At 42.7% G+C, this 60,948-nt stretch overlaps 1 long non-coding RNA gene across 6 annotated transcripts; it reads right to left on the minus strand.

Annotated features, from left to right (window-relative positions):
• Positions 1 to 11,825: 11,825 nt before the first annotated feature.
• On the minus strand, positions 11,826 to 58,450 carry LOC129643061 (uncharacterized). Of its 6 annotated transcripts, XR_008710049.1 has the most exons (5): positions 54,718 to 58,450; positions 54,100 to 54,181; positions 30,810 to 30,903; positions 14,216 to 14,337; positions 11,826 to 13,296 (listed from the first exon to the last, which is right to left on the minus strand). It is a non-coding gene; the product is annotated as an uncharacterized LOC129643061 (long non-coding RNA). The 6 variants fall into 6 exon arrangements; XR_008710052.1 differs by lacking the exon at positions 30,810 to 30,903; XR_008710048.1 differs by lacking the exon at positions 54,100 to 54,181 and having other exon boundaries at positions 54,718 to 58,293.
• Between the last annotated feature and the right edge of the window lie 2,498 nt (positions 58,451 to 60,948).

Genomic DNA, 60,948 nt, shown 5'->3' on the forward strand with positions numbered 1-60,948 from the left:
GGCTGAGAACACGTACTGGGCAGGGAAAAGCTTCCGGGTTAGCGACGGACAGGGTGTGGGAGACAGCAGAGGAAAACAGGAAGTGAGGCTGGGCGCTCGCTTTGTACCCTGAGCAACTGTGCTGCACCACCTATTGGGCTAAACTGGGACTGCAGGGCGGAGAAGGCAATGGCACCCCACTCCAGTACTCTTGCCTGGAAAATCCCAAGGATGGAGGAGCCTGGTGGGCTGCAGTCCATGGGGTCGCTAAGAGTCGGACACGACTGAGCGACTTCACTTTCACTTTTCACTTTCCTGCATTGGAGAAGGAAATGGCAACCCACTCCAGTGTTCTTGCCTGGAGAATCCCAGGGACGGGGGAGCCTGGTGGGCTGCCGTCTGTGGGGTCGCACAGAGTTGGACACGACTGAAGCGACTTAGCAGCAGCAGCAGGGACTGCAGGGAGCTGAGGCGGAAATTACGAATTTAATTTTTCACGTCGATTTTGGAGATGCCAAAGACGCTTCAAATTAAGAATTTTGTTAAGAACAAAACGTTGAGGATTTTCCTATGTTACAAAACCCACATGATCAGCACCACCCTCCACCTCTCCGTCCCTCGTGACACTGACTTGAAGAGTCACTACTGGTTCCCGCCCAGCAGCCTTTGAGCCTGCTCCTCCCTCTGCCTGGCATTCTGTCATGCTGGGTCCTTTTATGACTGGCTTCTTCCCATCACTCAGGTCTATGTTTTCTTGACCCTTCCAACAGCTCTCTTATCCCAGCCGCCTTTTTTCCAGCATCTTTTTTTATTTTTTATTTGGTGCTTATTAGGATCTAATTTTTTTTCCTGTCTAGTCTTTGTTCGGAGAAGGTAATGGCAACCCACTCCAGTACTCTTGCCTGGAGAATCCAATGGACGGAGGAGCCTGGTAGGCTGCAGTCCCTGGAGTTGTGAAGAGTCGGACACGACTGAGCAACTTCACTTTCACTTTTCACTTTCATGCATTGGAGAAGGAAATGGCAACCCACTCCAGTGTTCTTGCCTGGAGAATCCCAGGGACAGTGGAGCCTGGTGGGCTGCCGTCTGTGGGGTCGCACAGAGTTGGACACGACTGAAGCAACTTAGCAGCAGCAGCCTCAGCAGTCTTTGTTAGTGTTTCCCTACCAGAAACATGCTACATGAAGTCTAGGGCTTCATCATCTGTTCAGTTTTTGGTTGTTTTAACCTCTGTATTCCCAGCACCTTGAATAAGGTAAGACATTCATTCATCTATCAAATAAATCAATATGCCACAGACTGCCGGACTCAACAATTTCAAATCTACCTTGTTTTTTGCCTTCATCAAAACTGTTCATTTACCTGAGTTCAATTCAGTTCAGTCGCTCGGTCATGTCTGACTCTTTGCAACCCCATGAACTGCAGCATGCCAGACCTCCTGTCCATCACCAACTCCCAGAACTTGCTCAAACTCATGTCCATCGAGTTGGTGATGCCATCCAACCAGCTCATCCTCTGTCATCCCCTTCTCCTCCTGTCTTCAGTCTTTTCCAGCATCAGGGTCTTTTCCAATGAGTCAGTTCTTCGCATCAGGTGGCCAAAGTATTGGAGTATCAGCTTCAGCATCAGTCCTTCCAGTGAATTTTCAGGACTGATTTCCTTTAGGATGGACTGGTTGGATCTCCTTGCAGTCCAAGGGACTCTCAAGAGTCTTCTCCAACACCACAGTTCAAAAGCACCAATTCTTCAGCACTGACCTGTCTTTATGGTCCAACTCTCACATCCATACATGACTACTGGAAAAGCCATAGCTTTGACTAGATGGACCTTTGTTGGCAAAGTAATGTCTCTGCTTTTTAATGGACAAGAATCCCTTAAAAGAAATGGAGTAGCCCTCATAGTCAAGAAGAGAGTCTGAAATGCAGTACTTGGGTGCAATCTCAAAAATGACAGAATGATCTCTGTTCATTTCCAAAGCAAACCATTCAATATCACAGTCATCCAAGTCTATACTCCAACCATTAATGCTGAAGAAGCTGAAATTGAGTGGTTCTATGAAGACCTATAAAACTTTCTAGAACTAAAGCCCAAAAAAGATGTCCTTTTCATCATAGAGGACTGGAATGCAAAAGTAGGAAGTCAAGAGATACCTGTTATAACAGGAAAATTTGGCCTTGGAGTACAAAATGAAGCAGGACAAAGGCTAACAGAGTTTTGCCAAGAGAAAGCACTGGTCATAGCAAACACCCTCTTCCAACAACACAAGAGAAGACTCCACACATGGACATCACCAGATGGTCAATACCAAAATCAGACTGATTATATTCTTTGCAGTCAAAGATAGAGACGCTCTATACAGTCAGCAAAAACAAGACCAGAGCTGAATGTGACTCAGATCATGAACTCATCGCCAAATTCAGACTTAAATTGAAGAAAATAGAGAAAACCACTAGACCATTCAGGTATGACCTAAATCAAATCCCTTACGATTATACAGTGGAAGTGAGAAATAGATTCCAAGGATTCGATCTGATAGAGTCTCAGAGATTGAACCCAGGTCTCCTGCATTGTGGGTGGATTCTTTACCAGCTGAGCCACCAGGAAAGCCCAAGAATACTGGAGTGGATAGCTTATCCCTTCTCCAGTGGATCTCCTGCTTTGCAGGCAGATTCTTTACCAACTGAGATATTAGGGAAGCCCGACCTAAGTTAGGATTTATTTAAATGGCATAACCATCTACTATGTGGCTAAAAATATGAGTTGTCTTTACTCCCTGCTCTTTCAATTCACACTCAATTTTTCTAAGGCCTTTCCATTCCACCCCTCAAATATCTTCAGTTCACACCTTCCATTTCCTTCAAAAGGTCCAAAACATTTCAACTGACTTCCTAATGAGTCATTTTCTACCTGCTGTTACTGAGTCTCTAAGCTACTCAAAAAGTTATCTTTCATAAAATATGAATATTATTTCTTCTTTTAAAAGGTTCCAGTTACCCACAGGGGGAAAAAAGTTTTTTGTCCACACCATACAACATGTGGGATCTCAGTTCCCCAACCAGGGGTTGAACCTGCACCCCTTGAAAGGTGGAGTCTCAACCACTGGACTGCCAGGGAAGTCTTTTAAACTTTTAAAAAAGTTTAAAAGGAAAATCTTTTAAACTCTATAACATGGCTTCTAAACCTATTCCCAGTCTGGGCCACTTCTTCCGCAGCTGTGTTTCCATTTAGTTTTTAAGCTTCATTTCTGTGGACTGACATGCACTGTGTGATTCTTTAGAGTGAACCTTCTGCCATTCCTTGAAAACCTCTTTAAAATAGCTATGTATTGGGGACTTCCCTGGTGGACTGGTGGCTAAGACTCTGCACTCCCAGTGCAGGGGGCTCAGGTTCAATCCCAGGTCGAGGAACTAGGTCCCACATGCCACAACTAAAAATCTCACATGCCACAATGAATATCAAAGATCCCACATGCCACAACTAAGACCTGGTGCATCCAAAATAAATAAATATTTTACAAATAAATTAAACAGCTATGCTTTTGGTCAAGCATTTTCTATGGACTGAAATGCCCCTTCTCCTCTGTACACAGTGAAATCCATTTATCTTCTTCAAATCCAGTTCAAACACCATGGCATCTGTGAAATTCCCTTATCCTATCTGTCAGAAGTAAATTCCTTCCCTGGTGCTCCTGGAGCCCAGACATGGGCATGTCTACACACAGCTCTTAACATCAGTTCAGTTCAGTTCAGTCGCTCAGTCGTGTCCGACTCTTTATGACCCCATGAATCGCAGCACACCAGGCCTCCCTGTCCATCACCAACACCCGGAGTTCACTCAGACTCACGTCCATCAAGTCAGTGATGCCATCCAGCCATCTCATCCTCTGTCGCCCCCTTCTCCTCCTGCCCCCAATCCCTCCCAGCATCAGAGTCTTTTCCAATGAGTCAACTCTTCGCATGAAGTGGCCAAAGTACTGGAGTTTCAGCTTTAGCATCATTCCTTCCAAAGAAATCCCAGGGCTGATCTTCAGAATGGACTGGTTGGATCTCCTTGCAGTCCAAGGGACTCTCAAGAGTCTTCTCCAACACCACAGTTCAAAAGCATCAATTCTTCGGCGTTCAGCCTTCTTCACAGTCCAACTCTCACATCCATACATAACCACAGGAAAAACCATAGCCTTGACTAGACGGACCTTTGTTGGCAAAGTAATGTCTCTGCTTTTCAATATGCTATCTAGGTTGGTCATAACTTTCCTTCCAAGGAGTAAGTGTCTTTTAATTTCATGGCTGCAGTCACCATCTGCAGTGATTTTTGGAGCCCAAAAAATTAAAGTCTGACACTATTTCCACTGTTTCCCCATCTATTTCCCATGAAGTGATGGGACCAGATGCCATGATCTTCGTTTTCTGAATGTTGAGCTTTAAGCCAACTTTTTCACTCTCCACTTTCACTTTCATCAAGAGGCTTTTGAGTTCCTCTTCACTTTCTGCCAGAAGGATGGTGTCATCTGCATATCTGAGGTTATTGATATTTCTCCTGGCAACCTTGATTCCAGCTTGTGTTTCTTCCAGTCCAGCGTTTCTCATGATGTACTCTGCATATAAGTTAAATAAGCAGGATGACAATATACAGCCTTGACATACTCCTTTTCCTATTTGGAACCAGTCTGTTGTTCCATGTCCAGTTCTAACTGTTGCTTCCTGACCTGCATACAGATTTCTCAAGAGGCAGGTCAGGTGGTCTGGTATTCCCATCTCTTTCAGAATTTTCCACAGTTTATTGTGATCCACACAGTCAAAGGCTTTGGCATAGTCAATAAAGCAGAAATAGATGTTTTTCTGGAACTCTCTTGCTTTTTCCATGATCCAGCAGATGTTGGCAATTTGATCTCTGGTTCCTCTGCCTTTTCTAAAACCAGCTTGAACATCAGGAAGTTCACGGTTCACATATTGCTGAAGCCTGGCTTGGAGAATTTTGAGCGTATACTTTACTAGCATGTGAGATGAGTACCATCTGACCTAAATGAAAGCTACTTTGTGTCTGTCATCGCTGTATTTCATCTTATGAGCATCTTAAAGGGTGGAGACTAACATGTTCGCTTATTTATCTTTGTAAATGTCCCACGAAGCCAGCAAATTCTCTAAATAGATTGGCTCTCAATAGATGTTTGTGGAATTAAACATCTGAAGAAGCAGAGAAGCCTCTGGGACCATCTTAACCAGAGACCTTACAGCCACATTCATTTTCTAAAGAACACTAAGTGCTTTCTTGTCTTGTCTTGACTCCTCAGTGTCAGTCTTTTGATGAATCTTCACATCTCACTCTGACATCATTTAAAAATTTCTGGTTAACGTGGCTCACACCTCACTTCAACTGGCAGCAGAGAAAGCGAACAGTGAAGCCCAGAGTTTGAGCTAGCTACTTACAAATTCAGACTGGATTTTTGAAGGTTCAAGCAGGAACAACCAGAAATTGTGTGCCTACAGATGTATGTACTGAGAAGTACTCAGAAACGCTTATGTAATATTATTGCCCCCAAAGTGGAACTTGAATTGAATCAGTCCTCTAGAATAACTCCCATTACAGAAAATTCAAGGGACAACAGATCGAGTTAAATAATACCACAAAGAGAATAAAGAAAACTGGCGTAAATTCTACAGGAAAACTGATCTAGTTTTTGTAACAGGTCAGTGGGAAAAGGTGAAGAAAGACTTTTTTTAAGCATAAAGAAGTTAAAAAGCAGTGTCAAAGAAAGAGAAAAAAAACCCCAGAGATTCTAGGACTCATCAATCATGAAATAGGTCTAAGAAGTTATGGAATACAAAGGACATTTCTATAACCCCTGGACTCAGAGACCCTGCTTTCCTGAGCTGTGGCCTCTATGAGAGAAAAGAATATGGTCACTAAGTTTTTCCTGACTCTCACATTCATCTTTAGTAAGTCTGCCAGACTTTCTGTACTTTGTGAATTTTTTCTGTTAGCCATGGCACAGAGCATGTGGGATCTTAGTTCCCCAACCAGGGATCGAACCCACACCCCCTGCAGTGGAACCTCAGAGTCTTAACCACTGTACTGCCGGTGAAGTTCCAAGTTTTCTGTACTTTGGTTTAATTTTCTGAAAAACTGAGAAAGTAGCTCATGGAGTAAGGGGAAAGCAACTGATTGAATGTCTTTTCTCAAAACAGGTGAGAACTCTAGTGTCAGACTCTGTTAGAGCAAATGATCAGATCAGATCACATCAGTCGCTCAGTCGTGTCCGACTCTTTGTGACCCCATGAATCACAGCACGCCAGGCTTCCCTGTCCCTCACCAACTCCCGGAGTTCACTGAGACTCACATCCATCAAGCCAGTGATGCCATCCAGCCATCTCATCCTCTGTCATCCCCTTCTCCTCTTGCCCCCCATCCCTTCACTGTTAAGAAACCAAGAACAGCTTTTCTGACTTGCCTCACTGAGTTATAGTGTGTGACAGAGAAGCTTAAAAGAGAAATAAAAATAGTGACTGCAAAAGACTTCCCCAAAAGATTCCCATTAACTGATCATCTTTTTTAAAAATGTAGTATCTTCTGTATCATCGCCAGCTTCCTGGGTCCTACTGAGGTCGCAGTCTACCAGTTCCTGACAATTTTCTCATGACCTACCTGGATGACAATGCATATTGTTAACAGAGAGCCATTAAGTTCTTAACAGGGGGAAAAAGAGGATTGGGGGGATTTCTTTCCTCCCTATGCTTTCATGCTTCCATCCTCAGATAATACTGAAAGAAGGGGATGTTTGAGTATCTGCCCTACACTTTCAAGTGGAAAGTAAGCACAGAAAAAATAAATTTATCTAAAATCACTGAATGACATGAGACTATTTAAAGCTGTTCTTTATTTTTAGGTGTTGCCCTATGTATCTAACCACATAAGCTTGTGAGAAGAGAAATAGAGTAGAAAGAGCAGTAATCCTGGTTTTGCCACTAGAGGGAGCCAGGGTGAACAGTTTCTCTGATTCACAGTTAACAGGGAAATTACGCAGACTGTTTTGCATGAAATTGAGGATAGGGGGCGTGATGGCGCTTTGTGATGACCCTAAAATACTACCTAAGTATGAAGAGTTGTTACTACAAGATCTGTTGCCTCCCTGAATATTAATGGCCACCATAAAGTTGTGTTAGAAAAAGAGACTATTTTGTATTGACCATGTACTAGATAGAAAGTCAAATGCCTACAAGTCTAGCAATCAAAATGCTTAAACATGGAGGAGATTTCTAGTGCATGGATTCAATACATTTGTCAACTACAATCACACTTAACAAAATAATCTAACAAATTGGTAAGCAGAATATACTAGCATTCCTTTTGGGGTCCCTGTAGATGGTTAATTCTCTGAAAGATAAAAAGTATATATCTATTTCTTTAATCAAATGAAAAAATATCAAACCCTGTAAGCAGGCTGGCACTTGCACTCTTAACAACAAATTAGAACCCTAAATGCTTTTTATTCTAACAGCACCTGTTGCTAAATGTTATCAAAGATCAAGCTGAAATCAAAGTCATATTGTCCAGTAAATAGGAAAACTCACTCTTTTTCTTATTCTACTATTTGCAATTGCATTCTCCTCGGGCATTATAATAGTAATATGCTGCTGCTAAGTCACTTCAGTCGTGTCCGACTCTGTGTGACCCCACAGACGGCAGCCCACCAGGCTCCTCTGTCCCTGGGATTCTCCAGGCAAGAACACTGGAGTGGGTTGCCATTTCCTTCTCCAATGCATGAAAGTGAAAAGTGAAAGTGAAGTCGCTCAGTCGTGTCTTGACTCTTCGCGACCCCATGGACTGCAGCCCACCCCAGCATATATTATGCACATATTATGTATCAGACATTATTCTAAGTTTTCTACACATATTAACCCATCTATGTTGTATATATTAACTATAAAGAGTTTTCACATCCATTCTAATTAATTTGGAATGATTTTCTCTTTATCACATTATATTTTGTTTTATGTACATTTTCACCCATTCTGCAGGTGAGTGAAAAATGTTCTCATCTACTAAAAAGGGGTTTCCACCCTGCTACAATGAAATAACATATTTAAATGAACTCCAAAGGACTATAACTAACTTTGCCTCAGGTTTTATATAAAAATTAAAAAATAATTTATCCTTACCATAGTATGTAAGTTAGTGAATTTAAAAATATTAAATAATTTTAAATAAATTAAATTAAATTAAATAAATTAATTAAATAATATTAAATAAGTAATTATAAATAATTACAGAAATCCAAATTTCTGAAGCAGTTGTCACTAAGTCGTGTCTGATTCTTGCAATCCCATGGACTGTAGCCTGCCAGGTTCCTTGTCCATGGGATTCTCCAGGCAAGAATACTGGAGTGGGTTGCCATTTCCTTCTCCAGAGGATCTTCCCGACCCAGGAATCGAACCCAGGAATCCTGCATTACAGGCATATTCTTTACCAACTGAGCTATGAGGGAAGACCCATAGCTGGGTCTTCTGAAGTAGAAACAATAAAAAGTAGGGATCTTTCCTTATAAAAATAGATTAAAATATATTCTACTTCTAATTAATACAACATACTAGTTATGATTTTCTGCCAGAAAGTTTAAAAATCTATAAGGTATTCTGTGTATCTTAAATTACAAAAGGACAAATAATTTCCATCAGATTTAATTTTCTAATACATATCTCCATTGAGATTAATCAGAGATTCAGAGAGATTAAAAATAGGTGGGCAAATGTAGATGGTTTGAAATATTCACCAAAGCCAAGAAATAAATTCTATACCTAACAAAAAGCAAATACAAAGCATCTCATTTCAAGATTCAGACTTGAACAGTTTCCACCCATGCCTTTAAGGGCTGGGCACACCTGCCTGTTGTGACCCATCGCCTGCTCACGGCTCACCTGGCTTCTGACTGCCACAGACAGTGGGGGGCGGGCACCTGCCTCAGCCCCCTGCCCTCCCCTCCCCACCAAAAGGTTGCTGTAGAGTAGGAGCTGTGTATCTTTCTCCAAAAGCTAAGTGGTCACTTAAAAAAGGCACAAAGCATTTGGTAAGCACTGTGCTTCATATGTTACAGGTGAATATCCCAATTATTTCAAGACCACCTATGATATAATCAGTTACTCTCTGTATTTCACAGTGAGGAAACTGAGGTTTAGATGGATCAAGGACTTTCTTGATGGTCACACAGTAAAGGGCAAAGAACAAAATCAAATCCAAGCCTGTCTGATTCCAGAGCCTATTGTCTTAATCACAGCACTACATCACCTAAATGTGACAGGCTCCAATAGAAAGAATTATAATTGGGGTGTTGACTTCCGGATTCAGGTTATTTATGAATCTTATTTTATAGAATATAGAATATGTATTCCCACTTGATAGGGAATTACCTATTTTTTAAGATTATTACTCAAAAAGTATAAATCTCTGAAAATTGCTGTTGATTTTGAAATGTGTGTTATCACAGACACTTACTTCAAGGATAAGCTCTGATTACTCTTACAAGCATTAGTAACCACTAGGCCATTCAGGTATGACCTAAATCAAATCCCTTATGATTATACCGTAGAAGCGACAAATAGATTCAAGGGATTAGATCTGATAGACAGAGTGCCTGAAGAACTATGGACAGAGATTCATGACAACATACATGAGGCTGTGATCAAGACCATCCTCAAGAAAAAGAAAGGCAAAATGGTTGTCTGAGGAGGCCTTACAAATAGCTGAGAAAAGAAGAGAAGCTAAAGGCAAAGGAGATAAGGAAAGATATACCCATTTGAATGCAGAGTTCCAACAAATAGCAAGGAGAGATAAGAAAGCCCTCCTCAGTGATCAGTGCAAAGAAATAGAGGAAAACAATAGAATGGGAAAGACTAAAGTTCTCAAGGGAGAAAGCAATGGCACCCCACTCCAGTAGTCTTGCCTGGAAAATCCCATGGATGGAGGAGCCTGGTAGGCTGCAGTCCATGGGGTCGCTAAGAGTTGGACATGACTGAGCAACTTAGCAGCAGCAGCAGAAATCTCAAGAAAATTAGAGATACCAGCAGAACATTTCATGCAAAGATGAGCACAATAAAGGACAGAAATGGTATAGACCTAACAGAAGCCAAAGATACTAAGAGGTGGCAAGAATACATAGAAGAACTATACAAAAAAGATCTTCATGACTCAGAGAAGCATGATGGTATGATCACTCACCTAGAGGCAGATATCCTGGAGCGCGAAGTCAAGTGGGCCTTAGGAAGCATCACTAAGAACAAAGCTAGTGGAGGTGATGGAATTCCAGTTGAGCTATTTCAAATCCTAAAAGATGAGCAACTGAACTGAACAAGCATTAGTATAATTATTTATGTATTACTCAGTTATCATTTAAATTCATGAACAGTATTCCAATTATAATTAACAATTCTAAACAGCTCTGTAAGAGTCTTGTTAAATATTTGTGCTGTTCTCCCCCATGCTATTTTTAAAAAGATTTTCCAAATTCAGTGATTTGAGAATCATTGGAATTTAGGAAACTGGGCACCCCTCTTCAGTCCCATTACTAAATTCCCCCTAAAACATTAAGCAGATAAGTTTAAACACCCTGCACACTAAGAAATGTAACTGGCAGAATAAGTGGACTATATATGTGTTTGTTTAGTTTTCATTGTAAATTTAAGAATCCATGTGACTAATAATTTCTAAGATTAAAAATGAATTTTCCTAATTATTCAATGAAAAGAAGGCACTTATTTATATACTTCTCTATTTGCATAGGTATTCATTATACACTTTTTAAAAAAGATTTATTGACTTCTTTTCTTTTCGGCTGTGGTGGGTCTTCACTCAGGCTCTCTCTCGTTGTGCCAAGCAGGGGCTACTCCTTCTGCAGCATGTGGGTCTCATTGCCGTGGCTTCTCTTGTTGTGGAGCACGGCTCCAGGGCCGTGGGGTTCTGTAGTTGCAGCTCCCAGGCCCCAGCATTGGCTCAGTACGTGTGGTCCATGGGCTCAGTTGCTCCACGGCATGTGGGATCCTCCCAGACCAGGAATCAAACCAGTGTCCTCTGCATTGTTAGGCAGACTCCTCACCACTAGACCACCAGAAGCCCTCATTATATACTTTAAAATTTTCCTCAAATTCTAAAATCCTGGCTCATCCCTGACGACAGCAGGATGTCAATTCCAGGGATAGTCTGGAATCATCACCGATACATAGCATCAAAGACAACAGCAAGGCCATTTTGCAGGTGCAGGAACAATCTTCATGATAATTACAGTCCTGAGTCTATTTAAAATCTAATCACCAGCACTCTCATGAACATGATGATGTTGGTCAAACATGGTCTACCCTACCTCCATCTCTAGCTGTTTACCTCCGTGATGAGTTTCTCTACCAAACCTTTGAATTCCAGAACTGGGAAAAAACCATAGGGATCACCCCTATATAACAACTTACTCTTTGTATAAATGAAAATCTGAGATCGGGGGATATAATTTGCCTAAAGTGAAAGTGAAAGTCACTCAGTCATGTCCAACTCTTTGTGACTCCATGGACAATACAGTCCATGGAATTCTCCAGGCCAGAATACTGGAGTGGGTAGCCTTTCCCTTCTCCAGGGGACCTTCCCAACCAAGGGATCAAACCCAGGTCTCCTGCATTGCAGGTGGATTCTTTACCAGCTGAGCCACAAGGGGATTTGCCTAAGGTCACTTCTTTTATAAACTTGACTTTGATACTGAATTTCATAGAATCACATGAGAACTAAGTTGCGTCAAAAAAAAAAAAAAAAACAGTGCACCTTCAAATTTGAGAAATTCTATATTAATAAGAGGACCAGTGGGTGGGGTTGAATTCTGGTTTCATCAGGCTCTAAGTTTGGGCAATTGGCATAAATTCACAGATTTCAGTTTTCTATTCTACAGAGTAAGCAGTCAATTACTCTTGAAATCTGACACCCTTGAGCAAATGAAGAAGGCAAAAAGTTTACTCATGATTGTTGAATGTGGAAGAAAACTTAAATACTAGATTGAAGGCACTTAGCTGGAGGCATTTAATTAATAATAAAAGCTAACATTCATTATTTATTATGTTCTAAATACTGAGTTAACTGTTCTACCTGTTTTTTTTTCCTCACAACTTTGAGACAGATTCTATCACACTGACATTGCAGGTGAGAAATTGAGGCTTCAGGTTAAGCAGCTCAGCCAAGGTTTCCAAATATTAAATGGAGCAGCAAAAATTTAAACCTAGATTTAGTCTAACTCTAAAGCACTGGTTTTAAATACTGCACTGCCCTTTGGATAATTCATTTTGTTATCATATTTCTTAACCAGTCGCTCTTCTGGACTTTTTTTCCTTCTGAGAACAACCGTGCTTGTCCACGACTCTTGATAAAATCCAATTCCTATCTCTGTGGGCAGCCATTCACTCCATTTCCGTTCCTGCTGGCATCTGTAAATTAGCCTCTGGTAATTATCTGTGTAGGAAGCAGCAGACAGTGTACAGAACAATGTAACTGTTGGTCAGATTCCAACATGGGAATTTAGCATTCTTGAGTCATAAATCAACATACGATGGCCCAACTTGAGGATGTATTTGCTCAAGCTTCAAAAATAGGCTTAACTGCATAGCTGTGTTCAAATACACCTTCTTATACCTGCAACGGTAAATTCTCAATCCACAAGAAAAAAACAGGTGTTCACATCTTACCCTCAAAGACAACTGGTACCCACTCTGTTTGACCAGATGGTGAATTCAATGTGGGGGTCATCTCTTCTCCTTGAGAATATACTATATTCAGTTCCAGAAGCCATATGCAGATACTTGAAATGTAGCCTTAGAAATAATCTTAATTCAAAAGTTAAGATTTAGACCTAGTCGCAGGAGAATAACTTCCTAAGAGGCCTCAAAGTTCAATGTTATGTTTCATTACATCCTTACACTGTGGAACACTCATATTTTAATTTATAAACATTGTTTTCTCTTTAAGGGAACCAGAGACATGGGAGAGATGAAATGAACAACGCAAGAGAATAAGTAATCTTAGGTAAAGACACTGGCAAACTACAGTCTATTGGCCAATCTGCCTGCCATCTGTTTTTATAAATAAAGTTTTATTGGAACTCAGTTTCACAGTCCACAATTTTTTTTTCATGCTATTGCAGCAAAGCTGAGTAGTTGCAGCAGAGACTGTATGATATGTAGAGCCTAAAATATTTATCATCTGGGCTTTTTATAGAAAAAGTTTGCTGACCACTGGCTTCCGTGATGAATCGGAAATCATCACATACATACTTCTTTGGAGTTTCTTATAAGAATACATCTGTAAATGAAAAAGCAGAAAGCTCAGGTCAGGTTACCCATTTGATCTTGCTTAAGAAAGCAACCCAGCAATCTAGAATCGGCTCCTCTGACACCAGTTCCATTAGTAGATATTCACTGTGCTCTTTCCATAACTTCATATTCTACCATCAGAATGGCTCTCCTGGTAGAGGCATCTTATGATATGTCATACTTGTTAAAATAAGATGTGAGGGAAAAGAAAGGAAGAATGCCAGGCACCATGAATAACACATTTAGGGGCACAGAAGACATCTTTTGCTTCACAGCTGTTCTTAGGTCTGGCCTTATTAGCCCTTTACAAAGTATGTCAAAATATAGGAGATCATGTAAGCCAAGTCTAATCCAGGGCCTGCGATTAGGTCCTAAAAGTGAAGAACAAAAAACACAGGACTACTGATCCTTAAGTCCCAGTAGAGATGGAAGACAGATTCAAAGAAACAGCACTTACCAAAAATGAGTCAAAGAAACAGCATTTAGCATAAATGAATCAGATCCTGCGAGAAATGATGGTTAACATTCTCTACTGAGGCTTTCGTCTTTCTTTAAACTCCTCTAAAGTACCTGTCTCTTTTATTCCTGAATGATGCTGGAATTCCACTGAGAAAGTACCAACATAAATTAAGAGTGACATACCACTAAGGAAACAAACCCTTATTGATATTTTAACTTCAGAACACTAGACTCTTGAAATTCTAAAACTTAAACCCCTCCTGAAGCACAAATTGGTACTGCATGCTTTGTAGGATTGCTGAACTGAAATGAGTCACTGAAGTAATGAGTGAGCTCAGCCGACAGCCCTGCTCTCAGGTCTCAAAATAGCTTCATAATTCTCTGTTCACCTTCTAGATGAAGCAACATTTCTCATGTGATTACAAAAATAGTGCCCCGAGGAAACCTACCTGCTAGTGCTCATGACAGAAGAGAAAAGAATTAAAGATGGCAGTCCAGTGGTTAAGACTCCACGTTTCCAATACAAGGGGCACAGGTTTGATCCCTGGTCAAGGAAGTACGATCCTGCAAGCTGCAAGGCATGGTCAAAATAAATTTAAAAAAAAACTAGAGAGGAAAAATGTGATGAAAATGTAGTGGGATGAGATGGAAGAGATGGATCAATGGGGGTCTAGAATTCCACCTGAGAATTCACTGGAAAATGAATTATCTACTCACTGGTTTTCTTAATTTTTATCATTTATTTTTATTACTATTATTTTCATGTCTTCTGATGAAAATATGTGTGCATTTGGGGGGTTTACACCAACCATTGGGTCACAGGATATGTGCCTATTCAATGCTAGTAGATACTTTCAAATAATTTCCAAAGTAGTCATACCAATTTACACTCCCATCAGCAGAGTATGAGAATTCTGTTGGCCATCTCCCTTCCCATCCTGGACAACACTCGACTTTTACAGCTTTTCTCAATTTAGCTGTTCTATATGTGTGTATACGTATGTATCATGTTGTGATTCTTAATTTGGATTTCCCTGATGGCTAGTGAATTCTACCTCTATTTCATGTTTCTTGCCATATGGATATGCTTTTTTAGGTATGAATATTTCTTCCATTTTCTACCAGTCATTTTGCCTTTTTCTTATTAATCTGTAGGCACTATTATTGTGTTGGCCAAAAAGTTCATTAGAGTTTTTCTGTAAGAGGCTATGGGAAACCCCAAATGAAATTTTTGGCCAATCCAATATACTTTACAGATACAAGTCCCAGTTGAGGTTTGCCCTTTCACTATCTTAATTATTTTTTGAACACATTCTTAATTTTAATGTGGTCCAGTTGGTCAATGCTTCACTTATGACTGACCCATTTGGACAGTATTGTGAATACTATTAAGAAATCTGTCCTAGACTTCCTCCTCCCAGATAATAAAAATAATCTAGAGGAGTATATGATAAATGCATAATTCAGACAAAAGATATCATATATACAGTTGAATATTGAACAACTGGAGGGTTAGGGACACTGACTCTCTGGGCAGTCAAAAATCCGCATATAACTTATTATTAGAGTCAGCCCTCTGTATCCATTCCACATACTTGTATCTGAGCACCCACATCCACAGATTCAGCCAGCCATGGTCATGCAGTGCTACAGCATTTTCTATTGAAAAAACATGTGTTTTAATGGACCCAAACAGTTCAAACCCATTTTGTTCATGGGTCAACTGTATACATATATATACAACTTTCGTTCCTTAAAGCAAACCCTCACCATTTTAAATTCTCTGGAGTTCATTAGGCCTGACTTTTCAGGTTGGGGAAGAGATGCGGTTAGATTGTATAACATAGAGACTTCAGGAAACCCTCCATTCCTGTGTTTAGCCCCTTGACCCAAGCTCATCCTCATGGTACCTGTTGCTGGCAAATCCTGAACAGATCTACATTCTCATCACAGCATTTGGTTCCCATCTTCCCCTGTCTTGTTTTCAGCCTTTCAAAATGTGTTGACATCTCCTGTCCATTGCAGCTCTTCTCCCATCCCCTAAAATCTTATGGTTTTACTCATTTTTCTATCGATTAAGTGTGAATTGAGAGGGGCAGAAAGGCAATGGCTTCCATCCATCATTTCACAGCACTTTGATCCTTACCTTTTTAACCATCCCCTTCTTCCCTAAGTACTTATTCTTGCAGTTCTTTCCCCAGCTGCCTGTATTCCTATGAGGTTCCCTTCCAGCCCATATGGTCAACTCTCCACCTCCATTCTTTTCTCATCCTTCCCATCTTGATCTCCTGTTAACCTCTTTCAGTGGAGAATGTCCTAGATTCAGATTAAGAAGAGACTAGACAGAAATGTTAAGTATGTTTTAGAATTTGGCGGTTGCTTTCGGAGAAGCCAGCTGACTCCTTCCCTTGAGAAGAGGCTGCTGTCAAAGTCCTAGGGAGCTAGTCTGCCCTGGTTGCCTGCCCATCCCTCATACAGGTCTCCCAGGTCACACTCAGGTCCAGTTGGTTTATCATTCCGGGAATGTTAACGAATACTCAGGAATATTCAGGTCTCCATGGTACCTACTTCCATGGATTCTCACTTTTTCCATTTTAGCTGTTTAACAGAGCACTGAAGCCTGCAAAGCACTGAAGCCTGCAATTTTTATGTAATTCTCTGAAATTTCTTTCTGCTTTAGGACAGTATACTAATTCCATCAAATATCAAACCTGAATTCCTGAAAGTTCCTTTGGGTATTTACATGACCTGGTACCAATATAGGAGCTACACTCACTCCTCAAGAGTTCTCACATAGCTTATGGCTTTAAAAACCGTATCTGTGCTGCTGGTTCACACATGTAAGTTCTGGCCTCAAGATGTGTATACAACTCTCTACTCCACATTGCTACTTGGCTGTCTAACTGAACCAACACCAAGCCTTCAGTTCCAACACATTTCCTCCAACTTGTTCCTCTCATAATCTTCAGTTCAGTTCAGTTCAGTCGCTCAGTTATGTCCGACTCTTTGCAACCCCATGAATCGCAGCACACCAGGCCTCCCTGTCCATCACCAACTCCCAGAGTTCACTCAGACTCACGTCCATCGAGTCAGTGATGCCATCCAGCCATCTCATCCTCTGTCGTCCCCTTCTCCTCCTGCCCCCAATCCCTCCCAGCATCAGAGTCTTTTCCAATGAGTCAACTCTTCACATGAGGTGGCCAAAGTACTGGAGTTTCAGCTTTAGCATCATTCCTTCCAAAGAAAGCCCAGGGCTGATCTCCTTCAGAATGGACTGGTTGGATCTCCTTGCAGTCCAAGGGACTCTCAAGAGTCTTCTCCAACACCACAGTTCAAAGGCATCAATTCTTTGGTGCTCAGCTTTGTTCATAGTCCAACTCTCACATCCATACATGACCACTGGAAAAACTATAGCCTTGACTAGACGGACCTTTGTTGGCAAAGTAATGTCTCTGCTTTTCAATATGCTATCTAGGTTGGTCATAACTTTCCTTCCAAGGAGTAAGTGTCTTTTAATTTCATGGCTGTAGTCACCATCTGCAGTGATTTTGGAGCCCAAAAAATTAAAGTCTGACACTGTTTCCACTGTTTCCCCATCTATTTCCCATGAAGTGATGGGACCAGATGCCATGATCTTCGTTTTCTGAATGTTGAGCTTTAAGCCAACTTTTTCACTCTCCTCTTTCACTTTCATCAAGAGGCTTTTTAGTTCCTCTTCACTTTCTGCCAGAAGGGTGGTGTCATCTGCATATCTGAGGTTATTGATATTTCTTCTGGCAATCTTGATTCCAGCTTGTGCTTCTTCCAGCACAGCGTTTCTCATGATGCACTCTGCTTATAAGTTAAATAAGCAGGGCAACAATATACAGCCTTGACGTACTCCTTTTCCTATTTGGAACCAGTCTGTTGTTCCATGTCCAGTTCTAACTGTTGCTTCCTGACCTGCATACAGATTTCTCAAGAGGCAGGTCAGGTATTCCCATCTCTTTCAGAATTTTCCACAGTTTATTGTGATCCACACAGTCAAAGGCTTTGGCATAGTCAGTAAAGCAGAAATAGATGTTTTTCTGGAACTCTCTTGCTTTTTCCATGATCCAGCAGATGTTGGCAATTTGGTCTCTGGTTCCTCTGCCTTTTCTAAAACCAGCTTGAACAACTGGAAGTTCACAGTTCACGTATTGCTAAAGCCTGGCTTGGACAATTGTGAGCATTACTTTACTAGCGTGTGAGATGAGTGCAATTGTGCAGTAGTTTGAGCATTCTTTGACATTGCCTTTCTTTGGGACTGGAATAAAAACTGACCTTTTCCAGTCCTGTGGCCGCTGCTGAGTTTTCCAAATTTGTACATCTGAGTAAATTGCAACTCCATCCATCTTTCCAGCTGCCCAAGCCAACTAAATGTCTTATAATCAAATGAATTTAAACCATATCTGTGTATACACAGAAACACACACACTCACACTGACAGATATACACAATGGAAGACTATTAGCCACAAAAATGAAGGACATGCTGCCATTTGTGACAACACGGATGGCATTTTCAGGGCTTTATGCTGAATGAAAAAAGCCACTCAGAGAAAAATACCATATGATCTCACTTCCATGTGGAATTAAAAAAAAAAAAAAAAAAAAAGCCCAAGCTCATATAAAGAGAGATCAGATTGGTGGTTACCAGACTTGGGGGCATTGGGTGAAGATGGTTAAAAGGCCCAAATTTCCAGCTACAAGATAAACAAGTTCTTGGGATGTAATATACAACATGGTGACTGTGAGTAATAACACTGAAAGTTACGAAGAGAGTAGATCATAAACGTTCCCAGCACAAGGGAAAGAAATATGTGATTATATGAGATGACGGATGTTATCCGAACATATTGTAGTAATCATTTCACCATACATACACATATCAAATCACCATGTTGTACACCTTACACTTACACATTATATACCAACTGTATCTCAATAAAACTGGGGGAAATTTTATAAATTACAAAAAAAAACAAAAAATTCCCTTCATGTAGTCTAGAACAATCAGTTCTAGACAACAATCAGTTCTAGACAACAATCCCAACAGGCAGAACAATCCTTCCAACATTTCAGTCACATCATGTCACTTCTGTGCTCAGAACTTTCCTCTGGATCCCCATCTTTCTCAGAGCAAACGCCTACAGACCGCATGTATCTGGCTACCACATCCCACCACTTTCCCCGCTGCCTGCCCTCCTCCAGCCCTGCTTCTCTGTTTGTTAAGCACACAAGCACAATGCTGCGTCAGGGTCTTTGCACTTGCTAAACCCTCTGTCTGGAATGCTCTCCCTTTAGATATTCCCAGGGATAATTTTGTCACTTCCCTTAAATTTCTGTTCTAGTGCCTTCTTAATAGTAAGCCAATTTATGCAATAAACACTCCCCATCTCCCAGCCCGGACATAAACACACACACACACGCACACACCTTAACTTGTCCGGTTTTTCTCTGTAGCACTTATCACCATCTAATATGCCATGTGCTTCCTGTGTATCTCCCCCCATTAGAACAGAAGATCAATGTGATTATTTTGTTCACTGTTCTATTCCTAGCGTCCATTCTAGGACAAGGTTGCTGCTGCTGCTGCTGCGTCGCTTCAGTCGTGTCCCCCTCTGTGCAACCCCAGAGACGGCAGCCCACCAGGCTCCCCTGTCCCTGGGATTCTCCAGGCAAGAACACTGGAGTGGGTTGCCATTTCCTTCTCCAATGCATGAAAGTGAAAAGTTTAAGTGAAGCTGCTCAGTCGTGTCCGACTCTCAGCAACCCCATGGACTGCAGCCTACCAGGCTCCTTCATCCATGGGATTTTCCAGGCAAGAGTACTGGAGTGGGGTGCCTTTGCCTTCTTCGAGAACAAGGTTAGCCATAGAGAAGTCATTTGATGAATACTTACAGAGTGAATGCCTGAATACATGCTAATATATGTGTAGATTTTTCCTGATAGGATACAGAAGAAAAGCCTAAGCAGTAACCTTGAGAGAGAGAGACTGAGAGTGAAGTGGGAAGGGATGTTCTGTTCCTCTTTCTGGCCTTAATATATTGTTTGATTTATCTGCATTATGTCATACATTAAATAATTATATTGCGATTTGTTTTGGCCCTGTAATTCTGTACACTAAAAATAATAAATGACTTTTAATAAAAAATAGATACTTGCAATGACACATTTTTACCCCCACTTTAGTGGTCCATCCTTTCCACAGATCAACAATGTTAAATACCCACCCCCACCAGTGCATTGCCCACCAGTCTTCTCCCTCCAGGAGTCCACTCTACTGCAGTCATGACCCATTCTAAAGGATTTATAATGATTATAAGAACATAAAATTAGCAGAGTGTCCTTATTACCAACAAGCATCGCTGCCATTAACTCTGGGATGACCCTAGCCTAGAACATTTCTGAGTCCACCTCTGTTCCCGAGCATAGGACTCAGCCCATGAGTTACATGTTGCACCTTCTTGCTGTGTGGTTCCCATGGGTGTCAACTTCCCTTTTATGTCAGCTCCTTCCCCTGGGATCCTTCACCTCCGAGGCTCTGAGGGGCAGTAGAGCACAGGCGGGTTGAGGAACTTACCCCTCTTCCTTCTTCCCTTTCACTTCTCCCCAAGATGTACTTCTCATTGATTTATTTTACTTCCTTTATTTAGCATTAAATCTTTTATATCAAGTTATTTTTCTGAATTATATATTTATTCACTTACCAGCACTGTGCGAATATAAAGGGTATATATAGCTTTATAATAAGTGATAGCAAATATTTTAAGTACAATCCAGTGTGACTGTTTCTGCCTCATTATATTTCTTTTTCAGCATTTTGCAGTGCTATTTTTAGTGCTTCATTCTCCAGTGGGGAACAGGGTTTATCTCCATTCTGGAACTCATGTGTTCTCCATGTATTTGCTATTTATCTCTTACTGTGCTTAATTAACACGATCTCAGCTTTGTTTAGTTTTCTTTTCCAGTGTGTCATAGACACCTGTTTATTTGTCTAAGTAATGATGTTAAAAAAAAATATTCTGTTCAGAAATACAAATGTCCTGATAACAACAACACTCGAAAAGCCTGGGACTTCCATGGTGGACCAGTGGCTAAGACCTCACGCTTCCAATGCAGGGGGCGCATGCTCGATCCCTGGGAGGGGAACTAAGATCCCACAGTTTGCAAGGCACGGCTAAAATAAATAAATAAGATAGAAAAACCCACCACCAGGGTCTCTCTAGAAACTGCAAATATTCAACTGAAGAGACTTAAGCATTCGGGGTCGTGCAGGTGTTTCCTCACAGTCCTTCTCTGGTCGTCATGGTTTGGCTGGAGCGAGCAGAACAAAGGGAAGGATGACAGGCCGGCAGCCTGGGAAAATCAGGCAAAGTGCTGAGGTAAGAATATGAGGCTCCTGACACTGGATACGTTCCAATGTGATAAGATAAACCCATCTCACCGGAGTCTTGTGGGAATGAGGTAATCAAAATTATGCTCTGGCTTATTATGCACAGAATGATGAACAGATGTTTTCCATCTCCTCTGAGGAGCCAACAAGTGGGGAAGGGCACACACACTGCAGCATCAAGTATGTAAGAGTGTTTCTTCGACTTTCACGCATATCAGCATCAGCTACTGAAGCAGACTGCCTCAGGACGAGGGGGAACAACGTGCATTTTTAGCCAGCACCACAGGTGATTCACACAGAGGAGGCTGACGGACCATAGTTACGTAAATTCTGCACATGAACTCAACTGAAGGAAGAACTTTCTAGAAGCTGGGAACTAAATCTCTGGAGCAAGATGGTGGGAATTCCCAAAGAAGTAGAACAGGGAGTCTGCTTTCGTAGTGGCTCGTGTTCTGGTAAGCAGGAGGGAAGGGATTTTGAGGCCAAAATGTTCTGTTTTTAAGAATAAAACCTCTTTGGCTGCATTGGCAGGAGGTCAGGAAGTAAAAACCAGAGTGGAAAGAGGTCCGGACGGAGCCTAACATGGTTGAGTGTTTGTCTCTCCTCAACATACACCGGTGGAGTAAACATCATTATCTTGCTTTACTCTTTGTAGTTCACTGGGCATGATTTTCTTCATGAAAAAAAAGTGACATTAGTCTAGAATTTCTAGGTTTCCTTAGTTTTCTATTGCTTTGTAACAAATTGCCAGAAACTTAGTGGCTTGAAAGGAAACAAGTGTGACCTCACAGTTTCCGGAGGCCAGAAGGCCAGGCTTGGCAAGGCTGGATTCTCTGCCCAGAGCCTCACTGGGCTGAAATCGAAGTGTCAGCTTGGGCTGCGTTTCTCATCTAGAGTTTGGAGTCTTCTTCTGTTATGGACTGAAATATGTGCCCACAAAATTCATGGAGCCCTAACTCCCCAATGTGACTGTATTTTGGGATAGGGCCTTTAGGAAGTAATTAGGGTTGAATGAGGTTATAGGGGTGGGGCGCTAATCTGAGAGGGTTAGTGTCCTTTTTTTGTTCACTCACAATTTTATTAGCTTATGCTGCCCCCTAGGCTCATAACTGCCAGTGCAACATTTCCAGGCTATCTTTGGCCTTTTTTTTTTAACTGAACTATAGTTGATTAAAGAATAGCAAGAAGAAATAAGAAAGCCTTCTTCAGCGATCAATGCAAAGAAATAGAGGAAAACAACAGAATACGAAAGACTAGGGATCTCTTCAAGAAAATAAGAGATACCAAAGGAACATTTCATGCAAAGATGGACTCGATAAAGGACAGAAATGGTATGGACCTAACAGAAGCAGAAGATATTAAGAAGAGATGGTAAGAATACACAGAAGAACTGTACAAAAAAGATCTTCATGACCCAGATAATCACGATGGTGTGATCACTGACCTAGAGCCAGACATCCTGGAATGTGAAGTCAAGTGGGCCTTAGAAAGCATCACTACGAACAAAGCTAGTGGAGGTGATGAAATTCCAGTTGAGCTATTCCAAATCCTGAAAGATGATGCTGTGAAAGTGCTGCACTCGATATGCCAGCAAATTTGGAAAACTCAGCAGGGGCCACAGGACTGGAAAAGGTCAGTTTTCATCCCAATACCAAAGAAAGGCAATGCCAAAGAATGCTCAAACTACCACACAATTGCACTCATCTCACACGCTAGTAAACTAATGCTCAACATTCTCCAAGCCAGGCTTCAACAATATGTGAACCGTGAACTTCCTGATGTTCAAGCTGGTTTTAGAAAAGGCAGAAGAACCAGAGATCAAATTGCCAACATCCACTGGGTCATAGAAAAAGCAAGAGAGTTCCAGAAAAACATCTATTTCTGCTTTATTGACTATGCCAAAGCCTTTGACTGTGTGGATCACAATAAACTGTGGAAAATTCTGAAAGAGATGGGAATACCAGACCACCTGATCTGCCTCTTGAGAAATTTGTATGCAGGTCAGGAAGCAACAGTTAGAACTGAACATGGAACAACAGACTGGTTCCAAATAGGAAAAGGAGTTCGTCAAGGCTGTATATTGTCACCCTGTTTATTTAACTTCTATGCAGAGTACATCATGAGAAACGCTGGACTGGAAGAAACACAAGCTGGAATCAAGATTGCCAGGAGAACTATCAATAACCTCAGATATGCAGATGACACCACCCTTCTGGCAGAAAGTGAAGAGGAACTCAAAAGCCTCTTGATGAAAGTGAAAGTGGTGAGTGAAAAAGTTGGCTTAATGCTCAACATTCAGAAAACGAAGATCATGGCATCCGGTCCCACCACTTCATGGGAAAAAAATGGGGAAACAGTGTCAGATTTTATTTTTCTGGGCTCTAAAATCACTGCAGATGGTGACTGCAGCCATGAAATTAAAAGACGCTTACTCCTTGGAAGGAAAGTTATGACCAACCTAGATAGCATATTCAAAAGCAGAGACATTACTTTGCCAACAAAGGTTCGTCTAGTCAAGGCTATGGTTTTTCCTGTAGTCATGTATGGATGTGAGAGTTGGACTGTGAAGAAGGCTGAGCGCCAAAGAATTGATGCTTTTGAACTGTGGTGCTGGAGAAGACTTGAGAGTCCCTTGGACTGCAAGGAGATCCAACCAGTCCATTCTGAAGGAGATCAGCCCTGGGATTTCTTTGGAAGGAATGATGCTAAAGCTGAAACTCCAGTACTTTGGCCACCTCATGCGAAGAGTTGATTCATTGGAAAAGACTCTGATGCTGGGAGGGATTGGGGACAGGAGGAGAAGGGGACAACAGAGGATGAGATGGCTGGATGGCATCATTGACTCGATGGACGTGAGTCTCAGTGAATTCCGGGAGTTGGTGACGGACAGGGAGGCCTGGCGTGCTGCAATTCATCGGGTTGCCAAGAGTCGGACACGATTGAGCGACTGATCTGATCTGATCTGATAGTTGATGTACAATGTTGTGTTAGTTTCAGGTATACAGCAAAGTAAATCATATATATATATATATAAAGGAGTGTGTTTATACACACGTGCACATGCACACACACACACACACACACACACACACATATATATATATATATATATCTCCACTCTTTTATATTAGTATATTCTTTTCCCATATAGGCCATTACAGATGACTGAGTAGTGTTCCCTGTGCTATACTGTAGGTCCTTCTTAGTTGTCTATTTTATATATAGTAGTGTGCATATGTCAACCTCAATCCCCCAATTTATCCCTCCCCATTGAGAGAACTAATGTCCTTTTGTAAGAAGAGGACGAGGCAACAGTAATCTCGCTCTGTCACCCTGAGTGTACACAGAGAAAACCATAAGAGAACACAGCTAGAAGGCAGCTATTTGCAAGCTAGAGAGTTCTCATCAGAAACTAACCCTGACAACAGCTTGATTTTCAGAACTATTAGGAAATAAATTTCTGTGGTTTGAGCCACTCTGTCTGTGGGATCTTGCTATGGCAGCGTTGGCAGACTAATGCATCATTCAAGCTCACGTGGTTGCGGCAGAATTCAGTTCCTTTGGGTTGTAAGACTGAGGTCCCTGTTTTCTTGCTAAATCAAAGTGATTGCTTCAGAAATGAGCATCTGCCCCAATTCAGGCCATTTAGTTTTGGGGTGGGGAGGGCATTACTACAGATGAAGATCTCTCAGTCCTTTGAGGTGTTCTTGCCTGAAGAATCCCAGGGATGGGGGAGCCTGGTGGGCTGTCGTCTATGGGGTCACACAGAGTCGGACACGACTGAAGCAACTTAGCAGCAGCAACAGCAGCAGTCCTTTGAGAGAGTCAGTAGAAGCCAGTCTTCACAAAGATTGATGCTAGTCTTTGAAACATCTCAGTATCTGACTGAATTGAGGTAATCAGTCCCTGACCTAACTGCCTTCCAGAAGCAAAAGTATATCATCACTGGAGAAAAATAACATTGTCCAGATCCTCCACTTCTCATCATAATTTTTCATACACTATAACTGCAGCCATGAAATTAAAAGATGCTTGCTCCTTGGAAGGAAAGCCATGATAAACTGAGACAGTGTATTTAAAAGCTGAGACATCACTTTGCCGACAAAGGTCCATCTAATCAAAGTTATGGTTTTCTTGGTAGTCATGTACATATGTGAGAGTTGGACCATAAAGAAGGCTAAGCGCCTAAGAATTGAGGCTTTTGAACTGTGGTGCTGGAGAAGACTCTTGAAAGTACTTTGGACTGCAAGGAGATCAAGCCAGTCATTTCAATTCCTTTCCATTTCAATTCAAAGGTTAATGTCAAAGGAAATTAACCCTGAATATTCGTTGGAAGGATTGATACCAAGGCTGAAGCTCCAATACTTTGGCCACTTGAAGCAAAGAGCAGACTCACTGGAAAAGACTCTGATGCTGAGAAAGATTAAAGGCAAAAGGAGAAGGGAGTGGCAAAGAATGAGATGGTTAGATAGCATCACGGACTCAATGGACATGAATTTGAGCAAACTCCAGAGATAGTGAAGGACAGAGGAACCTGGCATGCTGCAGTCCAGGGGTCGCAAAGAGACGGACACGACTTATCAACTGAACAACTACAACAATGTAGAGCTTACAATCTAAAATTATCAGGTATCAAAAAGATAAGAATTGTCTAAAAGTTAAGGAAAACAACAAACAACAGGATTGGATGATATATTTAACTTAAACAAGCAAGATGGAAAATTTCAAAACTGTAAACTTTTAAAAAAATAAAATAGAAATTCTGGACCTGAAAAACACAATTATTAATCAATTGAAAATAGAACTAATGACAAGAAGATACAGTCTTCTCTTGGTATGCATGGCGGTGGGGTGGGATTGGTTCCAGGACTCCCTGCAGACACTAAATTTCCATGAATGCTCAAGTCCCTTATATAAAATGTAGTAGTATTTGCATATGACCTACATACATCCTCCTATAAATCATCTAGCAATTACTTATAACACCTAATACAATGTTAATTCTATGTAAATAGTTGTAAATACAATGTAAACACTATGCAAATAGTTGCTGGCATGCCTCAAATTCAAGTTTTTCTTTCTGAAACTTTCTGAAAAAAATTTTTATGAATATTTGCAATTCATAATTGGTTGAATGCATAGATGCAGAATCACAATATGGAAGATTGACTGGAATTCAAAAGAAAGTATCAAGTGGATAGGAAGACTCAAAATTATTAGGATATGTGTTCTTCCCAACTTGATTTAGAGATTCAGTGTGAGCCCGATCAATACCCAGCAAGTTGTTCTGTGGATACCAGCAAACTACTTCTAAACTCTGCATGAACAGGCAAAAGACCCAGAATAGTCAACACAATATTGAAGGAGAAGAATGAAGTTGGAAGACTGATATTACCCAATGTCAAGACTTACTTTTAGCTACCAAGGAAGCATGGCATTGTCAAAATAATAGACGAAGAGATCAATGGAACAGAGCAGAGAGCCCAGAAGTAGACCCACATAAATATAGTCAACTGATCTTGACAAAGTGGCAAAGACACACACAATAGAGAATATTATCTTTTCATAAATGACAAAAAAAATAGACATTCACAAGCAAATAATCTAGACACAGACTTTTTACCCTTCACAAAAAAATAACTCAAAATGGATCAGAGACCTAAATGTAAAATTCAAAACTATAAAACTCCTAGAAGACAAGATAGGATAAATCTTCGATGACCTTAAGCATGAGTATGACTTTTTACAGATAACATCAGAGGCATGATCCAAGAAGAAACAATAGATAAGCTGGACTTCACTAAAACTTCTGCTCTGCAGAAGACATCAAAAAATGTCCAAAAATTAGAGTACAAACCACACACTGCGAGGAAATATTTGCAAAAGACACATCTGATAAAGCCCTGCTATTCAAAATAAACAAGGAATTCTTAAAGTTTCAGATCAGATCAGTCGCTCAGTCATGTCTGACTCTTTGTGACCTCATGAATCGCAGCACGCCAGGCCTCCCTGTCCATCACCAACTCCCGGAGTTCACTCAGACTCACATCCATCGAGTCAGTGATGCCATCCAGCCATCTCATCCTCTGTCGCCCCCTTCTCCTCCTGCCCCCAATCCCTCCCAGCATCAGAGTCTTTTCCAATGAGTCAACTCTTCGCATGAGGTGGCCAAAGTACTGGAGTTTCAGCTTTAGCATCATTCCTTCCAAAGAAAGCCCAGGGCTGATCTCCTTCAGAAGGGACTAGTTGGATCTCCTTGCAGTCCAAGGGACTCTCAAGAGTCTTCTCCAACACCACAGTTCAAAAGCATCAATTCTTCGGCACTCAGCTTTCTTCACAGCCCAACTCTCACACCCATACATGACCACAGGAAAAACCATAGCCTTGACTAGACGGACCTTTGTTGGCAAAGTAATGTCTCTGCTTTTCAATATGCTATCTAGGTTGGTCATAACTTTTCTTCCAAGGAGTAAGTGTCTTTTAATTTCATGACTGCAATTGCCATCTGCAGTGATTTTGGAGCCCAGAAAAATAAAGTCTGACACTGTTTCCACTGTTTCCCCATCTATTTCCCATGAAGTGATGGGACTAGACGCCATGATCTTCATTTTCTGAATGTTGAGCATTAAGCCAACTTTTTCACTCTCCTCTTTCACTTTCATCAAGAGGCTCTTTAGGTCTTCTTCACTTTCTGCCAGAAGGGTGGTGTCATCTGCATATCTGAGGTTATTAATATTTCTCCCGGCAATCTTGATGCCAGCTTGTGTTTCTTCCAGTCCAGCATTTCTCATGATGTACTCTGCATAGAAGTTAAATAAACAGGGTGACAATATACAGCCTTGACGAACTCCTTTTCCTATTTGGAACCAGTCTGTTGTTCCATGTCCAGTTCTAACTGTTGCTTCCTGACCTGCATACAAATTTCTCAAGAGGCAGATCAGGTGGTCTGGTATTCCCATCTCTTTCAGAATTTTCCACAGTTTATTGTGATCCACACAGTCAAAGGCTTTGGCATAGTCAATAAAGCAGAAATAGATGTTTTTCTGGAACTCTCTTGCTTTTTCCATGATCCAGTGGATGTTGGCAATTTGATTTCTGGTTCCTCTGCCTTTTCTAAAACCAGCTTGAACATCAGGAAGTTCACGGTTCACATATTGTTGAAGCCTGGCTTGGAGAATTTTGAACATTACTTTACTAGCGTATGAGATGAGTGCAATTGTGCAGTAGTTTGAGCATTCTTTGGCATTGCCTTTCTTTGGGATTGGAATGAAAACTGACCTTTTCCAGTCCTGTGGCCACTGCTGAGTTTTCCAAATTTGCTGGCATATTGAGTGCAGCACTTTCACAGCATCATCTTTCAGGATTTGGAATAGCTCAACTGGAATTCCATCACCTCCACTAGCTTTGTTCGTAGTGATGCTTTCTAAGGCCCACTTGACTTCACATTCCAGGATGTCTGGCTCTAGGTCAGTGATCACACCATCGTGATTATCTGGGTCATGAAGATCTTTTTTGTACAGTTCTTCTGTGTATTCTTACCATCTCTTCTTAATATCTTCTGCTTCTGTTAGGTCCATACCATTTCTGTCCTTTATCGAGTCCATCTTTGCATGAAATGTTCCTTTGGTATCTCTCATTTTCTTGAAGAGATCTCTAGTCTTTCCCATTCTGTTGTTTTCCTCTATTTCTTTGCATTGATCACTGAAGAAGGCTTTATCTCTTCTTGCTATTCTTTGGAACTCTGCATTTAGATGTTTATATCTTTCCTTTTCTCCTTTGCTTTTCACTTCTCTTCTTTTCACAGCTATTTGTAAGGCCTCCCCAGACAGCCATTCTGCTTTTTTGCATTTCTTTCCCATGGGGATGGTCTTGATCCCTGTCTCCTGTACAATGTCACGAACCTCAGTCCATAGTTCATCAGGCACTCTATCTATCAGATCTAGGCCCTTAAATCTATTCCTCACTTCTACTGTATAATCATAAGGGATTTGATTTAGGTCATACCTGAATGGTCTAGTGGTTTTCCCTACTTTCTTCAATTTAAGTCTGAATTTGGCAATAAGGAGTTCATGGTCTGAGCCATAGTCAGCTCCTGGTCTTGTTTTTGCTGACTGTATAGAGCATCTCCATTTTTGGCTATAAAGAATATAATCAATCTGATTTCAGTGTTGACCATCTGGTGATGTCCATGTATAGAGTCGTCTCTTGTGTTGTTGGAAGAGTGTGTTTGTTATGACCAGTGCATTTTCTTGGCAAAACTCTATTAATCATTGCCCTGCTTCATTCCGTACTCCAAGGCCAAATTTTCCTGTTACTCCAGGTGTTTCTTGACTTCCTACTTTTGCATTCCAGTCACCTATAATGAAAAGGACATCTTTTTTGGTTGTTAGTTCTAAAAGGTGATGTATAGGACAGTCTTATGGACTCTGTGAGAGAGGGAGAGGGTGGGAAGATTTGGGAGAATGGCATTGAAACATGTAAAATATCATGTATGAAACGAGTTGTCAGTCCAGGTTCGATACACGATACTGGATGCTTGGGGCTGGTGCACTGGGACGACCCAGAGGGATGGAATGGGGAGGGAGGAGGGAGGAGGGTTCAGGATGGGGAACACATGTATACCTGTGGCGGATTCATTTTGATGTTTGGCAAAACTAATACAATTATGTAAAGTTTAAAAATAAAATAAAATTAAATTAAATTAAAAAAAAAAAAAGTCCTGTAGGTCTTCATAGAACCGTTCAACTTCAGCTTCTTCAGCATTACTGGTTGGGGCATAGACTTGGATTACTGTTATATTGAATGGTTTGCCTTGGAAACAAACAGAGAGCATTCTGTCATTTTTGAGATTGCATCCAAGTACTGCATTTCGGACTCTTTTGTTGACCATGATGGCTACTCCATTTCTTCTGAGGGATTCCTGCCCACAGTAGTAGATATAATGGTCATCTGAGTTAAATTCATCCATTCCAGTCCATTTCAGTTCGCTGATTCCTAGAATGTCGACATTCACCCTTGCCATCTCTTGTTTGACCACTTCCAATTTGCCTTGATTCATGGACCTGACATTCCAGGTTCCTATGCAATATTTTACCTTTTTCCTATGCAACCTTTTACATAGGAACCTCTTTACAGCATTGGACTTTGCTTCTATCACCAGTCACATCCACAGATGGGTATTCTTTTTGCTTTGGCTTCATCCCTTCATTCTTTCTGGAGTTATTTCTCCACTGATCTCCAGTAGCATACTGGGCACCTACTGACCTGGGGAGTTTCTCTTTCAGTATCCTATCATTTTGCCTTTTCATACTGTTCATGGGGTTCTCAAGGCAAGAAAACTGAAGTGGTTTGCCATTCCCTTCTCCAGTGGACCACATTCTGTCAGATCTCTCCACCATGACCCGCCTGTCTTGGGTTGCCCCATGGGCATGGCTTAGTTTCATTGAGTTAGACAAGTCTGTGGTCCTAGTGTGATTAGATTGACTAGTTTTCTGTGAGTATGGTTTCAGTATGTTTGCCCTCTGATGCCCTCTTGCAACACCTACCGTCTTACTTGGGTTTCTCTTACCTTAGGCGTGGGGTATCTCTTCACGGCTGCTCCAGCAAAGCGCAGCCATTGCTCCTTACCTTGGACAAGGGGTATCTCCTCACTGTCGCCCTTCCTGACCTTCAAAGTGGGATAGCTCCTCTAGGCCCTCCTGTGCCCGCGCAGCCACGGCTCCTTGGAGTTTAACAATAAGAAAACAACTTGACTGAAAAATTGACCAAAGGTCTTAAGAGCTACCTCACTAAATAAGATATACACATGGCAAATAAGCGTGTGAAAAGATACTCCCAACATATGACACAAGGAAACACAAATTAAAGCAACAATGAAATATTTGATGTGAAATGAAACACAACATCCCTCGTGTGTGCTCAGTTGTATTTGACTCTTTGAGACCCCATGGACTGTAGCCCACCAGGCTCATTTGTCCATGGAATTTTCCAGGTGAGAATACAGGAGCAGGTTGCCATTTCCTCCTCCAGGGGACCTTCCTGACCCAGGGATCAAATCATCTTCTCTCATGTCTCCTACATTGGCAGGAGGGTTCTTTACCACTAGCGCTACCTGGGAAGCCCTATCGCTGCTGCTAAGTGGCTTCAGTCGTGTCTGACTGTGTGACCCAATGGACGGCAGCCCACCGGGCTCCCCCGTCCCTCGGATTCCCCAGGCAAGAACACTGGAGTGGGTTGCCATTTCCTTCTCCAATGCAGGAAAGTGAAAAGTGAAAGTGAAGTCGCTCAGTCGTGTCCGACTCTTAGCGACCCCATGGACTACAGCCTACCAGGCTCCTCCGTCCATGGGATTTTCCAGGCAAGAGTACTGGAGTGGGGTGCCATTGCCTTCTCTGGGGAAGCCCTATTAAGAATGGTCAAAATCTGGAAAACTGACAACTTCTAAGGCTAGTGAGAATGTAGAACAACAGACACTGCTTCATTGCTGGTGGGAACGCAAAACAGCACAGCCACTGAGGAAGATGGCTTGGCAGTTTCTTACAAAACTAAATGCACTCTTATCATACAATCCAGCAATTGCACTTCTTGGTATTTACCCAAAGAAGCTGAAAACTTATGCCCACATAAAAACCTACACATGGATGTTTATAGCAGCTCTATCCATAATTGTCAAAATTTGGAAGCAACCAATGATCTCCACTACGTGAGAAAATAGATAAACTGTGAAATATTGTTCAGTGCTAAAAAGAAATGAGCTATCAAGCCATGAAAAGACATGGAGGAAAGTTAAATGTTTATTACTAAGTGAATAAAGCCAATATGAAAAGGCCTACCTTCTGTACAATTCCAACCATATGACATTCTGCTGCTGCTGCTGCTGCTAAGTCGCTTCAGTCATGTCCGACTCTGTGCGATCCCAGAGACGGCAGCCCACCAGGCTCCCTGTCCCTGGGATTCTCCAGGCAAGAACACTGGAGTGGGTTGCTATTTCCTTCTCCAACGCATGAAAGTGAAAAGTCAAAGTGAAGTCGCTCAGTCGTATCCAACTCTTAGCAACCCCATGGACTGCAGCCTACCAGGCTCCTCCATCCTTGGGATTTTCCAGGCAAGAGTACTGGAGTGGGGTGCCATTGCCTTCTCCGTATGACATTCTAGAAAAGGCAAAAATTATGGAGATAGTAAAAAGATAGATGGTTGCCAGGGGGTGGGATAGGGGTGGCAGGGGGGAAGAATGAATAAATGGAACACAGAGGATGGGGGTGCAGTAAAAACACTCTGCATGATATTATAATGATGGATACATGTCGTAATACATTTATCCAAACCCACAGCCCCAAGAGTCACCTATGGACTTCAGAGGGTTATGCTTAGTTAAGGCAGGCTCATCAATTGTAACAAATGTAATCCCTCTGGCAGGAGATGTTGATAACGATGGAGGCTAAGCATGCACAGGGGTAGGGAGTACATAAGAAATCTCTGTACCTTTCACTCGATTTTGCTATGACCCTAAAACTGCTCCCCCCAAAATGTCTTTTTTTTTTAAAGAAAATATCTGGAGTGAATCATGGAAAATGCAAAGAGTTTGAGACCAACAGAATATAATAAAAATATGCAACATATGTAATCAGGCTCCTAGAAGAAGAAATAGAGAATGAGGACAAAGCCATATTTGGAGTAATAACGATACAATTTTTCCCAAGATAATGAAATACACAATTCACAGATTCAAACCCAAAGCAGGAAAAACAAAGAAAATCCTAGGTACATCAGAGTAAGATTTATTTACAGAGCTAAAAGTGCTAAAATAAATAAATAAATAAAGAGAAATTTTTTTAAAAAAAAGAAAAAGATTACTTTTAAAGGATAAATGGTATGACATTAAGACAGAGGATAACTTTTCAAAAGAAATAATGAAAGCCAGAAGATGATGAACTAATATCTTCAAAGTATTTTAGCCTAAAATTCTATACATAGTGTGAGCATGTATGCTCAGCTGACTCAGTCATGTCCACTCTTTGTGATTCTTTGAGACCCTATGGACCGTAGCCCACCAGGCTCCTCTGTCCATGGAATTCTCAGGCAAGGATACTGGAGTGGGTGGCCATGCCCTTCCCCAGGGGAATCTTCCAGACCCAGGGACTGAACCCGGGTCACCTGTGTCTCCTGCATTGCAGGCGGATTCTTTTCACTGCTGAGCCACCAGGGAAACCCCTATATATAAAGTAAAAATACTTTTTGAAAGTGAAAATTGGCTGGACCCATTTTCAAACTAAAACTGGAAGCATTTATCCCCAGCAGACCTAAAAAAGAGAGAGAGGCCTGAGCAGAAGCAGCTGCCCCGCATGTTCCCCCCGGGCCCATGTGCAGTGACTGAGCCTAACGGGGGGACAGGGTCAGTTGCTGGTCATGGATCTCCTGCTAAGGAGCCCTCACTATGCACAGAGCTTGAGGCAAGTGGTCTTACTCTCACAAAAAGGAGGGGAATCCAACCTTCAGCTTGCGCATGCGTGCTCAGTCAATGCAGATGAGCATACAGGCTCATCTTACAAGATGAGGAAACTTGTAAGGCGAAGTGTTCAAATTCCCTAGCGAGGAAGAGGCCAAGTTGGATTTAGACCAAAAGGTCTGACCCCAAAGGCCATACTCTTAACTCTGATGAGAACCCCTCACCAAACAATCCTAAGCCCCAGTTTTGCGCCACACAAGGCTAGCGGCTTCATAGGCATCACCTCATTTTTGTCTCCAGACACCTCCATGGGTAGGCATTAGCTTTGTTTTATACATCAGGAAAAGGCATTAGACAGCACCTTGCCCAAAGGCCTAAGTGTCAGCAGTGGACCTCAGATTCTGATTCAAAGTGAAGTCTGGAGAATTTAAATGTTATAAGTGCATCCCTTCTGTGAGTGAACAAAAAAATAACAAACCTGGAGGCTAACTGGCAGATCAGTTCAGTTCAGTTCAGTCACTCAGTTGTGTCCGACTCTCTGTGACCCCATGCACTGCAGCACAACAGGCCTCCCTGTCCATCACCAACTCCTGGAGCTTGCTCAAACTCATGTCCATTGAGTAGGTGATGCCATCCAACCATCTCATCCTGTGTCGTGCCCTTCTCTTCCCACCTTCGATCTTTCCCTGCATCAGGATCTTTTCAAATGAGTCCATTCTTCCCATCAGGTAGCCAAAGTATTGGAGCTTCAGCTTCAGCATCAGTCCTTCCAATGAATATTCAGGATGGATCTCCTTTAGGATGGACTGGTTGGATCTCCTTGCAGTCCAAGGGACTCTCAAGAGTCTTTTCCAACACCACAGTTCAAAAGCATTAATTCTTCAGCACTCAGCTTTCTTCACAGTCCAACTCTCACATCCATACATGACCACTGGAAAAACCATAGCCTTGACTAGACGGACCTTCATTGGCAAAGTAATGTCTCTGCTTTTTAACTGGCAGATCAGAGCCTTGCTATTTCCAAACAAAATAATTTGCCTCCTTATCGCTCTGTTTCTCCAAACCTTTTCTCGCCTTTCCCCTTTTCTTTTCTTTAATTTTTTGGCCACACTGTGCAGCATATGGGATCTCAGTTCCCTGAGCAGGGATCGAACCCGCACGCCCTGCATTGGAAACTTGAAGCCTTAACCACTGGACAGCCAGGGAAGTTCCCACCTTTCTCCTTTTCTTTAGGACCACCAAACACTCTACTATCCTTGAAGCAGCTACATGTAAAGGCATCCATGGTTCACACCTGGGGAGGAATATAAGATAATACTTTTTTTTTTAATTTTATTATATTTTTAAACTTTACATAATTGTATTAGTTTTGCCAAATATCAAAATGAATCTGCCACAGGTATACATGTCCCCAGAAAGTTCAAGTATTGTCTCTTATACAACACATGTATAAGACAATACTTGAACTTTCTGGGGACATGCACCTTTAAGTCTCATTCCAAACTGCAGAGTCAAAGGCCTTGTCCCCAGTTAAGGAATTTGAGCAAATGGGAAAATTGCAGGAGAGATTCTAGAAGTTTTGCCACAGATTATCAGCTTTCCTCTGGCTCTGTGCAATTGGACATCTGATCATTTCCTACATAAAAACTTTTACATATGCCATATAATAATACATATGACAAGTTTTAGGGATTTTTGTCTTGTTTAAAACAGTTGGGGAAAATGAGAAAAATAGTCTACAATTCTTCTGTCTTAGGGTTTCTTCAACTCCCCAGTACTTATCATTAATATAATCCTGAAATGTTAAATCCTCTTAAGGGCATCAGTCACACAGGACTAGTACCCATACCCTTACAACTTCATTTAACCTTAATTACCTCCTATAAGTCATATCTCCAAATACAGTCATATTGGGGGTGGGGAGGGAACCCAATTCAGCCCACGGGGAGGACTATGGAACACATTAGAGAGGTCTGGGAATAAGAAGCAACCCTATCTGGTTAAGGAACAGGATGTGATCCTATGTGATTGTGGCTGTCTGAACTAATGTTTCTTGATTGCTTTCTCAAATTCAGCATCCTGGAGGAAGAGGGAATTAAAAAGCAATAAGCTTTTGTAAGACACATAGCAAGCAGTCAATGGTCAAACGGATTATTCAATTAAAGAATAATTTTGTTGGTTTAAGTATCTAACCTCTCATTTCTACAGAGCAGCCAGTCTTGGCTTCTACTACTGATCTTCCATTTGTCAACAGCGATAGAAACTTCTGAGGAGCCGATAGGAGTGTTTCTGTGGATTGAGCGCGCCACCCAGTGGCTAATGTGGAAATTGCAGAGACACGCCGCGTAAACAGTGCAAAGGAGAGCTTTTCATCCAACAGGGCAACAGTCACTGCTAATTACCACTTCCACCTCCCAGACCAGAAACCCCTTCTGGACTTGACCGTGTTTCTGGCTCTCCTGCCTTCTGTGTTGTGATGATCACTACAGCCTGAATTGATTCTTCTGTCCCCATTCATGTCCCATCTGCATCCCTCCAACCCATTCTCCATGTCACTGCCAAAAAAACTCTACAAACTTGTACTCCTCGCATACATTTTCGGAGCACTATATTAGACAATGCAGCTAGGCATAATTTGAGAATATTCCTCATAATAAATATAAGCTAAACCAAAGAACAAAATGAATGTAGATGATAAATATGAGTATGAATGTATATTTATATATATATACTTACAATGCATAAATGCACACAGACATACATAGATACATCAAAGAGGAGATCTTTCTAAAAATAATACAAAATCCAGAAGTCACATGGAAAAGATTAATTTGACTACAGACAAGCTTGCTGCTGCTGCTACTGCTAAGTCGCTTCAGTCGTTTCCGACTCTGTGCGACCCCATAGATGGCAGCCCACCAGGCTCCACTGTCCCTGGGATTCTCCAAGGCAAGAACACTGGAGTGGCTTGCCATTTCCTTCTCCAATGCAGGAAAGTGAAAAGTGAAAGTGAAGTCGCTCAGTCGTGTCTGACTCTTAGCGACCCCATGGACTGCAGCCTACCAGGCTCCTCCGTCCATGGGATTTTCCAGGCAAGAGTACTGGAGTGGAAAGTTTTGATAAAGAAAAATAATGCAATAAATGTTTGGGGGCTTTCTTGACCAAAGATCAGGGAGCATCCCCTTTCCTTTGGCACATTTTAAACAAATACAAATATAACATGTGATGGAAAAATTCAGAATTCCAAAAGACAGATATCAGTCAGAATCTACTACTCAAATGATTAATATCCACTCAAATCATTATATAATAATCAAGTATCACAAGATCTGCTTTCTCAGACCACCATTGGTAGGGGGTGTTTCCTTTCATTCAACTATCTAAATGGTGTAGACCTTCACCCACCTATTTTAGGAAGGATCAGCTGACAAGTTTGTCCACCAACAAGCCCCAAGTATGAGAACTGCTTCCTCTAACCCAGGATTGAAGCTACCTGATGCCCTTTTACATCCAAATTGATGAGAATGATGAGATAAAATTATAACTTTTCTTATTTGGGTCACGTTCTCAAAGAGCAAAAGACAGAAGAAACTTAGAATATACTTCGTTCTTCTGTTCCTTTCTCTTCTTGCAACTTGGATAAATTCACTTTTGGCAATGAAAGTCCTCATGCCTTGTTTTGAGGACAAAAGTCACAGCCTATCACGCCCCTGTGTCTCCAGGTGGAAGAAAGAATGTCAGACGTAAAAGGTAGAGCAGGAGTCTTCACCTGGACGTGCAGGATTTTCCAGCAAAGTCTCCTGATGCAGGTATCAAATTATCAAGTTTAATAATCACCTCCCCACAATGCCTGATGGCCCCAGCACAGGTCTGACCTGACTCAACCAGCTGCTGACTTAACATGAGAAATCAGAGAACTGGGGGAGCCCAGAGCTGGGAGACCTACTAGAGGAAGCCAAGGAGTGCAGTGCCTGATGGGAATATCTTACAGGATGCAGGACAAGGAAACTAGTGGCACAAGATCAGTGACCTCTGGCATATTTATCACCCCCTGAAAGCAGGAATCATGGCAGAGAAAGTCCCTTCACAATAAGCACAAATAATAATGGATAAGCCTTCCCTTTTCACCACGGCCAGTAACTCACACATGCTGCCTTTACTGTCCTGGAACAACCACATTCACAATGAACTGGGAACACGGCTCACACTCTCTCTCAAGGAAGAAAGCCGGCAGTGCACCAGAGTAGTTTTGCTTCCACTTCCATGAGCAACTCAGTTCACACCTATCACTGCTCTTTATCTTCCTTGGGTTCACATGGAGAGGATTTTTGTACCTAAAGGCTCTGAAATGGCCGAAACGGAACATTTACTGAATTAACTTCAATGCCCAACTGCACCCTAAGCCTAAACTCACTTCCTACCTGTTTCCATCTCAAATGCTGCCAGGCTGTGTTGTAACAGTTCCCCAGAAGGAAACAAGGAACAAAACGGACATTTTTTAATCCCCAGACCCTTCAGCAGCAATACAAACATGCACCAAATTTCGACAATATGAATCCCCTCAGAGTGAGTGCTGAGAAAGAAATTGGACTCCAGAAGTAAAATCCTCTTATGTACAACAGCCAAAAAAAATCAGTCCCCAAATCTGTTCCCCTCCCACATTTTCAGTCTGCTTTGTCTTAGAGAATCTCACCTCTTAGGTGGATTCAGGCCCCTGATTCAGTAGCTATAGGCTAACTTTTACAGAATGGGTTCCTTCAACACCTCCAAGTTGAATTAACCAGCCTCACATCTCTGCCTTAAACCACTTGTCCAAAGAATCAGAGTAAATAGCATAAAAGAGACACCTAGCATTAGCACTGGACGGAACCCATGGCCAACAACATCCCTTCCAGCTTTTTAGGATGAAGTGTGCATTCTGATTGTGCTAAGATATTATTCTTGTGGAAAGAATGTAAATAACTAGGTAATTAACATATTAGGAGAATTCACTTACTGATCATCCCATCACAGAGCAGTTAGAAAGCGTCAAAATTAGTGCCATGTGCAAAGAAGCTTGGAAGACTGCATGGGCCCAGCTGCCCCTGGAAATCTTCACCACTTTCCTAGAGCTTTACTGATGTGTCATCCCCCTAAACCTTAAAATTCCCTTACTGCCCTCCCTTCAGAGGGAAGGTGTTTTTAGAACACCAACTCTCCCTTCTCTATCCCCTGATCAATGAATAAAGTTTCTGCTCCGATTTATGGAAGCTAGTTTTATTTGATGGGCATTCCCAGCTCTAGGCAAAGGACCTACTGAAGGGGTCACTGACCTGGTGGGGACAGATAACAACTCTCTCCCTCAGTAACTGACCAGATATCACCGCATTGCAGAATGTGAGACCTGAACACACACAGCACTCTGTGAGTTCAAGACATCAAAGGAGCAGTTAGGGATAAAAGCTGTTAGGGGCTACTGGTGGGCCTGACTCTATAAAACAGCAGGATTAACAGCACATTTATCCAACCACTAAGATCAGGAATGAAACCTTAATTCTGTATAAGAACAGCAGGTAGAAATTGAATCATGTTTAAAGAAAACTGGATACCACCACTGAGAAGGGAAAAATAAATCAATTCTTCAAACACATCGGCAAAGTTCCCCAGGGAGAAAATCCAGTGGCTTTTTTTTTTTAACCTGTTGCCTCAAACTCTACCCACCCCACTCACCATGCACAATCACACACACACACACAGACACACATGCACACACATTCACATACACGCACAGTTGCAAATATTTAAACCCCACCAACAACTTCACCTATATCATTACACTGCCTATCAATATTTCATTATCATCAGCAGCATTTCATTTCACTATCATTGTGAGAAATGCACAGTGTTCTCGCATGTTATTTATTCTATTTCTTCTTCCAGTATTGAGTACACCATGTGCTTTTTTTTTAACCTTACTCAACACTCTTTATAATTCTCTTCTTCCTCAATACATCAGACTAGGTTTTTTTTCCATATAAGCAATGGCTCCTCAACTTGTTGCCCTACATAACCCCTTATCATAAGCAAAACTTCTCAAGAGAAGAGGTTTCCATGACTGTTGGACTCCTTTCAGAGTTTTTATAGGACTCTAAAGGGAATTCCAGGACAAATATAAAATGTCTCCTTTCATGTGGGAGATGAGGTCATTTCTAAGGGGCATACGTTAGGTGGGAGTCTTCTCATGGGGGCCTGTCCTGTGACACAGGACAAAAGGTATTCTGACAGCAACTCAGAGCAACAGACCCTCTATACATCAAGTCACATGACTGTGTGAACATAGCCTAAATAGACCCAGGCATGTCTACCAATTCACCAAATAGTAGGCCCATCCACAAACTCAGTTCAGTTCAGTCACTCAGTCGTGTCCGACTCCTTGCAACCCCATGAATCGCAGCACACCAGGCCTCCTTGTCCATCACCATCTCCCATAGTTCACTCAAACCCATATCCATTGAGTCGGTGATGCCATCAGGCCATCGCATCCTCTGTCATCCCATTTTCCTCCTGCCCCCAATCCCTCCCAGCATCAGAGTCTCTTCCAATGAGTCAACTCTTCACATGAGGTGGCCAAAGTATTGGAGTTTCAGCTTTAGCATCATTCCTTCCAAAGAACACCCAGGGCTGATCTCCTTTAGAATGAACTGGTTGGACCTCCTTGCAGTCCAAGGGACTCTCAAGAGTCTTCTCCAACACCACAGTTCAAAAGCATCAATTCTTCGGTGCTCAGCTTTTTTCACAGCCCAACTCTCGCATCCATACATGACCACTGGAAAAACCATAGCCTAGACTAGACGGACCTTTGTTGGCAAAGTAATGTCTCTGCTTTTCAATATGCTATCTAGGTTGGTCATAACCTTCCTTCCAAGGAGTAAGTGTCTTTTAATTTCATGGCTGCAATCACCATCTGCAATGATTTTGGAGCCCAAAAAAATAAAGTCTGATACTGTTTCCACTGTTTCCCCATCTATTTCCCATGAAGTGATGGGACTGGATGCCATGATCTTCGTTTTCTGAATGCTGAGCTTTAAGCCAACTTTTTCACTCTCCTCTTTCACTTTCATCAAGAGGCTTTTGAGTTCCTCTTCACTTTCTGCCATAAGGGTGGTGTCATCTGCATATCTGAGGTTATTGATATTTCTCCCAGCAATCTTGATTCCAGCCAAGCATTTCTTATGATGTACTCTGCATAGAAGTTAAATAAGCAGGGTGACAATATACAACCTGTACTCGTTTTCCTATTTGGAACCAGTCTGTTGTTCCATGTCCAGTTCTAACTGTTGCTTCTTGACCTGCATACAAATGTTGCTTCTTGACCTGCATACAAATTCTCAAGAGGCAGATCAGGTGGTCTGGTATTCCCATCTCTTTCAGAATTTTCCACAGTTTATTGTGATCCACACAGTCAAAGGCTTTGGCATAGTCAATAAAGCAGAAATAGATGTTTTTCTGGAACTCTTGCTTTTTCAATGATCCAGCGGATGTTGGCAATTTGATCTCTGGTTCCTCTGCCTTTTCTAAAACCAGCTTGAACATCTGGAAGTTCATGGTTCACGTATTGCTGAAGCCTGGCTTGGAGAATTTTGAGCATTACTTTACTAGCGTGTGAGATGAGTGCAATTGTGCAGCAGTTTGAGCATTCTTTGGCACTGCCTTTCTTTGGGATTGGAATGAAAACTGACCTTTTCCAGTCCTGTGGCCACTGCTAAGTTTTCCAAATTTACTGGCATATTGAGTGCAGCACTTTCACAGCATCATCTTTCAGGATTTGAAATAGCTCAACTAGAATTCCATCACCTCCACTAGCTTTATTCATAGTGATGCTTTCTAAGGCCCACTTGACTTCACATTCCAGGATGTCTGGCTCTAGGTCAGTGATCATACCATCGTGATTATCTTGGTCATGAAGATCATTTTTGTACAGTTCTTCTGTGTATTCTTGCCACCTCTTCTTAATATCTTCTGCTTCTGTTAGGTCTATACCATTTCTGTCCTTTATCAAGCCCATCTTTGCATGAGATGTTCCCTTGGTATCTCTAATTTTCTTGAAGAGATCTCTAGTCTTTCCCATTCTGTTGCTTTCCTCTATTTCTTTGCATTGATCACGGAGGAAGGCTTTCTTATCTCTTCTTGCTATTCTTTGGAACTCTGCATTCAGATGCTTATATCTTTCCTTTTCTCCTTTGCTTTTCACTTCTCTTCTTTTCACAGCTATTTGTAAGGCCTCCCCAGACAGCCATTTTGCTTTTTTGCATTTCTTTTCTATAGGGATGGTCTTGAACACCTTCCTTATTCCCCAGTAAGTTGCACAGAAGCGGCTGTCATAAGACCAGGAAGACAATTGTAATCTTTGTCCTTCCAAGTGTCTTTGCACAGCTAGGTTCTTCCCACGTGTTCCATGAATGGTCACACAGACATCAGCTATGAACAGGCAACCCCCTCATCTACCACAGATGAGTGCAAATGTGCTCAGTCCTTGGCTTCAGCTACTTCCTATGAAGTCAATCACACAATGGAAATAGGACCTTTAAGCCTGCTCATGAAAAAAAAAAAAAAAAAACACCACAGTTCGAGCTATGATTGTTGGAGGAACCTAGGAAAAGTAATTTCCTTTACAACTTGTTAGCTGCTACTGCTAAGTCACTTCAGTTGTGTCCAACTCTGTGTGACCTGATAGACAGCAGCCCACCAGGCTCTCCCATCTCTGGGATTCTCCAGGCAAGAACACTGGAATGGGTTGCCATTTCCTTCTCTAATGCATGAAAGTGAAAAGTGAAAGTGAAGTCTCTCAGTTGTGTACGTCGCTTTGCGACCCCATGGACTGCAGCCTATCAGGCTCCTCCGCCCATGGGATTTTCCAGGCAAGAGTACTGGAGTAGGGTGCCATTGCCTTCTCCAACTTGTTAGCTAGTTAACATAAAACTTATGTTTTAGACATCAAAAAACTGGGCATAAATCATGAAGCTACTGCTTTAATACTGACACCCTTATAATTACAAATAGACCACATTTTTTGTTTATTTTTTGGCTTAAAAGTATATTCCTTATGTTTTTTACAAGACACATCAAATTTGAAATAACTCTTTGTATTCAAATAATTCAACTATTTTAGGGGACATTACAAGGGAAACTTACTTTGTAAAACAAAAACTGAAAAATTGTGATAAGTCGTGCCCCTAATTTATACCTTTGGTAAATTCCCATGTTTATTTATGAAAATATTTTATTAAAGTCAAGCCTGCTTGTATTACCTAAAAAAGCAGCGACTAATCATGATATGCAGATGACACCACTCTTATGGCAGAAAGTGAAGAGGAACTAAAAAGCCTCTTGATGAAAGTGAAAGAGGAGAGTGAAAAAGTTGGCTTAAAGCTCAGCATTCAGAAAACGAAGATCATGGTATCTGGTCCCATCACTTCATGGGAAATAGATGGGGAAACAGTGGAAACAGTGTCAGACTTTATTTTTTTGGGCTCCAAAATCACGGCAGATGGTGATTGCAGTCATGAAATTAAAAGACACTTACTCCTTGGAAGAAAAGTTATGACCAACCTAGATAACATATTCAAAAGCAGAGACATTACTTTGCCAACAAAGGTCCGTCTAATCAAGGCTATGGTTTTTCCGGTAGTCATGTATGGATGCGAGAGTTGGACTGTGAAGAAAGCTGAGCACCGAAGAATTGATGCTTTTGAACTGTGGTGTTGGAGAAGACTCTTGAGAGTCCCTTGGACTGCAAGGAGGTCCAACCAGTCCGTTCTAAAGGAGATCAGTCCTGGGTGTTCTTTGGAAGGAATGATGCTAAAGCTGAAACTCCAATACTTTGGCCACCTCATGTAAAGAGTTGACTCATTGGAAAAGACTCTGATGCTGGGAGGGATTGGGGGCAGGAGGAGAAGGGGACGACAGAGGATGAGATGGCTGGATGGCATCACTGACTCGATGGACGTGAGTCTGAGTGAACTCCGGGAGATGGTGATGGACAGGTAGCCCTGGCGTGCTGTGATTCATGGGGTCGCAAAGAGTCGGACACGAATGAGTGACTGAACTGAACTGAACTCAACTGAATCATGAACCAGAGCTTCTGACAACAAAGGAAAACCCATCTCTTTCATGCTCCTGGCCATCACCTCAGAGAAAACGTTGATGGATTTGGGGAGTAAGAAAACACAGGAGGCTCTACTTACAACTAAAGTTGCCACAGGAGCTCCTCTAGAAAGCCCATCACAGTAACTCTCCACTGGCAGAAATGTAGCCGTTCTGAGCCATAGGGAAATGGGGAAAGGCCTGAAGGAAAGACCCCCCTCACCTTGCTAGAAGAGGCTTAAGAAAGGAAGGTTCCAGATTGCACACTCCCTCATTTCTTTCTGTCGTCTTGTTAACGCAAGTTCATGTGCCCAACACACAGTGAGGCTAAAGAAACTGAAATATCGGAGTTGGGAGCAGAGAAAGGTTTATCGCAGGGCCCTGTAAGGAGACAGGGTGGCTCATGCCCTGAAAAGCCTCATGCTCACCCGAGGGTTTCAGCAGAGCATCTTTAAAGGGCAGATAGGATCGGGGCATCCACAGGGTATGGGATCACCGTTCTCTGACCGGCTGATGGTGAGACAACAGGTGGTATCACGGGGGTGAACGTTATCAGTCCTTCTTAGGCTCCAGGAGGCCTGGGGCCACGTGCTCATGGTCAAGTAGTAAAGATCTTTTGTTTGGCAGGGCTTTTTCACATCTGCCAAACAACTCAGGAAATGTGCATCAAATACTGTTATCTACTCAACAGGTACTTCAGAGAGGAGCTAAAGAAGAGGATATGCGGGAAGGCCTCTTCTGAGCAGGCCCCATAGGATCCTGTGGAACTCCCGTCTCTTAAAAAGAAGCTCCTTAGGAAATCTGTCCAACTGAAGGCTTTTCCATTGTTGGTGTTATTAAGCTATTTTTGATCATGGTCCTAGGGAATAAGGCTATTGTCTGCTCTGCTCTTGACTCTCAAACAAGGTGACCCAAGCCCTACAGAGCGAAAGATCACAGATTCCAGTTCTGTAAGGCATGGTTGTAGTTTAGTCACTAAGTCATGCCTGACTCTTTGTGACCCCCATGTACTGTAGCCCGCCAGGCTCCTCTGTCCATGGGATTTTCCAGGCAAGTATACTGGAGTGGGTTGCCATTTCCTTCTCCAGGGGAACTTCCTGACCTAGGGATTGAACCTGCATCTCCTGCCTTGACAAGGGGATTCTTTACCACTGAGCCACCAGGGAAGCCCCCTGTAAGGTGCACGGCACACAGAACCACAAAGCAGATGCCTGAGCAGCAACAGAGCTCGTGAGGCTCTTCTGGCTAACCAGCTTGGAGACCAAAGTGTATGTCCAAGGAGAGATAGGTCCCAAAGCCCTCAGAAAGCGAACCTTCTGGTGACTCTTAGTCGGCACTGAGATGGACGTTTGTTCTACAGGTGGACTCTCTTCTCAGTCCCTTCCCCGTAGCCATTATCCTGGGAGTGCTGGGAGGTTGGCTTGATATAAACTGGCTACTAAACAACTGGTGAGTGTAAAAGATGTGGAGGCTGGCTATTACCAAGAGCTAGAGAACTTCAGCTTGCGGAGAGTAAGAAGAGCCCTAACAAACTGAAGAAATCCACACAGGCGCCCCCATGAAACACACATCAAACAGGCAAGGCGCTGCCTGTCTCCAGGAAATGGGAACTAGTTTGAAAGAAGTGAGTAAGTCAGAAATGAAGGTGAATTTCAGATGAAGCCTGGAGGAGTTCCCCTGGGGTCCATTTAGGAAAGCTTGAGTTCTTTACAAGCAGCCTTGAAAAGGCAGGGGAGTCCCTCTCTTCTCTCCCAGGTTACACACCAGCTTCCTGGCTGTGCAGCACCACTGAACATAACAAAAGGCAAAAAGCCTCAGCCAATTACAGCCTGGATGGAGGCAGGTGGCCAGAACTCCCTGGTCTCCACGCCCACATTGTCACTGCAGAGAATGAGTCACGCTGAACCCAGCTCGGAGCCCCCCTAAACTACATTTGTTCAGGAACCACTGTCTTGACCAGTCCAAGACAAAACTGGGAGCCAGGTGAGGGTGTCCCAGTCTCCTCACAACATCCTGTTTTCCAGCCCCTTTTGGCTCCCAAGCAGAAGCTGAACACGACGTGATTTTTCTGCTTTGTCACATCACTAAGATGCTTCGAAGAGAATCAGCATCAGGATCACCTCTATCTGAGTCACAGAAGCACATTCAAGCCCAAGACTCAAATCGACATCTCCATGTTGGAGCTCTCTCCTGGGTTCCCATAGTCTGTCTCTTTTGCATTATTATCTGTAGGTCTCGGAAGTACCTCTAAACTCAGCCTGGACACAAATGAATATCTCCCCAATCCAACTCTACAACATCTCCAGAACTCCCTGTCTTGTTTAAAACACTGTCCAACCTCTTAGCAAGGAAGAGTTCCTTCTATAGGAAAGCAAAATTTGTCATTCCAAAATGTGTCTCTTTGGCATGAGGATTATTTTGGACCAATTGTTTTAAAGGAAAAAAACAGGGGGCTCAGGAACAACTCTTACCTCTTCCATTTTAACTGCCTAGAAAATTTCAGATGGAGGATCAGAGAGCCATCCAAAGTACAGGAATTAGATGCTGCAGACAGAAAAGAACCCAGCACACTGTGCACGTTAAAATTTTTCCCTGTGTCCCATTGTTTCTACATGGCCCAGCAAACATTTGTTGGCTGGACATTTGTTCTTTTTTTTAATCTTCCTGTGACTTGCCTTCCTTCTCTTTGAAGTCTCAGATCCCTGCCGCCTTCTTCCTTGGTCTGTGCATGCATAGTGGCTCGGTTGTATCTGACTCTTTGCAACCCTATGGACTGTAGCCCCTCCAAACTCCTCTGTCCATGGGATTTCCCAGGCAAGATTACTGGAGTAGGTCGGCCATTTTCTGCTCCAGGGGATCTTTCCGGCCCAGGAATCAAACCCGCCTCTCTTGCATCTCCTGCATTTGTGGGCGAATTCTTTACCACTGAGCCACCTGGGAAGCCCTCTTCCTTAGTCTAGAATGACATATACACCTCATTTTGCCTGACTGTTTTGGGGCTCTCCAATGTTTGTGCAGATTTTCCATACCTACATAATTAAATCTGATTTTCTCCTGTTAAATTATCTCAAGTCAACTTAATTCTTATGCCAGCCAGAAGAACCTAGAAAGGGTGGAGGGAAATTTTTTCCTTCACCAAACTTGCCTCAATCCAGTCCCCAAAGCCTAACAATCATAGCGTCGTAATAGCTTTAAAATGTTACCTCTTTAACCCCATCACCTCATTACTGAGAACATTTCAGGTTACAAAATTAAAGTAATTCCCTTTAGTTGTGATTAATATTATTGGGTTGACCAAAAAACTTGTTTGGGTTTTTCCATAAGATGTTCTGGAAAAACTCAAATGAAATTTTTGGCCAACTCAGTATTACCATTTTGGGGTTTTGCTATTTGGAAGAATTAAAGGTTAATTATTTTTGTTTTGGATATTAATAATTTCTCTATTAAAAGTGGAATTAGTGAAGCTTTATCTGGAACTCTTGAGAAACAGGAACACTACTTTCTTACAGAACTTCTTCATGGGACATATGTCAACTAAAACAGAAAATGATTCATGACATTTATGTGCTATGCTGTGCTTAGTCGCTCAGTTATGCCTGACTCTTTGCGACTCCACGGACTGTAGCCCACCAGGCTCCTCTGTCCATGGAATTCTCCAGGCCAGAATACTGGAGTGGGTTGCCATACCCTTCTCCTCCAGGGGATCTTCCCAGCCCAGGGATAGAACCCAGGTCTCCTGCACGGCAGGCAGATTCTTAACCCTCTGAGCCACCAGAGAAGCCCAAGAAGACTAGAGTGGGTAGCCTATCCCTTCTCCAGGGGATCTTCCCGACCCAGGAATCAAACCAAGGCCCCCTGCGTTGTAGGTGGATTCTTTACCAGCTGAGCTACCAGGGAAGCCCTTGGCATTTATATACACGCACTAAATCAGATAGCACAGAATGGCACTTATGTGTCATAAACCCAGGAGAACTTTAACACTGATTTCTGCCAGGCAGCCTGATGCTTTAGACTAATGGAGTGCTGGAGATCTTCCGTGTGTCCTCTTACACTTACTCTCGAGCCTTCTCCGCCCACTGCGAGCCCCAGGTGGTTGGCTGGAAGAGACCGCATCAGTGGTTGCCTTCTGGCTTCCGGCAGGACCGAGCCAACTGAGATCAGAGGAGAGAAGACGCGCGGTCTCTCCTTCTGCCCTTGATGCCCTCCCTTCCTGGCTGCTCTGACTGGCTGCCTCCGCCGCCGCCGCCGCCCAGAGGCCTCAGTCGGCCTGGCAGTCTCCTCAGGGAGCGTCTCTCTCCAGCTTCCGGTAGCCATTTCCTCCCCTTGCCTCCCCAGGCCAGGTTGGCATCAGCGCCCCACAGTTACTAACCCGCCGGGCGACATTATCCTCTGTCGGTTTTCTTAAATCTTACCTACCCCTTTGCAAATACTCCCTTATTAAAGCCTCCTTAAAATAACTATTTTGAGGTACCCTGTGTCTTCTCACAGGACCCTGACTGATACAGTAATTGTTGCCTGGAGTGGTCCTAGGAAAAAGGCTGTACGGTGGAATTCTGGGATTCGAAAAGTTCACAGAAAACTTCTTTGTTAAGAGAAAATGGAATTCAAATAATCCATGGCCAGCTTCGGCATCACAGTTACTCAAATTATAACAAGGCATGGGATGCCCTACAGGTTGGCAAGTTATTGAGAAAGAAAATGCATGGGACCTGTGACTGCCATGGCAATAACCGTGCTCATAAAATGTGAGGGGTTGATGATAAGAACCCTCCCGGCCAGCTGGCTTCTGAGGGCCCGAGAGCACATACACAGGGAAAAGAAGAAATTGGAGTTTGTGGTGACTCAACTCAAAGCACAAGTGGAAAATCAGAGCAGGATTTACCGGGTGTCTTGTCTTGTGCAGTCAGAGAGAAAGTGCTACTGAGGACTGAGAGCAAGCCTGATCTTAGGAGACGTCAGTTATAAAACCTAAGAAGTCTCCACCCCACCATGTCTCCGCAGCAAGACAGGGCTGGTGGTGAAGGAGCAGGGACCGGAGATACGAGAGGGGGGGTCCCCTGAGTAGTCGGAAATGAAGCTGAGACGGTTGAAACTTCCTGAAGAGTGGGGTCAACGCCTCCCCACTCTCCATCCAGAGGATGCAGCCTTCTGGGGGAGAAAAAAATTTCATTCCCGTCCCTGCTTTAAAAACAGATGTTTCTTCTACTCAGGACCCAGCCCTTCAACTTTTTCTTGCCTTCATGTTCATAACGAGAGTTCAATACTAACAGGGTTCAGACAAACTGCACATTTGCTACAGGATTCTGAATAGCACAAACGCCTGTGATCTGAAGAGAGTGACATCAAGAAAATTGAAATATAAAGCTGGACTGGACTGCACGTATTGACAACCATACACTTCCCCAGGAATTAGGCTCGAAGGAACTGGCTTCAGTGCCCAGGGTTAGTGTTAACCACCTATTGGATTAGAAAACAGACTCGCAGACTTAGCGAACTTAACAGTTACTGGGGGGAAGGATGGGGCAGACGGGTAGTTAGGGAGTTTGGGATGGACATGTACACACTGCTGTATTTAAAATAGATAACCAACAAGGATCTACTGTATAGCACAGGGAACTCTGCTCAGCGTTACGTAATAACCTAGATGGGAAAAGAATTTGAAAAAGTATACATGTATATGAATAAGTGAATCACTCTGCTGTACACCTGAAACGCAACACTGTAAATCAACCACACTTCAATATAAAGTAAAATCGTTATAAAATCCAAAAAACTATCTACTGGCTTGGTTAATTGAAGCCCGGATTCAACAGTGTCTAGTAGTCAGTGAGGTTAAAATGTTCCCAATTCTCTGGTTTATAGGAGAAGGAAATCAAAGCCTCAATGAGATGGAAATGTTGGACCAGATCTATTAGGACCGACCTACCCAGCCACCCCTAACCTAATCTCAGTCTCTAAAAGGACCTGAGGACTCCCTTCACCCAGGCACTAGGAAGTTATTTGTTGGTGGGAAGGAGGTATCCAGCATGCTTGAGAAGCCTATGGCAGCTACCCTCTACAAGCCAATGACAACAGGGGGAGATGCCACAATGGAACTGGGCACCCTGGTTTCAGTGGAAATAAGGGGATCCCTGAATAGAAGAGGACAGGTGGTGGTCTTCACCCACACAGACAAGGTGGGCACGATTACCACAATCAGCCACAAGGGCTGAGTTGTTCTCACAGGGTTTAGAGTCACAGGACTCTGCAGGATCATCTAATTGATCATGCTGCTGCTGCTGCTAAGTCGCTTCAGTCGTGTCTGACTCTGTGCGACCCCAGAGACGGCAGCCCACCAGGCTCCCCGTCCCTGGGATTCTCCAGGCAAGAACACTGGAGTGGGTTGCCATTTCCTTCTCCAATGCATGAAAGTGAAGTCGCTCAGTCGTGTCTGACTCTTAGCGACCCCATGGACTGCAGCCTACCAGGCTCCTCCGTCCATGGGATTTTCCAGGCAAGAGTACTGGAGTAGGGTGCCATTGCCTTCTCCGAATTGATCATGAAATCCCCAGAAATGGAATGGATGGGCAGCCGACACAGCTGCTTTGCATTTATAGGTAGAAAAATCCCAGGTTCTACTGGGAAGACATCTAACACCAGTTGCTAGAGTGAGGAGTTAACCACATCTAAACAAGTCCAAACACCCAGAACTCTGGGGAAGGATCCTGTAATGGGGTCACAGGTATTCATCATAAATCACCCCTCTGGGATTCCCTAGAGGTGCCTACAGCCACTTAAGAGATTAACTGTATCTTGGGAAAGATGAGATACCAGACCTTCCGGAGCATTAGATAAACACGAGGAGAGAGAAAGTTCACAGTGAAGAATTGGCACGTGTGGCTGTGGAGGCTGACGAGTCCTCAGACCTGCTGTTAGTACACCGGAGGTCCAGGAAAGCTGACAGTATAGGTCCATCTCAAATGCCAGCAAGTCCCCAAAGAGCCAGTGTTCCAGTTCCAGTTTAAAGGAGAGAAAGAAATAATGTCCCACTTTGAAGGCGGGCAGACAGAAGACATTCCCCCCTACTTGGAGGAGGGGCAGCGGAAGTCTTTCAGTTCTATTCAGGCTCTTAACTTGATTATGGTGGTGGTGGTTTAGTTGCTAACTGTGTCTGACTCTTGCGACCCCATGGACTGTAGCCCACCAGGCTCCTCTGTCCATGGGATTTCCTAGGCAAGAGTACTGGAGTGGGTTGCCGTTTCCTTCTCCAGGGGATCTTCACAACCCAGGGATCGAACCTGCATCTCCTGCACTGCAGGAGAATTCATTACTCCTGAACCACCAGGGAAGCTCCTGATTCTACTCAGGCTCTTCACTGGGTGAGGCGACTCACTCTAGGAGGATCGTCTGATTTACTTAATCTATCAGTTCAAATCTTCATCTCATCCAGAAACACCTGCATAGACTCACTCAGAGCAATGATTAATAATGGAGCACCCCATGGCCTGGTCAAGCTGACACATAAAATTAGCCATAACACTTTTTGAATGAAGTCTCCAACTTTAGGTTTAACTCCTAACAAAATGAGAAGAAAGGATGACGTGACATCAGCACCTTTTGTAACTTCCATATATTGTTGGAAGTTATTTCCTAGTCTATCACCAAACTCTTCTTTTGCAATTTCATCTTTTTGTTTGCATGACTGATTTGTGGTTCAATCATCTTTTATTGGAAATGTTTCAGGGATAGCTTTTAAGAGACTTTGACCTCATTTTCTAGCCCATTTTTGACCGCAACGTTCACTGTGAAAAGAGGAATCCTATGATCCCTACCAGGCTGGGGTTCTGAGTTAGTCCAATCAGCTTCCACCATTCAGAATTTAGCATCTGACGCTCCAGCTAACATGTATGTATATAAGTTGATGCAAGTCAGATAACCCTGGGTCCTATGTACTCAAAGGAATTCTAAATTCTTCTATGAATGTTTTCTGGTCTTGTTCAGGTTTGGGGGAATCTTTCATTACAGCTCTTACTTCAACTCAGATCCAAAGTTTAAATTCCATAGTTGCTTTCAGACCTGGCTCAGGGGAAGGATGAATCTTTAAAAGTAATTGACATTTGGGGATTTTAGGAGCATTGTTGACAAAACAAAGGGTCTGGACATGGGGAAGGGGAAAGAGATCAAAAGGACTCAGGAGAAGGAGAGCTGGAGCCAGGGAGGCAACTGGAAAACAGGAGTGAGGGAGTAACCAGGGGAGTGAGTCTAGTTTGTTCTTGCTGACGTTTGTCCAACTGCTTGTTAGTCTTGACCAAAGAATCTTATAATTAAGCAATGTTTGGCTCAGAACCTTTTTTTTTGGAGGTCTCTCCTTACCAATCCAAACAACACTGCCCTCTGGGCTTTCAAAAACTTTTCTCATTTCTTTTCTAAAGCACCTCTCAAATGAACAATTTTGTTCAAGTCAAATGCTCTCTGAGTGGCCGCTAAAAGCCCAACTTAACCTCAGTAAAGTTACGCCATCTAGAAAGACAGGCATGAGAATCGGTATTTCGAGAAGGGCACAGGAAAGATGCAGGAGTTTTTCCAGGCAGAGGAGCAGATGTGGACCTAGACAAACCTATGAAATCTGGCAGCGCTGGGCATGAATGGGCAGTGGTCTTTCTTTATCACGATGGATACATCCCCAGACCCCCGTGGATGCCCAAAACCATGGGTAGTACTGAACCCTAAATATACCATTTTTTTTCCTGTATGCACATACCTATGATGAAGTATAATTTATTGATTAAGAACAATAAGACTAACAACAATCACTAATCATAAAATAGGACAATTATAACAATATACTGTAATAAAAAGTTATATAAATCTGGTCTCTCTGGAAACATCATATTGTACAAATTTATGCCTTTTCCATCTTAACTAAGCATGCATCATGCATTGTGGCCGTAACTTCTGTAGTTGGATGTGCAACAATACATCAAACATGAATTTCTTTTTCCTTTCACAGTTTTACAGACAGAAGATCCTTTCTTACAGTAGATCTCAGTGACCTCAGCATAGGATTTGTCTTTCCTTATTAAGTCGAGAACTTTCATCTTTCCGCTTTGAAGAAGCACCTTAAAGCTTCTCTTCAGGATATTCGAATTGCCAGCATCACTGACTCTGGCATTTGGGGCTATTATTAAGTCACTTGAGGGCTTCCCTATGGCTCAGCTTGTAAAGAATCCGCCTACAATGTGGGAGACCTGGGTTCGATCCCTGGGTTGAGAAGATCCCCTGGAGAAGGGGATGGCTACCCACTCCAGAATTCTGGCCTGGAGAATTCTATGGACTGTATAGTCCATGGGGTCACAAAAAGTCAGACACGACTGAGCGCCTTTCACTTTCCACTTTCAAAGTCACCTGAACACGAGCACCGCGATGCCACGACAGGCAATCTGATAACCCAGGGGGCTACGAAGGGACAAACGGCAAACAGTGGGACGTGTCTGGGCGGGACCAAGTGGGATCCGGCAAGATTTCTTCAAGCTAATCGCAACGGCTTGCAATTTAAGACTAATAGGGTTTTCTTTCGGAGAAGGCGATGGCACCCCACTCCAGTACTCTTGCCTGGAAAATCCAATGGACGGAGGAGCCTGGTAGGCTGCAGTCCATGGGGTCGCTAAGAGTCAGACATGACTGAGCGACTTCACTTTCACTTTTCACTTTCATGCATTGGAGAAGGAAATGGCAACCCACTCCAGTATTCTTGCCTGGAGAATCCCAGGGACGGGGGAGCCTGGTGCATTGCCGTCTATGGGGTCGCACAGAGTCGGACACGACTGAAGCGACTTAGCAACAGCAGCAGGGTTTTCTTTTAGTATGTTCAGATCAAGGTCGACCCCAAGTAACCGATAGCATGGCAAAGTGAAAACATAGAGCTATCTATACCCCTCCCAGCAACCTCAGGTGGAAAACCAGAGAATGTTCTCTCTCCATGAAAGTCAAGCCCTCTGGACACAAAACTGACATGGAAGGAAAAACCTCAGCTGGTTTTATTTGTGAAATTCACAGCAAAGTTTGTCCAAGCAGATGCCTGTCCAATGAGAACTGCAAAATCCATGAGGCAGGTTCAAACAGCAGGCTTTCGGGACTTGTGCCCCTGTTTTAACCTGAGTCTCCTTAGAACAACGTTTTAACAGCACAGTGCAACACAACACAGCAATGCAAAGGACAGCAAGTGGTGTAAGGGGATGATCTGACTCCACCAAGGATGCCAAACAAATGGGAACCGATTTATTCTCAGTTTGGTATGAAACCTGGTACCAAACTGAGAATAAATAAACTCAGCGCGAAGAGAGCAGAATTGAGACCCAGCACTTGACTGACCGTGTCCTCCCAGATTGGACAAGCCTCCAGCAGAAGGGATGGGGCCCCTGTGTGTGGTTCTGCTCCTGGTGAAGCCAGGCGTCTGCAGGGACAGGAAAGCCAGGTTCTGAGGGACTTCAGGAGAGCTGAGAGATAAACCAAGACCATCCAAAGCAGAGCAAGCAGAGGCTCTTTATCCGGAGCCCGTGGAGCAAGGCAGGCACCCAGCGTCAATTGTGTTTGGCGGAGGCTTGAAGGCAGGCAGAGGAGTGGGAAGGGTTGACAGTGGGAAAAGGGCCAGCTTCCAGTATGCCCTGACCCAAGGCTGCTGGCCGGGCGTGGTGGGGAGTGGAAGGGCAGCAGCTAGGTGATGGGCGAGAGGCTTGTTTGCTTTTCTCTGGATGGTCCTCAGTTGGAAGCAGGGCCAAAAATTAGGTTAATACAAAACTAATACAATTATGTAAAGTTTAAAAATAAAATAAAATTTAAAAAAAATAAAAAATAAAAAACCCAGATATACCAAAAAAAAAAAAAAAAATTAGGTTAATAATCAAGTCCGGGCTCTTCGGGGCCAATTGTTACAGGGCTTACTGTTTGGCTTCCTGGAGTCCTTGCTAGAAAAAGTGATCTGATACTCACCAGTCTGACTTGGAGATGGTAGGCTGGCTTCTTGTAGATAACAGGTTGGTTTCCTTGGCCAGGTGCCGTGGATCGTGGGTCAGAGTTCTGTTCTTATATATGGTCTGGCCACTGTTTGTATATTGTCTCTCGCAACCTTACAGTGTAGGTTATTATTAGTAGTAGTAGTGAGCTGGTGAGGGGCAGGGAGGCCTGGTGTCCTGCAAATCCATGGGGTCACAAAGAGTCGGACACAACTAAGTGACTGAACAATAACAACGATCACTATTATTATTCTCATTTTACAAATGAGGTGAGTGTGATGCAGGGACGCACTTAGTTAACGGCAGAACCAGGAATACAAACTCTGTCTACAGTCTACGCCCTCAGCCTGGCAGGCAGCTGCCTCCAATGTTGCCATGTTGCTACTGGGGTCTTTCTGGAAATGTCTGTGAAAAAGTTTAGATCTCTGTTCTTCTACCCAGTTGTTTGGGACTCCTACCCACCCATTTTTGCAGCTCAAAGATGACAGCTTGACTTTGGCACGCTAAAGCACAAGACTATGTAGTATACTGTTACATTAGTAACCGATAAAATAATTTTTTTTTTTTAGTTCTGTTTGTGATTGTCTTTCCTGATAAGACTAGGAAAGGAGACTTTTTATGATCAGGTTATAATGTTTTCTTCCCATTACTTTTAGCAAATAATGTATGCTGTTGCTGCTGCTGCTAAGTCGCTTCAGTTGTGTCCGACTCTGTGCGACCCCATAGACAGCAGCCCACCAGGCTCCCCGTCCCTGGGATTCTCCAGGCAAGAACACTGGAGTGGGTTGCCATCTCCTTCTCCAATGCATGAAAGTGAAAAGTGAAAGTGAAGTCACTCAGTTTTGTCCAGCTCCTCACGACCCCATGGACTGCAGCCCACCAGGCTCCTCTGTCCATGGGATTTTCCAGGCAAGAGTACTGGAGTGGGGTGCCATTGCCTTCTCCGAAATAATGTATAGAAAGACACAAATCTTGCAACCGAACCCTCCCCAGTTACAATAAAGTGGGTGAGAGATAAAGCCAGGAAGAGTAACATCCCATCACTGAGTCGGGAAAGCTGAAAGCAATCTTTTCTACTCACACTAAAAGTAAGACTATGAAAAGGAATCACCTGTTTTTCAAGTAGTCTGCTCTTTATAACAAAGTTTTCAATGCAGAAAAGGATAATGCTTAACAGCTCAGAAAATAGCTTTGAAAATTCATATATGAGAGCATTTTATTAAAATGTTTCACCTACCCAAAACTATACCATTTATGGCAGAAAACAGGATTTTTCAAGTGTTCACAAGCCCTCTAAATGCATCTTCTAGATTTTCCAATTATCTGCATAGAAAGTCCATTTCTTTATTGCACTGAAAGATCCCTTCAGGATATTAAACACACATTTCTTCCAAAAGTACAATCACTAGTGATTTGGACTTTTCCATTTTTTCACAGGTCACCTAGCAAAATATTTAGGCTCATAGGTATTTGGGAGTCAGTTAAATATTACTTATTTGCATGAAATTCTTTGTAGTCACTTCTGAAGAGAAGATTCTTGTTTCCTTTTGTTTCTCTTTATTTCAGTACTAGAAGAGCCTCCTTCCCTTGTGCAGGGGAGCTGCCATTTTTGTATTAAGCCACTGAAGGTTTTTGTTTGTCTTTAACAAACTGAAAATTTCACTGAAGCAGTTCATCAAGTTGAACCATTTAATTGAGAATTTGCTCTAAATTTTCCAGGGGGTGGGGTGCAGGGGTACAGTTCCTCATTGCCTTTCCTTCTTACCAAACTGTTTCTAACCATCGCCAAGTCTGCCCATTCTGGGGAGAACACACCATCATCTCTAAATGTGGCACATCTTGTTTCTCTATTTAGTGTTAGCCAACCGGACTGTTCCTGTTCCTGTAGATATTAAAAACTGGGTTCACTGAGGCAGACATTTCCCAGTCACCATAAAACATCACACAAAGTAAAACCCCAGTTCCATCGATATCCTAGTCACAGTGTCTCTAATTTAGCGACTTATCACTTCAACAAGGTCCTGAAATTTTATATGACCCGTTTCTAGCCCTCGTTCCATTTTCCGCAGTATTATGTAGCCCCTGGCCGACATCACTTGGTAGGAAGGGGCTCTCAGCACAGAACAAAGGACTGTATTACAGGGAAGGCCAAAGTCCACAGAAAAGGCAGGGCCGCGCTGATGCTCGCAGTCTGTCCCAGGTGAAAAGCGTAAATAAAACATATTCACTTCAGCTGTGCTCCTGTTTCCTAAATGCCAATCTCGTGGAGTGAGGACCCTTGCTGGGCTGGTGAAGGCGATGGTTCACGATTTCACTGGCCTCAGGGCTAAGAATTTAATTTGCTTTTCCATCAAGTTTTGAAGTGATACCGCTCTCCTTTTCCCATGAGCATAGAGAGACCGATACAGATGCAAAAGAGAGAGAACCGGTTTGTTTCCGTGTTAGCAAATTGCTGCAGCTTAGTCTAGACAGAGAGTGAAATTCTAGGGAGGGTCTGTTTTGTGCTAAACCAAGAAAAAAAAAAAAAGAATGTGCTCAGAGAGTATAGAGGAGTCAGCAGAAGTTTCATTTCAGTAGATCCCTGAAGGTTTCCCGATAAAGATGACATTGGAACTGGGCTTTCAAGGGAGAGCAGAGTTTCCATCGATGGCGAACATTCGAGAAAGAGCAGCAAAAACATGCCAGACACCATGGTAAACATATGGTTGGATGCAGGTACACAGAATGTTCTTAACTCCTGGAAGATAACAAAATATCCTCCAGTGACTTTTGGTCATAAGAAAAGCCTCAATTCAAAAGTTAAGACACCTAGTCGCATAATAATGTGGAAAGTCCCCAAATTTGACTTCGTGTTACATTTTCTCCATCCTTCAAATTTCGTTGCCTTCAATTCAGAAGAGGGGCTTCTTCTGCCATCTACTGTCTCCTAACTACTTTCTCTCCTATGGTGAAGCTACAGTCAACTGAGGTTCTTGCTCAACTGGTATTTCCAGATGGGTTTGGCTGTTAACTTCACATAGATTGTGGTGGTACTTTTCAGGGGCTCATCAGAAGGTCCCTGAAGTTCCCATGACTCCAGAAAGAAAAGCCTTGGGCATCCAGAGGGGTGCAACCAGACTCCTCGTGCTGAGGTGTCCTCGGTCTATCAGGCAACCCTAGACCACCGGCTCCCAGAAGAGCCCACACCAGGCATCGCCCCCGCTTGGTCCACATGAAACAAGCACACACCGCTCACCCAGACGAACCCTAGGAGAGCAGGCTGCTCCCTACAGAGCCAGCACCGCTCCCAGCTCTGCCACCAGAGCAGCTGGGAGTCCTTCTCCCACTCTCTGGAACTGCCCTTCGGTTATCAGACCCCAGTTCCCTGTATCTCCCAGCTGCCGGGAACACATTTCAAACCTGTCTGGTGGGCTCCCTGGAAGCCCTTGCAAATTGAGAATTAGAAAAAAGAAGATTTTGTCAGCTCAGATGGTAAAGAATCCGCCTGCAACGCAGGAGACCCGGGTTCAATCCTGGGTCGGGAAGATCCCCTGGAGAAGGAAATGGCTACCCACTCCAGTATTCTTACCTGGAGAATCCCATGGACAAAGGAGACTGGCGGGCAAGAGTCCATGGGGCCACAAAGAGGCAGACACGACTGAGCGACTAACACGTTCGCTTTCCAGAGGGGGCAAGTGTCTGTGCGTACATGTCCATCTAACTGATGGACAATGGATGGATGAAAACAGAATAAATGACATTTATTTAACTGGCATCACACCACTGTTATAAATGTACTAAATTTAATTTCACTTGAGTTTAACGGACAGAAAATTGTCAATATCAAATCAATGTTCTTTTTTTCTCAAGAGATATTGTTTCGTAAAATATCCTTCTAAGGATAAGGAAAAAAATAGAGGAAAATTTAGTTTTTTCTTTTCTCCTGTGCTTAAGTTTTAGACGGACTTGACTCTCCGCTATGAAAGAACATGTTCTTCCATGTCCCTTCTTCCAACTGCTTCATTTTTCTTAGTTTTACATTGTTCAGATTTGTGTCATTTGTTTTGTATTCTGTAACGATTCTTATCGGTTTTAATGTGAGATCTATATTTAAATAGATTCAATGCAGGGTCTCTATTCTTACATCCTTTGAGTCAACTCTTATTTTTATACATTCATTGCTAATTTAATTTTCTTGAATGTTGCATGTCTTACATGCTTTGTATTAGGCAATACCTGCCAGAAATCTTTATCTGAAGGACATCTTTATTGGCTATAATAGTCTCAGATCAAAATTCTGTTCCTTCAGAATTTTGTGGATATTGTGCCATTGTCTTCAGGCATTCAATGTTGGGGAAGTTATGGAGGTAAAAGGAGAAGAGAAGGAAAAGGAAAAACAAAGCAGAAATACACTTAAAATCAAACTAGGACTTTTATGTTTGTTTAAAATTGATTGGCTTCAGTTCAGTTCAGTTCAGCTGCTCAGTTGTGTCTGACTCTTTGTGACCCCATGAATCGCAGCACGCCAGGCCTCCCTGTCCATCACCATCTCCCGGAGTTCACTCAAACTCACGTTCATCGAGTCGGTGAAGCCATCCAGCCATCTCATCCTCTGTTGTCCCCTTTTCCTCCTGCCCCCAATCCCTCCCAGCATCAGAGTCTTTTCCAATGAATCAACTCTTTGCATGAGGTGGCCAAAGTACTGGAGTTTCAGCTTTAGCATCATTCCTTCCAAAGAACACCCAGGGTTGATCTCCTTTAGAATGGACTGGTTGGATGTCCTTGCAGTCCAAGGGACTCTCAAAAGTCTTCTCCAACACCACAGTTCAAAAGCATCAATTCTTCGGTGCTCAGCTTTCTTCACAGTCCAACTCTCCCATCCATACATGACCACTGGAAAAACCACAGCCTTGACTAGACGGACCTTTGTTGGCAAAGTAATGTCTCTGCTTTTGAATATGCTGTCTAGGTTGGTCATAACTTTCCTTCCAAGGAGTAAGTGTCTTTTAATTTCATGGCTGCAATCACCATCTGCAGTGATTTTGGAGCCCCCAAAAATAAAGTCTGACACTGTTTCCACTGTTTCCCCATCTATTTGCCATGAAGTGATGGGACCGGATGCCATGATCTTCGTTTTCTGTATGTTGAGCTTTAAGCCAACTTTTTCACTCTCCTCTTTCACTTTCATCAAGAGGCTTTTGAGTTCCTCTTCACTTTCTGCCATAAGGGTGGTGTCATCTGCATATTTGAGGTTATTGTTATTTCTCCCGGCAATCTTGGTTCCAGCTTGTGCTTCTTCCAGTCCAGTGTTTCTCATGATGTACTCTGCATCAAAGTTTAATAAGCAGGGTGACAATATACAGCCTTGACATACTCCTTTTCCTATTTGGAACCAGTCTGTTGTTCCATGTCCAGTTCTAACTGTTGCTTCTTGACCTGCATACAAATTTCTCAAGAGGCAGATCAGGTGGTCTGGTATTCCCATCTCTTTCAGAATTTTCCACAGTTTATTGTGATCCACACAGTCAAAGGCTTTGGCATAGTCAATAAAGCAGAAATAGATGTTTTTCTGGAACTCTCTTGCTTTTTCCATGATCCAGCGGATGTTGGCAATTTGATCTCTGGTTCCTCTGCCTTTTCTAAAACCAGCTTGAACATCTGGAAGTTCATGGTTCGTGTATTGCTGAAGCCTGGCTTGGAGAATTTTGAGCATTACTTTACTAGCGTGTGAGATGAGTGCAATTGTGCGATAGTTTGAACAATCTTTGGGATTGCCTTTCTTTGGGATTGGAATGAAAACTGACCTTTCCAGTCCTGTGGGCACTGCTGAGTTTTCCAAATTTGCTGGCAAATTGAGTGCAGCACTTTCACAGCATCATCTTTCAGGATTTGAAATAGCTCAGGGCTTAAGAAATTGTTATGAAGGTACAATTCAATACATTATTCAGGAAATTAACCTGGATGGTTCAGCTTTGGCATTCATGGTTGGTTCACATTGAGGATTTTGATTTATAGGAATTAGTATAGTCATATACATGAACAAACACACACATATATACACACACATATACCCTGTAAACACTGGATCTCAGCAAAAATAAAAAAGATCACTTGACTTTATTTCTCATCTCAGATCATTTTTCTGGCTTTAAAAAATGCCCATAAAACTAGTGGCTTCTGAATATATCCACGGCATTTTATCACCAGAAGTCAGGGTTGGAGCTGAGTT

The sequence above is a fragment of the Bubalus kerabau genome, chromosome 2 (genome assembly GCF_029407905.1).
Source record: "Bubalus kerabau isolate K-KA32 ecotype Philippines breed swamp buffalo chromosome 2, PCC_UOA_SB_1v2, whole genome shotgun sequence".
Classification (NCBI taxonomy): Eukaryota; Metazoa; Chordata; class Mammalia; order Artiodactyla; family Bovidae; genus Bubalus; species Bubalus kerabau.